Source organism: Pecten maximus, chromosome 17 (genome assembly GCF_902652985.1).
Source record: "Pecten maximus chromosome 17, xPecMax1.1, whole genome shotgun sequence".
NCBI lineage: Eukaryota > Metazoa > Mollusca > Bivalvia > Pectinida > Pectinidae > Pecten > Pecten maximus.
Window position 1 is genome coordinate 12,799,526 of NC_047031.1, and position 72,089 is coordinate 12,871,614.

General features: G+C 37.0%; 4 protein-coding genes and 1 pseudogene across 4 annotated transcripts in view; 2 read left to right on the forward strand and 3 right to left on the reverse strand.

Annotated features, from left to right (window-relative positions):
- LOC117315115 overlaps positions 1–2,144 on the forward strand; it is a 5,493-nt gene extending 3,349 nt beyond the window's left edge. Inside the window, exon 2 of the mRNA XM_033869259.1 lies at positions 1,438–2,144. Coding sequence (XP_033725150.1) covers positions 1,443–2,144 — 702 coding nt within the window. The 5' untranslated portion in view covers positions 1,438–1,442. The remainder of the gene's footprint in view (positions 1–1,437) is intronic.
- A 10,352-nt stretch (positions 2,145–12,496) lies between these two features.
- LOC117315463 lies at positions 12,497–15,662 on the forward strand. Its single transcript, XM_033869662.1, has 2 exons — positions 12,497–12,793; positions 13,863–15,662. The coding sequence occupies exons 1-2, from the start codon at positions 12,696–12,698 to the stop codon at positions 15,286–15,288; spliced, it is 1,524 nt and encodes a 507-aa protein (XP_033725553.1). The 5' UTR covers positions 12,497–12,695; the 3' UTR covers positions 15,289–15,662.
- A 112-nt stretch (positions 15,663–15,774) lies between these two features.
- On the reverse strand, positions 15,775–19,871 carry LOC117315464 (annotated as a pseudogene).
- A 10,817-nt stretch (positions 19,872–30,688) lies between these two features.
- LOC117315466 lies at positions 30,689–32,337 on the reverse strand. The gene is made up of 3 exons (XM_033869664.1): positions 31,976–32,337; positions 31,640–31,750; positions 30,689–31,214 (listed from the first exon to the last, which is right to left on the reverse strand). The coding sequence occupies exons 1-3, from the start codon at positions 32,165–32,167 to the stop codon at positions 30,855–30,857; spliced, it is 663 nt and encodes a 220-aa protein (XP_033725555.1). The 5' UTR covers positions 32,168–32,337; the 3' UTR covers positions 30,689–30,854.
- Positions 32,338–35,312: 2,975 nt separating this feature from the next.
- Positions 35,313–40,156, reverse strand: LOC117315462. The gene is made up of 2 exons (XM_033869661.1): positions 39,939–40,156; positions 35,313–38,273 (listed from the first exon to the last, which is right to left on the reverse strand). The coding sequence occupies exon 2, from the start codon at positions 38,037–38,039 to the stop codon at positions 35,565–35,567; it is 2,475 nt and encodes an 824-aa protein (XP_033725552.1). The 5' UTR covers positions 38,040–38,273; positions 39,939–40,156; the 3' UTR covers positions 35,313–35,564.
- Between the last annotated feature and the right edge of the window lie 31,933 nt (positions 40,157–72,089).

Consider the following 72,089-nt stretch of genomic DNA (forward strand, 5'->3'; position numbering starts at 1 on the left):
ATGCAAAATCTGTTCCCCTTCCCCCAAGGATGTCTCTCACCAAGTTGGGTTCAAATCCATTCATAACTTTATGACTAGTAACGATTTAAAAGAATGACCTCTATTTCCCCTATTGGGCCCCGCCCCTTTGGCCCCTCGGAGGTCAGAGTCACCATTTATGCAAAATCTGTTCCCCTTCTGCCAAGGATGTTTCTGGCCAAATTTGGTCAAAATCCAATAAGAACTGCTTGACTAGTAGCGATTTGAAGTAAATGTTGACGGACGACGGACGGACGGACAGACGGACGACGGACGCTGCGCCATGACATAAGCTCACCGGACCTTCGGTCCAGGTGAGCTAATAAACCCTAATTCGAGAAATTATTCTAGATAACATCCCTTATGTTGGTAAGTGAGGTAGCCATCAGCTACAACAAGCAAGCTGATCACCAAACAAACTGTCTTCAATCTTATTCAATATTACTTCATGGTTAGATTTTCTTCTTTTGATGGTCATTTGCTTTCATGCAAGCATTTGTATACTTGAAATTTCACTTTAAATTTATTATCATTTGACATGAAGGATTTACAAATATTGTGAATTTGACACCTTTTTTAATCAATGTGGAACATGGTTATATGCTGTTTTGTTTGGAGATATCTGATCAGTAATCAATGACAATCATGTTAATTTTACAACAACAAAAATTGTAGACCAATAACAGAAATCCAACTTCTTTCTTACATCAAATCTTCACATAACATGATGCTATCACATTATTTTAACCTTTTCTCAACAATGAAATGTGATTCTCTGATTTTCCAGCTCTATATTTGCGATCAATATTCAACCCCTTTCCTAATTACAAATTGCCTGATTTCTTTGCAATTTAAAAATAAAAAATCACAACATTCATCCAGATTTTTCACCAATTGAAAATATCAAATAGCATAGCGAAACATCATGTAACCTTTTGTTAGATTTGATAGAAAAATTTATGCTGTTTATAATCTGTGCGAGGTAATTTTAAGATTATATGTTACAATTGTGATATATGAAAGATTTTAAGCAACTTTTATATTTCTTATAACTAGTTTATTATCTTTTGAATTTCTTGAATTCTTTTTCAAATCTTTGAAAAAAATGCATCATTGAAAAAAGCAAAGATTATAGCTAATAGGAAATTATAGGAATAGCCGACTTATCAAATATGTTATCAAATAGGAAAGAAGACCAAAGAAACTGAAAAATCAGCGTGATAGGGTCAATAATAACTTTAATTGAAATGATTCCATTAATTTCACATTTAAATTTGTCATGCATCTAAAAACCTTTATATACCTATTTTGTTATGATGTTGCATTTATAACTGCTTGCAGAAAGGAGAAGGTCAAACATTTTTTAACCTAGAATGAGAAACATTTTTAACAAACTAATATCTAGTATTATTTTTCCAGCAAAGATGCGCTGTTCCAGAAAAAAGTCACTTGGTCGCCGTCCCCGACGCAGAAGGAAAGACAGGTGTGAAAACACATGTACCACAGACGTATTTGGAGCAAGTGAAATGGAGGATGAATGTCACCAGGACCTTGCACCACAGTGCAGTATATTGGAAAATGACCAGTGCAGTGATACCACCGGCACAGATGATAACACTATCATGGGTCCTTTGTCATTTTATGACAGCTTAAGGTCTGATCTTTCAAGTGCTGTGACTTTCCCTTATCAAGTGAACTCTTATTCAGAGTACATTCAAATAGTGGAACTATATCCTTCCGCAGACAAAGTCAGCCAACCAACAGTGAAGTTGACGGTTACAATTGACACTGATTTAAGTGCTAAACTTTTTGTACATAGAATCGAAATATGTAAAGATGATGACTTTTGGATTGGTCTACCAACATTGTTTGATACACCATTGAAGATAAGTGCTATTTTAGAGAAACTTAAGAGCTATACTGTTTGTTTTGGGAGTCCAGATGAGTGCTTTCAGAGTATGGTTGAAGTTGGAACTCTAATTGACAACAACACCGGAGATACAAGTTCTTCAGCATATAGAGAAGGTGACTTCAGCGCTGTTAAAGGAGATACAAGATATTCTTCAACAATTCGAAGTACTATGTGCAAGTTGTTAGTGCAAGATGTCAACCATGTTCAAAAGTGAGACATATGTTGTGGGGACGAAAAACACGTCAAGAGGAAAAGTCACGCCTACTGGAAAGCAGTCCACCCCCAAATTATATCGAAAAACAATATAGACATTCCAACATGGACAGGAAAGCTCTTATCGAAAAAATCAAACAACAGCAAGGAAAGATTAAAGGACTTCAAAGTGAGATTGTCAGACAACAGAGACATTTTAAACAAGAGCTGAGAAGTAAAGGCGTGGAGGTTGATGTTTGACAAAACATGGAACTGTGTGAGCTAATGGCTTCATGTCAAGATGATGTTCGGAGAGCTTTCCCAAACGAAAACAGCCTTCAGAGACTATTTTGGGAAGAACAATTGAAATGTACAAATGCTAAGTCTTTAAAGGGTATGAGATGGCATCCTATGGTGATCCGTTGGTGTTTGTATTTAAGACACAAATCTTCGGCTGCATATGAAGCGATGAGAAATTCAGGTTTTATCACACTTCCAAGTGCTCGCACACTTTTTGATTTTTCTCATTATACCAAAAGTGCTCTTGGATTCCAAAAAGATGTCAATCAGATGCTTAGGGAGGAAGCAAGGAAAAAGGGAATGCTGAATCCTGAGGAGCCATTCAGAGATTTTGTCGGTCTATTATTTGATGAAATCAAAGTGCGATCGGACTTAATTTATGACAAGCATACTGGGGAACTGATAGGGTATTGTGACATTGACAAAGTCGGTAATGAACTTTTGAATCTGGAAAAGCAGGTAAAGAATGAAACCCCAGACATTGCAAAGTTCATGTTGGTACTAATGGTGAGAGGGATAGCTGTGGACCTGAGATTTCCTTTGGCTGCCTTTGCCACAACAAGTATCACAGCAGACTTGTTGTATTCAATTTTATGGAAGGCTGTAGCTATTTTGGAAGTAAACATTAATTTGAAAGTGCTTTTTTTCACATGTGATGGAGCTTCGCCAAACAGGAAATTTTTCCAGATGCATCGAGTAAATGATGACCATGAGCTTGTTTACAAAACTGTCCATCCCCATTGTCCTGACAGGGAAATTTATTTTATATCCGATGTGCCACATCTTTTGAAAACTACACGAAACTGCTTTGCAAACTCGTATTCTCACAGAAACACACGGAAACTATGGAAAGATGGGAAGGACATTTCATGGCTTCACATACTAAAATTGTACGAGGACCATTGTGAACTTGGCATTTATAACCCTTGCCCAAAATTGACACGAGGACATGTTGATTTGACATCATTTTCATGTATGAAGGTTTGTCTAGCAGCACAAGTCTTGAGTTCCTCTGTTGCAACTGCACTCGAAATGATGTATGGGGACAATGTCAGCGAGACCATCAACTTTGTTCGAATAATGAATAAATTTTTTGATGTTTTGAATGTGAGACATCTCTTCGAAGGAAGAAATACAAGAAACTCTGACCTGAATCCCTACCAACATGTCAATGATGAGCGATTGAAGTGGTTGTTAGATGATTTCCTGAAATACTTTGAGGACTGGGAAAATTCTGTTAATAGAAGACCAGGAGATTTCACTGGAGCTCAAAAGCAGGAAATGAAATTGAGCTATCAGACATTAAATGGACTGAAGATCAGTGTTCAATCAATTGTTGAGTGTGTCAGATTTATGCTCAGAAATGGTGCAAAGTTTGTACTAACACATAGTTTTAATCAAGACCCTCTGGAACAACTCTTTGGTCACTACAGACATCAAGCAGGTAACAATAATAATCCCAGTGTCTACGAGGTGAGAAATTCTATGACCAGCATGCGTGCAGTGGGTGCACTTGCAATGGCCCCTCGACATGGAAATATTCAGCGCAATAATGAGAATATCCAGATTGACAATACCCCTCTTCCAAGGAGACGTACACATTATAATCATTAATGCCTTTGGTTGAATCGAAGCTGAACTGATGTTACTTATCATGATAGCACTAGTACTGATATCTGAATCTATATGGTACTGTACATGTATTGGACTTGCTTTGACACTACTTAGTACTTGTAAAAAAAAACAAGAAAGGGTTTTTTTAAGGAATAAATGTTTTTCAACTTCAATTTCCGTTGCAAGGGTCATGGAGTGGTGTGTATTTTCAGAAATATACCAGCTGGCATGGTAATTTCTTGGATAACTACAGTCTACGTGTCACTGGCTTGTTGGCATGATATATATAGATGTACATAAAATAATTGCTTGATTTTATTCTTACATTTAGTCCACCATCATCAGATAATCATTTTTATAGCTGTATCTTTAAAAAGCACAAGAAGGATAGCTGTATCTTTAAAAAGCACAAGAAGGATATTTCTTAACTTCATGTATTGGATCCTCTTGGTCCCTACTTGTGTCGTTTCAATTTAGATTTCTTGATCAGAAAAAACAAAATGGCCAACAGACGGCCATCTTTGATTTAGAGAATTTATGTTTATTTTCAATGTTCCTCAAAAAGAACTAGAAGGGATATTCCTCAAACTTTATGTGTAGTTTTCCCTTGGTCCTTATATAGCTAGTTGTACTCGTTTATTTTAAATTTTCAATCAGATAGGTGAAATGGCCATGAGGCAGCTATCTTAGATTTTGAGAATTAAAGTTTGTTATCACCATTTCTTGAAAAATAGTAGAGGGAAATTATCAGCCAAGACTTTACAAGTATATAAGTGATCATGACAGGAGAAAAGTAGAGAGATCACTGATAAGTTTGACACATATATAGAACCAGTATCTGTAAAGATCATTCAATGTTGGGTGCATTTATATTAAGATCCCTCTGGGATCTCTGGTGTATTGATTTATGATCATCATGAGGTACAAAACAACATGGGAGATTATAATATAAAGACTTTGAGAATACAAATTATTTTTGTTTGATATTATGCGCTTTGTCATCATGTATACTATACTATACTATACAATGTACTGGTAAATAGTAAGTTAATGCATGTGTATAATGCATATATTTTCCTCATTTGCTGCTATGTTGTGTAAAAAGTACTGTAACACATGTGTACATAACAGCTTTAATTCATATCTCTTATAATTATTTACTGTACATAATTATAACTCATGCATAATACATATTTCATATCAGCTAATGAAATGAAAATATATAGAAATTGAATTAGTGTTTAATAGTGAAAGAAAACATTTGTGTGAACTTAAAATTAAATTTTCTAGTATACATACTTCAAATATTTTTACACTTGTTCTCAAAATGATCACTGTGTGTATATATATATATATTATCATCACACAGCAACGCATTAAGATTTTTGTATGTGGGTAGATGTTAAAATGCAAAATTCATCTTCTGCATTAACTATGATAATTTTTTAGAAATCTTTTTTAAAATAGTTTTGATACCAGGGTAGTGGCATTACTGGTTCACACTGCATTTTGTTACTTTCTTAAATATGAGCAACAACAAGAAAAACTTTAATACCATGCACTAATTTTTCTTTGTATATATTTAATTTATCGCTGTTAAATGTTAACAATATTCAGCTTTATTTGCCTTTTTCATTTAAAAATTTGGATGTGCGATAATAGAAAGTGTAGGAAGGACATTCACTTCGGTTTGCTATGTATGTAAAAGAGTGATATCAACACAAATCTCATAAATAATGGAGTTTTTTTTTATTGATCTTTCATGCACATGGTGATGATAAGATGGCAAGCTATCTAAATAATGTCATTGCATGTTCAAATAAAGCACATAAGAGTCAAATGATAAATATACATTTTAATAAATAGTGGTGAAGAGTTGGTTCTCATAAATACATGTCCCTGATTTTTCAAATATCACATATATACAGTAATTGAATATCTACTAATCTTGGGGGGGAAAACATGACCATTTTTCAGTTCATCTTGTTTGAAATCTTGAGGTTGTAAATTGAACCACTGCTTTATTTTGATATCATATTAGACATTATGAACACGCACAAAAAAGTGGCAATTTCTAATAGCCAAAACACATGTGCATAGATTATTAGATATATATACTTTTTAGAGATATTTCATATGGAAATGTGTATGTGTAATGAACAAAATATAGGGAAATGAATCGGTTACAGTGAATCGAATAAACAATAACTGTAATTTGTAAATATGTACATGTAAAATATAACAAGTTTGCTTGTATTTTGATGGTCGAAGTTACCAATAAAATTTCATTATTATCTTTATTTCTTTATCTCTTTGATTCATTGAAAGTTTAGGATGGAAAAGTCTAAGGAAGTCAAAGAAAAATGTGATTTGTTAAAAAAAAAATCTTTATCCTGTACATATGGAATCCATTGTATACAACTACTCATCCCATTGATTCTACCTGTGTGACACAAAGTCATTCTATCACTGTAGAAATGTCCTTTAATGTCTGACGGAGACTGGAAGACTGTTTGGAAGACTTACGCTTACTACTGTCTACTTTGGTTTTCATGCGGAGCTTGTTTCTCTCCACACGAACTACTGCATGTCCCCTTACTGTCAGAAACACTTTAATAATGTCCTCCAGTACACTGTCAAAAACATTTTCTGGTACTCCAGATAAAACAGATTTAGCATAATGCTGAACCATGAAGCTTTGAATTGTTTTTTCTTTTAATGGACTCAACAATAACGAGTTAGCTCCCAGTTTGTCAGTGTCTACCAGGGAACGAGTTACAACCTCACACTCGCGAACCAATAAAAAGAAATCACTTGATGGCTTCTGGAGTCCCCCACGATCTTTCATTGTGATCATTTTATGAAACTTCTTCAAGAATGACTTTTCCTTTGAACTACGTGTGCTAACAAATGCATGACAACACTGGGACTTCTCAGTGTTTCTACACCTGGAGTAACGCTTTCTGAGAGCTCTTATGATAAAACCGGAAATATAATACAACACTGTCTGGTCATTGTCTGTTAGAGATTTTGCATTATGTTCAGTTTTCTTCACAACCAACTGTGTCTGCTCTTTACAGATTTCACCAATGAGATCTAGTAAAACTAACTGAGAAAAATGCTGAATGGATGACTTTTCCAAGGAGGGGTCTATATCTTGAAAAAGATCATGGCATTTGTGGCTTAAATTCTGATCAATGCGTTTGATATGAAGCTTGTTGAAAAGTTCCTCACGGTCACTTGAAGTACTTGTACTACACTTTGATGTAACAAATATATCCTCAAAGAAATCTTTATAAAAGTTTAATATAGTGCTACCTGTCCTTGCAACATGAACTAAATTTGTCAAATTAAATTCAGCAGAATCTTCAAAGTCACATAATATGTTGTCTAAGGTAGACTGATAGGCTTTAGGAAAGATGGTCAGGAAATCTTCCTCTGATAAGACACCTGATTTTGTGTTGGACGAGGGGGATTTCTGCAAGCCGATATCTTTAATACTAGTACTCCTATGTTCAGAAGCTGGAAAAGATAATTTCTTACATAAGGATTTTCCTCAAAACTGAAGTGAAATGTGTAGTCTAAAAGAATGAAGACAAGTGTATTCGTGGAAGATAGTGTTCAGATTAAATGGCTATATATATACAACACTTCCATTAAAGATAACCATAAAGAACTCTTTGCTATCACTTGAACATTTAGTAAACATAAATTAAGATGTTGAGGAAATGGTTTGAAAATAACATAATTATTTACTGCATTGTTTTACATTGCCCTTTATTTTATTTATTTTGTTTATATATCTGAAGTCCAATCAGCTTAAGGATTTATTAACATAGATAATGTTCTACAATATACATTGTTTCCAGTGAGGTACATATATACTAGAGTCGATCTATGTATAAGTAACTGTCTTATGCTTTGCAATACATTTGTGTCAGGGTCAGCTTTTCTTAACAATCTGTGTGGCTTTACTTTTACAATATACTCTTGTTGGCAATCTATATACAATTTATGAAGTAAAAGGATTCCTTTTTTTAAATATCGAGGAATTACAAATGTAATAATACAAAGGTCTGAAACAAACAAAAAAAATGTTGTGAAAACCAACTTTAACTCCTACCTTTTAAATTTGTCTTGCCATGTTGTTTGGATGTATGGCCACGAAAACCAGCTATTGTCTTTAAAGACTTGTTGCATTCAGGACACACATAACATGCTAGTTTGGGATCAAGATGTTGAGAAGATTTGGAAGCACGGGGACGTTTAGTCTCAACTTCATCAAATTCGTCCGAAAAATCCTCAGACTCGTTATATTCCGTGAAATCGCCAAGTAAATACTCTAAATCTAGATCCCCATCCCAAGACAAGAAATCAGACTTGGCCATTGTGCATATTTCATGATGATGATGATGAGGAAACAGAATCTTACAGGATTTCTAAAAGTAAATTGTCAACTGTAAGAAAAGAGAATGCAAAGGCCAAACAACCATAGCGGTGATGGGGTAGGAGGTGGGAATGCAAATAAAACACATTTACCTTTGGCCTTTGACTCCCTTTTCTGGCTGACGCTAAAGTGACGTCTCAAAAGCTGTACTGCGCAGTCTCGCAATGATCACGTGATGCCTGACTGCGCAGTCTTACTCTGGTCATGTGATGTCAAATTACCATATAAGGTTAATATACATAATATACAACAATCACAAGCACTTAACATAAATGCAATTAAATATTAATATTTAATTGTTTATTTATTCTTTTCCAGACTTACCTCCGGGTAAAATCCTACAACATTAAACCTAGATTTACCAAGTTGTACAGTGTTGTATTATCTATTACAAGTTAAAATAATTACTGAATAATACGATTATAAAGTCTCAAAGTATAGTTACTTTCGTTTTGAAACGTACTGTATGTACTAGCATTAAAACACTGAATAGCCTCAACGTAATCTCTTGTCGAAAATTATCTCGATTTACACGACGTATTAAACACTGTCATATATAAACACTAAATGCATGAAATGCAATATTATACACAAAGGTTCTGAAAATACGTGTCCTTCTTTCAGTACAGTTTATAAACTTACACCATTGACCTATTCCATCTATTCTGAGAAGAGCCTTCTTCAACATGCTGTCTTGCATATATAGAGCCGAAAAGATTAACATAAAAAACACAAAATACAGAACATGGCGGAAAATGGCACACTTATCTTTTTAAGTGGTCTATGATATTTTATTATGAATTAATTATGTATATTTCTTCAGATGAACTTAAGAAAATATAATGTAAATAGCAAAGGTGAGCGGCACAAAGTCGGCCGCTGGTAATCAAAAGTCATAGTCAACAAAACAAGAGTGTCAAGGGCGGGAAGGGGATGGGTTTTTAGGTCACCTGAGACAAAGTCTCAAGTGACCTATTCTAATCCCCTTTTGTCCGTCGTCGTGCGTCGTCCGTCCGTATACAATTTACATTTTCGACTTCTTCTCCAAAACCCCTAAACCAAATTCCATGAAATTTGGCAGGAAGCTTCTATGGCTAAAGGTCAACCAAAATTGTAAATTATATGGTCCCCACCCCCCAGGGGCCTGAGGGGCGGGGCTAAAAACGGTCAAATTGACTAAAACTTCAAAAATCTTCTTCTCTACTCTCAGATATGGTGGAATCAAACACTCTTCAAAGATGGAAGGGTCTTAAGGTGCTTTACCAAAATTGTAAATTTCATGACCCAGGGGTCTCACGTTTGCCCCTGGGGAGGGGGTAAACTTTACTATAGTTTATATAGGGAAATCACATTTTGACTTTTATTTGTTTGATTTGTAATGGAATTCATTCTAATTTGGTAAACATTGTCAGCATGGGATGACAGTTTGATGGCATGCACATGTTGGCCCTAACTGACCCCCAGGGGCTAATGGACAGGGCTAAAAAGGGCCAAATTGACTGAAATTTCAAAAATCTTCTTCTCAAGACCAAAATAAGGTGAAATCAAATACTCTTTATAGTTGGAAGGGTCTGAAGGTGCTTTACTAAAATTGTGAATTTCATGACCCTGGGGTCTGAAGTTTGCCCCTGGGGAAGGGGTAAACTTTACTATAGTTTATATAGGGAAATCACATTTTTGACTTTTATTTGTTTTATTTCTATTGGAATTCAATCTAATTTGGTAAACATTGTCAGCCTGGGATGACAGTTTGATGGTATGCACATGTTGGCCCTGACTGACCCCCAGGGGCTGATGGGCGGGGCTAAAAAGGGCCAAATTGACTGAAATTTTCAAAAATCTTCTTCTCAAGACCAAAATAAGGTGGAATCAAATACTCTTTATAGTTGGAAGGGTCTTAATGTGCTTTACTCAAATTGTGAATTTCATGACCATGGGGTCTCAAGTTTGCCCCTGGGGAGGGGGTAAACTTTACTAAAGTTTATATAGGGAAATCACATTTTTTATTATAATTTGTTTGAATTATATTGGAATTCATTCTACCTTGGTTAACATTATCACCTTGTGAACGCAGTTTGATGGTATACACATGTTTGCCCTGACTGACCCCCAGGGGCTAATGGGCGGGGCTAAAAAGGGCCAAATTGACTGAAATTTAAAAAATCTTCTCAAGACGGAAATAAGTTGGAATCAAATACTCTTTGTAGTTGGAAGCATCTTAAAGTGCTTTACTAAAATTTTGAATTTCATGACCCTGGGGTCTCAAGTTTGCCCCTGGGGAGGGGGTAAACTTTACTATAGTTTATATAGGGAAATCACATTTTTGACTATAATATGTTTGATTTCTATATTGGAATTCATTCTAATTTGGTTAACATTATCAGCTTGGGATGGCAGTTTGAGGGTATGCACATGTTGGCCATGACTGACCCCTAGGGGCTAATGGGCGGGGCTAAAAAGGGTCAAATTGACTGAAATTTCAAAAATCTTTTCAGACCGAAACAAGATAGAATCAAATACTGTTTATAGATGGAAGGGTCTTTAGGCGCTTTACTAAAATTGTGAATTTCATGACCCTGGGGTCACACATTTACCCCCTGGGGAGGGGGTAAATTTTACTGTAGTTTATATAGGGAAATCACGTTTTTGAATGATTTGTTTGATTTCTATTGGAATTCATTCTAATTTGGTAAAAATTTTCAGCATGGGATGAAAGTTTGATAATATGCAAATGTTGGCCCTGACTGACCCCTAGGGGCTTATGGGCGGGGCCAAAAATGGTCAATTTAATTAACTGAAATATTTCAAATCTCAGGTGACCGTTAAGGCCCATGGGCCTCTTGTTGAAATTAAAGCTATTCCCAAATCTTTTGCAACCTTGGCTGCACGTGCAGTTGGAACTTTCGCTTTCGATTTATCAAGATGAATATGTATTTGCTTCTGAATTTTATAGAAGATTTTAAATTTTGTCTCTGAATCAAAATGGCGTCGTGAACATTTTTTCCAGGAATGATATGCTGAACAGGGGCTAAATTATTGACCACTGACATTTGACCTATCACGCATGACCCGGATGTACTGTTTCCCCAACAAGGGCATGGGCGGAGCCTACTTACTTGCATACATATATAACATGTGACGTCATTACAATCAATCAATTAATACTACTATATTAAGTGCTACTAAACAAGTTTGGCAAATACTAAAAACTAAACAATATTAGCAAACTTTTATTTTTATTTTTGCTCTGCCTTGCAATGTAAATTGAATAAAAATTGAAGTACATGTAACCAGTCTATAATTGTCCTAATGCTGCGAAGCTCTGTTTGCGTATAAAATAACAACACAAAATACAGAATATGGCGGGAAATGGCACACTTATCTTTTTAAGTGGCCTATGATATTTTATTATGAATTAATTATATATATTTCTTCAGATGAACTTAAGAAAATATAATGTAAATAGTAAAGGTGAGCGGCACAAAGTCGGCCATAATGACAGTTGACAGCTGTCATCCGTCACCCAAGCAGCATTAAGGTAGAGAAGACTGGTAACATCCAAAATTAGCATTAAAATCACATGATAAAACAATGTTTATGACGTAACTGTCTATGAAGTGTTGAGTTTCAGTTACAACACAGAACAAGGATTCAATCTATACTAACATGTTATTGACTTTGGTTATCAAGAAGATTGTGACTGGTCTAGTCAACAAATGTTATGTGCATATAAGATAGAATTCATGTGAAAGACAATTTTAAAATACATAATTAAGATGATTATGTATAGGTGTCCAATGCTTAGGGAAAATGACAGGGCCCCACGCTTGACATACTGTCCTGACCCCTTCTGTCTAAGAATTTGAATGTTCAGTTTATCGCATTTCTTTGAATTGAGTTATAATGTACTTATAACCATTCACTGTAGTTATCAAATTGCTATGTCACAGTCACATTAAGATGTAGACATCCGCAAATCAGAAAGGAGCAATGACAGGGACCCACGCGCCTGTCATAGTGTCCAATAATCTTCCCGATGAAGTTTCTAAGATCTGACAGTTTCCACATTTTAATTGAAAGTTCTTCCAATGAGGGATCCAAGTGAGTTATCGACCTTCCGACCGCGAGGTGGCGCTGATTGGCAAGTTGGTCCCGGGTCACTTCCTGCCGTTCTACCTTTGTTTGTTAACACCGTTCGCGTCTTCTAGAAAAATGTCCAACTACTCTTCCCTTACGCTGCCTGAATTGAGGTCAAAGTTACGAGAAAGAAACGCAAAGACATCAGGAAGGAAGAAAGAGCTCATAGAAAGGTTGGTTTGTTGTTCGAAATTCTGAAAGTTTCGCCAAGTATTAGGTGACTTTATGGCTGTGCCGTAACTTGCAGTCAGTGGCCGTTCAATGACATAGCTCATATATCAGCATCCTAATGTATTTAGGTAGATAAATAATTGTCTCGACTAAAACACGTTCGCTACTGCTTCAGAAAAAACGTAATATATGTTTATATTTAAAATTTATATTGGCGTAGTTACCAAAGGAAAACATCGATCTTAAATCAAAAATTTCCGGTTTCCATGTTAAACCACTTGACATAAAGTCGTGTCGTGTACTATAAAAAAGTTAGGCTTATGCATTAATCTTCAAAGGTGTGGTTAGATGATATACATATATGTTTTAAAAAGATTTAGTGTTGTGTGATTTATTATTAGCGAGGACAAGTATGATTCCTTTAGGATAAGGGGAGTCTGCCCAAGCTTGTCCTTTCCCATTTAATATTTACTTTTTATGTTCAGTAAATCCCTATCAACCTGTATAATTATATACTGCATCAGGAGACAGACTTATAACAAATCTGGAACACTGAATGAATTTTTCTCGATATACAGTATATAAGTCTATGTATGCCCCTACTAGTACTCTTGTGTACCAAATATAAAAAGAACAGGGCGGAATAAACATACAGGGTGGAAAGTTCTGAAAAAATTAATAAAAGTACAGACTGAGACTGGACAATGATTAAAAAGACCAATGTCTAGTACAGTAAAAAAATTAATTAAGTTATTGATTATAGATTATTTTGTTGTCAAATGTGTGTTTTCAGGCGCGGATCCATACATTTTTTGCAGGGGGGCAGGCCTACATAGTGTATATACCTCTAAAATTCCAGGGGGGGGGGGGGTCCGGGGTACTTTTTGTGTGTACATGACACTATATATGTTCTATTTTTTTTTAAATGAAAAATATCTAGTAGTCTACTACTACTAGTGCTTTTAAGGGATTGATTATAGTCCCCCAGAATATTTACTAGTCTCGAACTAGGAACTAGTGTAAATATTGGACCCTGTAACATATCATTGATTTTTTTTTTCTTTTCTTCAGACTAGAATCCTATGATAGGAATGACAACTTTGGAAGGACAGATGAGCATACCAATGCAGACTACAATATGACACTACCTGCCATCACCCAGTATAGTGATCTCAACAGCGACAGAAACCTGGCACCAATCAACAGTGACAAAATAGCCTTCTGTCTTAGGAACTTTGATAAAACCATGGACAAACATGCCAAAGGACTGTATCAAGAGAAGTATTTGTGCTATCTAAGACTGTGTTCAACAGTCACCCATGACTTTTTGAGAAGTTCTTGTCGAGCCGAAATGAGGAAATCTGTGACGTACTTAGTTGATGTGTCGCTGTCCAAAGATGGCCATATCTTCGAGTCCCAGTGTGAGTGTGCTGCTGGTATGGGACCTAACGTCCACTGTAAGCATGTCTGTGCCGTCCTCTACGCCTGTAGTGAGTTTTGTGTGAAGAAATGTGTCCTTACAGAACAGACATGTACGGAAAAGCTTCAGACTTTTCACCAAACTCCGAAATACAAAGGATCTCCAGTCAAAGCAAGGGACGCCATTTTGGAGGGTTCTGACATTCTCAGTGGTACCTCGTTTGACCCTAGACCACAACAGTTCAGAGGAAGTGAAGGATATAATGATTACTTTAGGAACATTTGCTTAAATTTCAGTGGTGCGTCGGAAATGCCAATTTCCCAGTTGTTCGAGCCTGCAAATAGTAAAGGAGTAGCCCATGACCACGACTACCTTTTGGAGACTCCAGAGGATAGGTTTTTGTCTTCTTTGAATGTTAGTGCCATTGACAACAAAGAAAGAAACAAGATCGAAATAACAACAAGAGGACAGTCAACAAATGAAGTGTGGAAATCCGAGCGTCTAAAAAGGATACAGTCGTCGAACTTTGGACGTATATGTAAGGCTACAGATAGAACAGACTTTGTTAAGTTAGCTAATTCTCTATTGTGCTTTAAGAGATTGAAAACTGAAGCCATTGTACACGGACAGAAATTTGAACACGAGGCAAAAGTGCGATACGAAAAAGAATGTGCCGTAAGTGTCAAGGATTGTGGCATATTTGTATGCAAAGAACACCCATTCCTTGGTGCATCTCCTGATGGTGTTGTGGATGAAAACTTGATCGTTGAAATAAAGTGTCCATACAGTTCAAAAAACAGAATAATAAGTGAAGTAACTGTTCCATATTTGAAAATTGTCAATGGAAATTTAGTCCTAGACAGTAAGCATGACTACTACCACCAAGTTCAAGGCCAGTTGTTGTGTTCTCAACGTTCTTTGTGTGATTTTGTAGTGTACACTCTATCTGACATGAAAGTGCTACGTATCAAGAGAGATGAGGAATTCATTTCCAGGATGGTTGCAAAGCTGACTTCATTTTATAATCAATACTTGGAGCCTGCACTTCTGGAGAAATTGTTTTATAGACCTTTGTAAACTCCATATTAAATGTGCAATAGACTACTACTAAATGCATGGCACATTATTTGTATCATGAATTTATTACTGATTCCATTTGCAATACATGTAGCTTAGTAACTTAAGTAGGCTATAAATTAATGCAAGATTTTTCAATACGAATTATTAACTTTCATATAAACTAACAGAAATTTCAAATAAAGGAAACATCAGATTTATTTAACTTTCCTTGTTCCTTAATGATCAATGCAAGGTTCATCGATAACAATTTACAATACATTGTTCATCATTGGTTTTTTTTCATATGACATAGTCATTATGATGGAAAAAGTAACTATCAGTCTATGTACATAAAACAACATTATTGTATAGTGGTATATATGAATCCTCTTAAATGACTGTTTCGCCCAATGCACTAAATTTTGCTGTTTGACAAATTTAACAATTGTTATTTAAAATATAAAGCTTGCTGTACAGAAAGAATTGTATACATGTATCAGTATCATGTCAGGGATGTCATTATATTTTAGAAGCAACAGGCAATTTTCAACCTCTAGAATAATCCATAAAAAGATTCCCACTTTTGACAAATTTGCATTGATTTTTATGCAACAAATTCTCCAGCTACATACATGTACTTTTGTCATTTTTGTTAGTACAAAGTAAAGTCAGGTTAATTATATATGTACATTTCATGATAACAAACAATTTATTGAAAATTTGAATTTTTATGTACTTTAGCTTCTAGGGTCACAGAAAATAAAAATCAGAAACCATTTTCTTAAATATACATTTGTATGGTGAAAAGCCATTTTCTAAATTATGTTGAAATAGTGTTTTGTTAAGGAAATTTTCGGTAAAAAAGGGAAAGGGGTGCACTTTTATGAAATTGTCTGAAGAGTTGATTGTCCTTTGCTATTTTGAGTGAAGAGGAAAATCAGTTTCTACGGACATTACAATATGTGTATATATTTGCATTAATATAAAGAATTCATTAATAAATTATACATACATTTAAACATTGAATTTACATTTATGTTTTAACAATGTACAATTTTTGGGGATGATGAAACATATGCATATGATGATCATTTGTCAACTTTTTACCTAGTCACAATTGATAACACATAAAGCAAATTAGTTTGGCACACAAGTACAAAATGTATACAATAATTGGATCAAATTAAATTCAAGTATTGTTGCACAAATGACATCAAATGTACATGTATCTCTGTTGCATAACTCAAGTGGAACTTTTAATCATCAGTTTGTGTATACTATATACATGTATGAAAACTTTATATGTATACAATATTATGAGACACTTTCTAGGCATTTTTTTGCATAATGCACTTCCTGAAGTTACACAGCATGAAACACACAAATATAATTTCTGATGAAAGTTTTGTTTCTGTGGCAGACATAGGTTCTGTAAGAATTTTAAATGTTTTAGCAAGTCCAATCATCCTCTCTATGTGAACGCGTTTGCTGGCAATCTTCCTGTCTCGTACCACAACTTCTCCAGACATTCGGTTCTTTTTGTGGAAGAATGTTGGTATGTTTATGGTCACATCCATTGGTGCAAACAGGTCTTGTACATTAAAACCCTTGTCGGCCATAATACTGTCTTTCGGATCGCACATGTTTAACAAATTAGATCTTTCGACAATTTGACGATCACTTGTGCTACCAGCATACGCAGTTGACACGTAGGATACAAGTCCTCCGGGTGTGGCACCCACCAAAACCTTGACGGTGTTCCTGTTTTTGTACGTAGAAAAGGTGGCCTGCTGGGATTAAGAGTGCCGGGGTTTCTTTATGGGGCATTCAGTGCCATCTACTATCACACGTGTTTTGGGGTAACGTGATTTAAAGCCTGAGGGTGCGAAATATCTCACAAGTTCCTGTGGAGGCCAGATGTTGATTTCCTGCCACTGATGGTACATAAAAGAAATCCATGTCAAAGTGATATTGGCTACCATTGTCTCAGATATATTGAACATTCTTGAAAGTTCAAAATTGGTCTTATGTCTTCTTAATTTCATTAACACAACAAAAAACTGGTCTGGTACACTTAAATTCACAATGTTGTGGTAGGCATAGTTCAAACAGTATGCAGCTGGGCCTAAAGTACTTAAAACAAAGTAAAACTTCACAAACGTTTCAAGACCAGTGTAGAAATGTACAGCAGCGTCATCATGTCTAAAGTTTTCAATACTGAACATCTGTAGTTTTGGTGTTTGTGTCACAGAGTCTGCATATTCAACGGGGTTAATGGTGTCTCAGATTCTCCGCGTGGCGAAATATTCACTGTTTCCTCTTCCAGAATCTCATTGACTCCTACACACAGATCACTATTAATGTCATATGGTGTTTGTTCAGCCTGCTCCGGATCAGTGACACATGATGCTTTTTTTTTCTTTAGTTTCCTGTGTGGAAAGAACACATTAATTAGCATATATACGAATATGTACAAGATTAAATATATGAATTATATACTGTATTTTCAAAAATTTCATTACTACTGTGTAGAGAAAATTATTACCTACTTATAAGAGCTGGCCAGACACAGAAATATAACCCTCAGGGTGAAGATTCTAGAATGTCTAACCCTCCCAAGGAGCCTTGGGTCTGACATTTCATAATCTTAAATCTGCAATTTCTCGATCATGTCCTAAAGGTTACATGCATATGCACATTAGTTTGGGAATTATTTTAAATTTATTAGCTTATTTATTCAAAAATTGATTCAGAATATTAATAGTAATACACTAAATATTTGTCATTACCAATGTTACTATACATGATGTATAAGTTAAGTTTATACAATATTATAATTAGTACTGTTTTTAACAGGTGAAAATATACAAATTATAAGCTTGAATTATATTGTTAGCTTTGCCTTGGCAGCCGCACAGACATTTTACAGTGTACTTCAACTACTAATGTATTAAGCCACAATTGTGCAATAATTTTTCACAGGCTGCATATACATGTATGTAAAATCTTCATTCACGTACGTAATGGTGTGATAAGTATCAACATGGACATATGTTTAATGAATATTTAAATAAACATGTAAATACTATATATAGCTATCACACCTGAAATAATCTCCTTCTCTTAACTCTGTCGCTGCGTGCCTCAGTTTCTGGTGTAAGATTCTCGTTCCATTTGAACTGACTGGGTAGAGCAGTTTTCTTCAGTCTTTGTTGAAGAGGGGTATGTCCTGTAAAAAAAAACACAAAAATCTTATATTTGCAAGCAATTCACATAGACACTGTCATACATCAGGCTTATATGTACATGTACGTCTTCCAAAACATTTCTACAGGAGTGAAGGGTTCATTTTATGGGGAGTCCGGACTACTTATTCTGTATATTTTCCCATATTCTGGGGTGGGTTGAGGGAGGTTGCACGCAGGGGCGTAGTTTGCCCTAAAATAATGTGTAAGCAACTTAATCCTAGGGGGCTCGGGGGCATGCTCCCCTGGGGAAAAAATCACCGTAGATTGCCAGAGACGCATAGAAATATTTATAAAGTCATGCTGTTTCATTCCTGATATTTTTGATTTTTCAATTATCAAATGATTTTCATTCACACCCCCCTCCGCCCACCTCGGTTTTTATTGCGTTTTTGGCATTTTTAAATTTTTACCACATAATGATATCAGGAAAAAAGTGTAGCTATATATATAGGCTACAGTGCTTGCCTGATAACATACTTGTTTGGGATTATACACACATATATATATCTATATGGGACAAGGTTAAAATTCTAAAAACAAATCCACATTATGGGCCTTCAAAATTATATCAATGTTCATTATGTGGAATAAACATGTAGTACACATAACTGTAATCAATCTACTTTCAATCTAATTTCAATCTAATTTTCTTTATGTAAGATATTGGATGGACCTTAATCCCTTCTGAGATTCCGGTCGGGACTCATTTATATTGGTTGTTACTGGTTGTCCCTCGTCGGACAACAAATAAGTAACAACCGATATAAATGAGTCCCGACCGGAATCTCAGAAGGGATTAGATGGACCTATACTAATAATTAGCATTAAAAACACACCCACATATCGCACATATACCCTGTCGTGCACTATCCTAGCTCAAGCTGTCAAGGAGTTTACTCTTGTGTGCCAAATAAACATACATGTACGTTTATTAATTTTTGGAAAAAAATCCACCCTGTATGATGCTTATTTGGCCCTGTATGATATGTTTATTAAAAATCTTGCTGTTCTAAATTCTGGTATGAGAACTTGTTAAAAAATATAATCTTAAAACATATTTGACAGTTCATAAGAATCAAAACACACATTTGGCATCAAAATCATCAATAATAATAATTTTACTGTAATAGATATTGGTCAATTTTTTCAAAAATGTCCACCATGTATTGTTATTCCGCCCTGTTCTTTTATTTGGCACACGAGAGTAGAATCGGATATTGGTGACACCGTCCTTATAACCCCCGCAAGCTAATCTAATGCCAGTAATGGCGGACGGGTCGGTGTAGCGCGGAGGCTGCAGCCTAAAGGCTTGCGGCAATATATCGTTTTGTGAAATTGCTATCTGCAAGAAAATACTTACTAAATGCTAAATCCTATACAACTATTTTGTTCCATGCAAGATATTGCGTTTAAATCCCGCAAATAACCACAGAAACGATGATAATATGGTGTTTTATGAAGCCGACAGGTGTATGACCGGTGTATGCTGAGTGATGAGGCTAAATTTAATGATGGGGTCAACATGTTTGATCGGTCGTGAACTTGGTTTCAGCTCAATATTATTCTCTCAAATTGCTATTAATGTTATAAAATTGAATGTAAAAGTATTCTCTGTACTTTCAAAACAAAAACAATACATTAGGAAACAGTTTACTGATTACATACCGTAATATGTCACCGAAACGTAATCCTCATCCACAAAGTGATCTTTACAAATGTAGCTGTATTGGCTCGGCGGAGTCCACTTCTTAAATTTGGTTTCACCTCTCTTTATGGCATGTATCCAAGCATTTCTTCTGGTAACGTCTTTAGGAATTATGTGGTTGCCGGAATTGCTGCATTCGGGAACAACACATGTGGTTTCAGGCATGTTTACATTTTACGTACGGTCGAGTGGATTTCTAGGCTATGATGACTGACGGTAAGGAGGAGGGACCAAGTTACGCGTAACGCCCCTGGCGAGAGGTTTTGGGCAGATAACTCACTTGGATCGCTCATTGAAATAAGATGTACAAACATACTGTATTATAACAAGAGGCCCAGGGGCCTTAACGGTCATCTGACTCTAAATTAAAACCCTTATATTATTGTAGTATGCATTCTCTGTAGCAAGTATATAGTGGCACTGTTGGCCATGGTGGCCATCTTGGATATCTGACCGACCCAATAAATAATAACACTTGGTCTGGACCATCTAAGGATCATTTCTGGTAAGTTAGAGCTGAATCCCACCAGTGGAATTTGAGAAGAAGTTTGAGATAGGTGTTGTTCAGGAAAACCATGATTGCGCAATCATGTTACAAAATGGCCGCCATTGCTGCCATGCCAAAGTTTTTACAAGGCCGAAAAAATAGCAACACTTTGTTGGCACTCCTTCCTTAACATCCTCACCAATTTCAAGCTCAATGGCACCAGTGGAACTGGAGAAGTTTAAAATGTGTTTTTTAAGATGGCGGATATGGCGGCCATCTTGCATTTCAGACCAATCTAAAAAATAACAACACTTGGTCGTGATCATCTCAGGAACATTTCAGGCAAGTTTCAGCTCAATAGCACTGGTGGAACCTGAGAAGAAGTTTAAAATGTGTTTTCAAAATGGCAGCTATGGCGGCCATCTTGGATTTCGGACCGACCCGAAAAATAACAACACTTGGTCGGGATCATATCAGGATCATTTCCGGCAAGTTTCAGCTCAATAGCACTTGTGGAACTTGAGAAGAAGTTTAAAATGTGTTTTTCAAGATGGCGGCTATGGCGGCTATCTTGGATTTCGGACGGACCCGAAAAATAACAACACTTGGTCGGGATCATATCAGGATCATTTCAGGCCAGTTTCAGCTCAATAGCACTGGTGGAACCTGAGAAGAAGTTTAAAATGTGTTTTTCAAGATGGCGGCTATGGCGGCCATCTTGGATTTTGGACCGACCCGAAAAATAACAACACTTGGTCGGGATCATATCAGGATCATTTCAGGCAAGTTTCAGCTCAATAGCACTGGTGGAACTTGAGAAGAAGTTTAAAATGTGTTTTTCAAGATGGCGGCTATGGCGGCCATCTTGGACTTCAAACCGACCCGAAAAATAACAACACTTGGTCGGGATCATCTCAGGATCATTTCTGGCAAGTTTCAGCCCAAAAGCCCTGGTGGAACTTGAGAAGAAGTTTAAAATAAGTTTTTCAAGATGGCGGCTATGGCGGCCATCTTGGATTTCGGACGGACCCGAAAAATAACAACACTTGGTCGGGATCATATCAGGATCATTTCAGGCCAGTTTCAGCTCAAAAGCACTGGTGGAACTTGAGAAGAAGTTTAAAATGTGTTGTTCAAGATGGCGGCTATGGTGGCCATCTTGGATTTTGGACCGACCCGAAAAATAACAACACTTGGTCGGGATCATCTCAGGATCATTTCAGGCAAGTTTCATCTCAATAGCACTGGTGGAACTTGAGAAGAAGTTTAAAATGTGTTTTTCAAGATGGCGGCTATGGCGGCCATCTTGGATTTCGGACCGACCCGAAAAATAGCAACACTTGGTCGGGATCATCTCAGGATCATTTCTGGCAAGTTTCAGCCCAACAGCACTGGTGGAACTTGAGAAGAAGTTTAAAATGTGTTTTCAAAATGGCGGCCATCTTGGATTTCGGACTGACCCGAAAAATAACAACACTTGGTCAGGACCATCTCAGGATCATTTCAGGCAAGTTTCAGCTTAATCCCACTGGTGGAACTTGAGAAGAAGATTGAAATGTGAAAAGTTTACGGACGGCGCACGGCGCACGGCGCACGGCGGACGACGACGGACGAAGCATGATGGCTATAGGTCATCCTGACCCTTCGGGTCAGATGACCTAAAAACTGCACTTATTCAAATTTGTAAAGGTGTAAACCTTTCACGAAATACTAGCTAAACAATGACAGGGACCGACGCGCCGGCCAAGTCACGAAATGTCCCACTATAAATAATTGTAATTGGATACAAAATTTTACTAACAAAGTTCTAAAACATATATGACTCTTACCCAAGGTGACTACAGGGACCCACGCGCCTGTGTCAAGCCTTGGACTAGAACCAAATTGAACATAAAAATGTAAGGGTTCAGGGAAGATTGGTAGACAAGGGCTGAGCCCGTATGTAGTTTTTAAATGCGTCAGACTTCCATCTACCCAAAAGACGGATCTGTGCATCTGACATACCCCTTTCAGCTGCTAATGTAGCCCCACCTATCCTGAAGCTGTGTCCTTTGTAGTATGTGCTGTCCAGTTCACAGAATCTCAAGCATTTTTTTACTACCACATCAATTTTTTTCCTAGACAAATGTTGTTGTTGTGATCAAGAAAGAGGCAACCTAGCGTTTGTCCTCTCTTAGGAAGGTATTCTAGCATAGATTGTACTGGACATATGGTAGAATGTAAAATTTGGTTTACTGTAATTGTATGTACAGTCTTAGAATTATGATGTTTAAAATGTCTTAAACAGATTTGCATGCTAACAGGGCTGCTGTGTTGATGCACAATGCTCACATCAGACACCTGGAGAACATTATGAGACTTCTCATGTGTAGTCATAATGAGTTCCCCTACTCTAGCCAAGCCATAAAAGGCTAAGGTGAAAATGGACAATATTTGATCATATGGAGCTGGATAAACATAATGTAAAGAATGTACCAGTTTGTGTAAAATTGGTTCAGTGATAGGAAGACGAGTGTCATATTGAGGAGTTAAACGTGAAGAACCTGCCACTGCTTTCCTGACTACAAAAGCTATTGCTGATAAGTGAGAAGTGATTGTACTAGAGGAAAATGCTTTTTCATGTAAATATGCTACATATAGTGCTACAATATCATAGGTCAAAGGAAGTGAAACTGGTTGATGTAAAACAGCATTACTAAAGACACTTAAACTTTCCCGGACTTTATCATAGGACCTGTGGGTAGATGGAGCTAATGATGCCATCAGCAATTTGGTCAAGGTAGAAGGAAGTGTTCCTGGTCCATCAGTGTACTTGCGTGGGCGGTGGAAGTGCTGTTGGACACAATTTTTTGAACTTCACTATCTGTAAACGAGATAGGGAATCTGCTAAAACGTTTGTGTGACCTGGAACATGAACTGCTTTAAACAATATATTATTCTGTAAACATAACCGGACCAATTTGCGAACCAAGCGCATGATGGTCTTATCTCGAGAAGTTACCAAATACACTTATTCTGGATCTGACTACCCCAAGAAGCAAGAGCTAAGACAATAGGAAATAACTCCAAAATAGCTATATTCAGCTTTTGAGCTGCAATGACTGGTAACCATTCCCCATAAAACCATTGGTTATTGAAAACTGCCCCATAGCCTACAGAGGAAGAATCTGTGAATAACTCCCATGTTGTCACTGACTAACCACCATTCATCTAGAAAGAAAAGGCGACCATTAAACTTTTGCAAAAATTCAGCCTACGTGTGAAGGTCTGCTTTTGCTTCCGTGTGAAGTCTTAATTCGATAAAAGGACTTTGTGACTCCAATTGTTAGGTCAATCAATCGACGTAAAACGCTCGACCAGGTAAGACCACAGCTGTAGCAAATTGAAGTGTGCCAATAAGGGACTGTAACTCTTTAAGAGTGACCTTTTTTCTTATCAAAAACTGTTCTATTAACTCTAGGGCTTTCTTCAGTTTATCGTCAGGTAAGCGAGACTCCATATTGATGGTATCTAACATAATACCCAAGAAAGGAAGCATCTGGCAAGGCCCAAAAGTTTTGTCTGGAGCCAATGGGATACCTACTGATGAACACCAGATAATATCGTGGTACACTGTGTAGGGGTCTTTTCTGTGAATAGAACATCATCTAGCACATGGACAACTGCTGAGGCACCCAGTTTTGTATAAGCAACCAATTCCAAAGCTGTACTTAAATCCTCAAATATTTTACAACTCTGAGAGCTCCATGGGTAGGCATTTATCAAAATATAAGCCCCCTTGCCATTTGAAACCTAACATATGACGATCATCTGGGTGAATAGGCACAATTCTGAATGCTGACTCTATATCGGTTTTTGATAAGTGAGCAAACTAAAGATTTTACATGTCGGATGGCATCATAAATATTGGCATAGGTGACCGTTGAAGCCTCCTGTGTTATACCATCGTTTATCGAAATGCCTTTTGGGTGACTCAAATGGTGTATCATTCTATATTTCCCTTTCTCCTTTTTCGGTAATTAATTGTTAATTCTTTATTAATTTTTTCTTCGGTGACAGCTGGGAATTCTACAGCAGACAAGATTTTTACATTCTGTTTGAAATGTTTTGCCCTCAAAATGAATATGAAAACCTTCCCTGAACCCTTGTACCAGATAATCAGTTTTTTCCTTATCATACCCAACAAGCAGTTCCGCAAGATTATTTGCGATGATAGGAGTAACGATTTCTTTGGAAACCACGGTATTTTGAGGCTGAATAAGGGTTTTGAAATCGCTCGGTCCGAAAAGGCATGGGAGTGGACTGGGTGGGTTGCACATGTGCCATATTGCACATATTAGGTGGATGATCGCCATTACAATTTGGACATTTGTGCCAAAGTTTGCATCCGCTGCAGAACCTGCCTTGGAGAAATCTCCAGCAGGTACCTTTAGGATACGTAGATCCTTTACTAGTTTTTCTGGTAATTGCCTCATGCCAGAGTTTCCACTCCACATGTTCCCACTGATAGGTCTTTTTCTCAGCCATGAGACGACGAAAGGATGTGTCATAGAATGACCAGTCTGCTTGCTTGCTTGCAAGTTTTCGTATAATGGACATATATTTAAGGAGGGCCTCAAAATCCTGTGGTTTCTTTTGACAATAAATGGCAATGAATGAATGAAACAGAGTAGTCCATTGATCAATGATTGAATGTCTTTGTTTTTGTTTTTTGCACCCACTGCACCACAGGAATAGTGGTATTGGCAGCCACGGTGGTATTGGCGGCCACAGTGGCATTGGCAGCCACAGTCTGTGTGGGGGTAGCAACTTCTAGGTCTTCAGTTGTCGGTCCCATATTCTAAAATTATTTAAAAGATTTTTGTTGTATAAACATGCCAAACTCCAAACAGTTTGGTTCCGTCACAGAACTAGAGGGTTTTATTTATTTAGTAATTTCATAAATTAAGTATAACAATAATCACAAGCCTGCCTGGCAACCAGCACGTCAGGGTTGTATAATATCACCATTTATACCGACTACCTTATGGCAGTGTATGGGCAATAGCGAATACATGAATTCATGTAAACACAGGTAAATATTACACGTCTGATCAGTGCCTGGTACAACTCCAAAGAGTAGTATAGGTATTTATGTTCATCGCTGATTTATCGAATGACCTAAACCTTAATGAATACACAATTGAAATTGATCTTATTCGCAACAACAGTTGTTGTGTACTACACATGAATACAACTGTAACCACTTTGGCCAGTAATTATAACATGCATGGGTGATTCTAAAAAATCAAAGTACTGGAAGTACTGTAAACGAACATTATTGTTTAATGCAAAATCAGTAATCTTCTTAGTTTTAAGTTGATAAATTTACTGATATCGGTTTAGGAATTAATTGCAAATAATTTGAAATGTTTGCAGCTGTTCTGATTTGATTGTACACATGCATGTTTCTGTAAGGTCCTAATTGAAATTGGAAGTTTGTTGATCTATCTTGGATCGATGAAAATAAAATGTCTTCTTTCTTTCGGGAAGGCATCATCAGTTATAATACAGCCAGGACTCTGTGACCTTATTGATGTCAACTTCTAATTTGAACTAAATTTAGGCTAGTTCCATCGTTAGTTTGGCATACATAGTTGTATTTCAACTTAATATGATGAAACACACATAAAGAATTACTGAAAACCAAAACCAGAGCTGCTAATCAAGGCCCGAATTAGGAATGTATCCTATTGAAACTGTACTCAAGCATTTATGGTACTTCAAAACAAAAAACTTGACTCCTTTTGTTCAGGAATCATTTGATGTTAATAAATCTGTATATGAGAAGATAAACTTCTGGTATAATTACAGGATGGTAAACAATGTGATAAAGAATAACAACCAGATAAAGACTATCTTCATCGAATAATTCAGCAAACAGGAAAAGAAAACTTCAAGATTCATTTTCAACTTCAAACCTGATCACAAAGATTACAGTCCATTCGATGGGACGACACATTCCCTATTTATTGTCCTTTTCCAATGTTGATCATCCAATCATACTGAACCACACAATTCAGCAATGTAATTGCACAAATCACACCTTTATGTGGTGAGAACATTTTTGGGGGTGTTATAAGATTCCATAACTGTATGCAAATTGTGAAGCATTCCATATCTATAACTATATATATATATATATACACTACGTGTATATATTTACACATATCAAAATTGGAATGACACAGGAGATTTCCAAGTTTAAGTTCACCATCAGTCATGGGATGTTTATGTGAAATGTTATATTTACCGGGGTAATTAGTAATTTTGAGAATATATTTATGAAGCTCTATTCTGTACATTCTACCAGTGCTTAGAGAATGGACACAATTTTATGTTCTCCAATGTCAAAATTAATCATATGTAAAATATTAGGGGCTTATTCGCCATTCTAAGCCTGATTGCCGTCATAGTAAAATTACCAAAATGGACTTGAAATCAATATTTTTAAGAGAATGATCTATGACTTGAATATGTCATAAAAATAATGTAATGCATCGTTTATTCACTTCATTCAGATCTTCAGACACCACATAATTTGTGAAGTCATATATAGAAATATATGAACCATTTTGTTATTGATTTATTCACACAAGTAAGCACTAGATGTAAGCAGTAAGTATATGTACCGCTATCTACTGGCATGACTTTGAGTACAGTAAACTACACTCGCTTTGTGGATATTGACAGGATAACATATATTTACATACTAATTCAATTTTAGAATTGTAACTGAAATCTTGTAACAGCATGGCACAAATAGTCATCTGAACATGTGTTGTATATTGAAAAATTATTTAAGGTAAATTTTCAGTTTATCAATTCATTGATTACTCCGTGTTTGAAGTATGGTGTAGTGAGAATTTCAAGTCCTGATCATGACTTGATGAAAATTTTAAATTAACAAATTATCAAAATGAATTTGTTTGAAAAATAACACAAGTTCCACAGCAATATTATATAGAGAATCAATCACAATATATCAAAAGTTATAAAACTACAAATAATAATTAACGGCTGAATATCAAATTAAGTGAATATCACAAGTCTTTTTGCATTTGTTTTTAGATAATCTGGATTTCCGTTTTCCAGCTTTAACAAAAAAACGAGAAGTATTTTAATTGCCGTTATAGTGGAATTACCAAAATGGACCTGAAATCAGTACTTTTAAAAAAAGAATGATCTATGACTTGAATATTTCATAAAAATAATTTAATACATCCTTTATTCACTTCATTCAGATCTTCAGACACCGCATAATTTGTGAAGTCATATATAGAAATATATGAACCATTTTTGTTATTGATTTATAGATCACACAAGTAAGCACGAGATGTAAGCAGTACGTATATGTACCGCTATCTACGGCATGACCGAGTATAGTAGACTACACTCGCTTTGTGGATATTGACAGTATAACATATGTTTACATACTAATTCAATTTTAGAATTATAACTGAAATCTTGTAACAGCATGGCACAAATAGTCATCTGAACATGTGTTGTATATTGAAAAATTATTTAGGTAAATATTAACTCATTTGCTTGACTTCAATTTTCAATTTATCAATTCATTGATTACTGTGTTTGAAGTATGGTGTAGCGAGAATTTCAAGTCTTGAACATGACTTGATGAACGTTCTAAATTAAAAAATTATCAAAATGAATTTGTTTGAAAATAACACAAGTTCCACAGCAATATTATACAGAGAATCGATCACACTATTTCAGAAGTTATAAAACTACAAATAACAATTAATGGCTGAATGTTAAATTAAGTGAATATCACAAGTCTTTTTTGCATTTGTTTTTAGATAATCCGGATTTCCGTTTTCCGTCTTTGAAAAAAAAATACGTAGGCGTATTGCATAGTAAACGTAGCCATGTGTACATATGTAACAGCTGATTTCAATCAGATTGACTTAACATGAACTTAACACCGTCTCATTAGTTCGTCACAATCGAAAATTTGATCGTGAATTCAGTATTTTGCAAATTCTTTCAAAATACTTCCAGGTAAAGGAAAAAAATGCATATGATACACACACACCAAAGATTAATAGATCCTATATTGGGTCCATTCTCTCGTAAAAATATCGATTTGGGTCCACTATCGGCCATTTCGGTAATTCAACTCTAACGACAATCGGGCCGCGATTCGCAAATGAAAAATTAATTTAAAATTCGTAAACCTCTAATATTTTACATATGATACAATTAGGCATTGAAAAACATATAGGTGGGTCAATTCTCTGAAAATAATGCCAATTTATATTATAATTGAGCCCCATTTTTCTTCGTTTCGGTATTTCCAAGTCTGCTTCACCTGTGGTCCGTTTCAGTAAATATTCTCGACTTTGCCGAAATAAAAACAAGCTATATAATTGTTCATTTTAAACATGACAACTGCCGACCACACGTAAAAGTGTTATTGTTGATATCATCTGAATATATTGCCGTAGTTATCTGTCACTTCGATTGTAAACCCCCTGCCAAAGTCATGGAAGAATCGACCAATCAAATTGGTTTAACGTTTGATTTCCGTAATCTTGCAGTTACCTCCCTTACAACAGTAAATACGTTCCAAGTATCGCCTACAACAACCAATCCCGTGCACATGGCAAACAAGATATTATCATTTGCATTTGATTTATTGGTCGTTTTCGTCAAAGGAAAATGGAATATGGAAATCGATGACAATGTTAACGCTATGACCAGTCACCCTGACCACAAATGCCACCTAGTATCTACCTTTCTCGCAAACATGTACTGTACGCAGTACAGTAACCTATAGTATGATACAATGTATCGTCTCGTATGCCGTTATTGATATATTTCTTTCTCTAAATTATAGAAATATTCATCTAGTTGATAATGATGTAACATTCTAGAATATATATAATACACATTTAAGTAAATCGCGGACATATTTGCAGACCGATGCTATAATGTCAGCCGTTTTGGAATGAACACGGAAGAGCAAAACTTTCTAAACATCCGGAGACGAATGCGCCTGCGCAATATTTGTTTACATAAATATATTGACCTGGAGTTATTCGTAAAGTTCAGGTTCATTTAGTCTTCACATTTCGCTAGCGTTATGCATTTCTCAAATCGTATGCATCTTGAAAACATCTACTGAATACATTTCAACATTTTCGGTAAAACTACTACATAAAACGAAGGTGTTTTTGTAAGTAAATTATTTGAAGCGTAAGGCAATGGGGGCAGCCATATTTCATTGAAACAGACAGTAGATGGCGTATTGGTGAATGTGGCTACCAAATATGGTCACATTTCTCAGTCCAGTTCTTGATGGCAATAACCGAACATTAATGTTCGTTTAAAAATGGCAATATTTGGTTCCGCTGAAAAAATAGTTATATATTCAAGAAATGTATTAAAGTATTCGTCTTTAAACATAAAGTGTATTGCTCTGTCATTTTTTAATCTCAGCAATGAGTCACTTTTTTTTCCCAAAATGAAAAAAAAATTAATTTGTATTGACAGACGAATGATTGTGTCATTACCATAACGTTAATGAATTTGATGATAAATCTTCCATTTAATATAATAAATCATTTATCTAAGCGCATATATATTTCCCAAAAAGAAGTGTACATGATATACAAACAAAATATAATGAAAGTGACAACTTTATTTAAAATAACAATAAAAACACCTATGTGAAACTGAATTTTATCGAAAGTTGATTGATTTATTTCCTACCACGGGCACATACAATGATAATGAAATGGAAAAATGTACACAATATGTAGAAACTATTAGTATTAATCAAATCCAAACCATTAATTTGAGGAAAAGAGTTTGGTCAAAATATCAAATCACCGTGTATTCACAGCTAAACATTAGTATTTTATACATTATGCAATAAGAAATAACACAACTTAATAAAACAAATCAACCTGTATTTAAACACAATTTCAAACAAAATACTGTTCCAATTTTAAAGTTCATTGATGAGAATTTGCGCGTACAAGTTTATTCAAACACAAACAAATTCAATTCTAATCAGCAATATCAACTTGGAAGTTCATTGTGTCCACTTTGAACGTTCATTAACGTGGGGTTCATTATTAAGTCATTCCTCCTCTTTTTCAATCTCGATCCAAATAGTCGGATCAACTTGTACGTGCCTGGACGTGACTGGTTTTGGTGGGTCAACCAAAAGTGTGATGATATCCTTTTTAGCATACCACAAAGTGTCTTCTAAACTTGGCCAGAAAAATCTGTTTCGGCCGACCCTGTGCATGACTCTCACTTCCAGCTCATCATCATCGACTGCCAGAACGATGCCTGGAAAAGCATTGCCATCGTACTTAACCACACAGTAGGGCGAAACTAAACTCTCGTTCACATCTTGAACCTTTTGTAACTTGCCCGACTCCTGTTCAGGTGCTGCAATGTGTGGGGCGCCTTCCGGTTCAGAATCATCCTCGGTCTGGAAAACAATAAGCGTACAGGTATTGGTATATATTACACAACGAGTGATGAATGTTTATCATATTAATCTCTTAATTCGAGGAAGTTAATTTTAAAAAGTTTCAAAATACACAAGGTGTACAGGCTGCAGATCAGCTAACAAGAGTTAGACATTATTATTTTGTTTAAAACATTTGTTGAAGATAGCCACAAAAACAATTCATTGGAACAGAACAAGAGAAAGTTTCCCCACTTTGGGGTTGAGACAGAATAATATCAACCCAATAGCGCATGTAGCTAGAGAAATCTCAACCAGCCAAAAGGGCGGACACACCTGTCCGGGATGGGAGAAAATATTTTCTTATACTTTTAATGAGAACGACAGGAAGACATACAGTGGATAATTGACAAAATTCCACAGCGCGAATTATTTGAAATAATTACCTGAACGGAGAATGACGCTGTCTCTGGTGCAAAACAATCACAGAAGTCTGGCTTCCCACAAAAGCAGGATACCGGGCGGTGTCTTAAGGACCCTGGACTGATCACAAGAATCTGTAAATAAATGGACAAACATGATAAGTACAAACTTATGAGTCGACTCTTTCCAAATATTTATATTTGTCTAATGGATAATGTTTGTATCACAGATTTAGCTGAACTATTTCTTTATTATGCAAACGTGTTCATTAAAATGTGTACAAGTAATTTGTCACAAATATTAATCCCCTTCAAATGCATTTTTAATTAAACAAACTATCAATATATATTGATATGTACCTGGTGTATCTGCATGGTACGCGGGAGAGGCTTGAGTGACAACGGAAGTTCTTCTTTGACATCCTCTACGTCCTTCTCGTTGATGATCACAACCTTCACCTTTGATCCAGTTTCTTCCAGGGTCTTTTGTAGGTCCTTAGCGCCAGTGATATCCCCTCCTCTGAGAACGAATCCGTCGGCCGTCCGCTTCATGACAGCCCCGATCCCATCCGCTGCTCCTATAAGATATAGCCCACATTTTGTACAATAGGATTGGACTACATTACATATTTGCAAATGGAAATTATATTATACAAATCAGTATTTATATAATTTGAAACTGGTATATAAAAACAATATATTCCAAATTTAGTTTGCAATACAGACCCTTAAAATCTTGCTCTCATGTTACGATTTCTGTGACGTATACATTCGCTATTTACATTACATTAATATAAGATTATAAATAGCAACATAACTCCTTACTTCATTATTTGTTGCTCCGGACATCACGATCTTCACGACCGAAACAATATTATTTGTGACATGTAATTAAAAACGTAATTTATTCATCACTCTAAAAGGGATATGACACGTATCATACTGATGATATACCTTTTCCATGACCAGCTTCCAAGAAATTCCAAGTTGCAGATCCAAATCCATACTCGAAGACTTTTTTGGACAGCAGGTAGAAGTTTTGCTTATTACGATACTGTGTTGTAGGTCCATCGCTCACAAAGTGGACAATTGTCGTGTCTGTTTCCTCTCTTAGATATTTAAGAATTGGATGGAGGTGTGCCCAAATAGCAGCAGGAGAGTGGTCGAGGCAGTCAGAGACGGTGCAGAAAGACAGCGTGTTTTTTGTTGTGTATGCTACGACTGTGTGTAACGAAATTTGTCGTTGAGATGACCCAAAGTGCATGCTTTGGATTTCAGCACTGTATTTACAGTTATAATTCTCCGAAAAGTCCATATGTATGATCAGCTCATTTTGCGATAGATTCTCTTTTAAATGTCTCAGTGACCGGTACTGATGGCGTATGTTGAAAACATGTCTGGATATACGTGGCAAAGCTTTGTTGAGATCGTTGCAAAGTACTTGTAGGGATCCCCCTTCTTGCTCTTTTACAGTAACGTTGACAGTGGTCTTGACAATTTCTCCATCTATTTTCTTTTCCTTTTCTAATCTCTTTGTCTTCCATTCAAACCATGTGATCTGTTTACCCATATCTATGTTTGGTTCAAAGTTAATCTGTTTCCTTTTGCATTCCTCACAATCTCTGTACATGCATTCCTTGTTTTGTTTGTTGCAGGTAACGCGTTCCAAAACGTTGTCTATGTCTCTTCTTGCCAATGCCTTTTCATGGTGACATCTTTCAATCTTCAGTTCCATATTTTGGCATATTCTACATAAACAAGTGTCGCGATCTTTTGCAGTTGGCTTGATTATGTTGAATGGTTTAAAGCTGCAGAAAAGACTGTAGGAAATTTTTATCTTCGTTTCTGTCAGGAACTTTGAATGCAGTGTTTTCAAATCAAAAGACAAAAGTCTGATCTGTCGTCTCTCCCCTTTCCTGGTTATACAGGCTTTTTTCCCGGCTTTCATCCTTGAGTTATCGTCTCTATTAAGAAAATCGAAGACGAGTTTCTTTGATCTTGGTGTTTTCCCTTTCATCTTTGACCGTCGATCTCTCTGTGAAAATCCAAGACGTTTCTTTGCATATGCACAAAGACGATGACGCTTGAGAACTTTGTATGCACAAACAATGCTCGAAATTAAGCGCTTTTCTTCTTCTGATTTTGTTGCTTCGTACCGGTCTTTTACTCGGTTAGCCATCGCCTGGTACAGTAATAAAGCCTTTTTTACTTCTCCACTTTTGATGATAGCATCTACCTTCTTTTCTATGTCAGATTTTCTATTGGTAGTCAAACGCTCACATCTCTTTTTCCATTTGTTGACAAGACGCTTCTGACTAAACAGAGACACCTGAAGCTTATCTATCTTCCTGTATGCTTTTGCTCTGTCCTTCCTGACATTTCTTCGGCCTTTTCTCCTCATAGTTTCTGTCCTTTGGTAAACTGGTTGAATTTGGTTAGGGGGACTCTGATATGGTGGTGAATTTGGTGGTGTACAGTTTAGTATTGTATCAAGCTGCTTATCCCTTTTTCTTTTGTTTTGTTGGTCTTTTTTCCATCGCTTTCTTTGCTTCCTTTGATCCCTTGCTCCCATATCTTTAATGCTTTTCAGTTGTCCCTTCTCTTTTCTGTTCTCATTTCTCTCTTTCTCTTTCTGTTTGTTCTTGTCATGTAGCTCCTTGTCTGCTCTTTGTCGCTGTCTCCACAATGCAGATCTCTCTTTTGCTGATAAAACCATTGTGTTGCTTGCTTCTTTCTTAATGTAAGAATATCTTTCGATGCTGTTAAAGTGTCATACAAGTTGCACACCCTTGTCGCCCAGCCGTCACTATCTTCTTCTCTTAATAGTTCATAAAACTGTTTTTCTAATGTGGCGTGGGCGATGTCAGTACCATTCAAATGTTGTTTAAATACTGAAATGAAATATATATATTTACATTACGTTTGTATATACAACATTTTATATCTTATATCTGATGATTTTAACTGACATATTGTAAATTCTACTTGACAAACAATCACATCAATCAGGCTTTAATACATTGCTTTAGTAAAATATGAAGTATCATACTTTATTTTCCTGTAAACGGTACACGTATACATGTTTAAAATGTTTTGTTCCATTTCAATAAAAGATATGTCAGTACCGAAACGTTATCGTCATTACCGCAACGGAAAAAAGTTGCGGTAACTGACCGTTTCGGTAATGACAAATTTATTCTAATTTTCCCTAATGGGCCCCTTTCATCAGCAATGGCGGGAATAACAATCGTTCATTTGAGAAATGCTCCTTACATGAATATTCTGAGAATGAACCCATTTTTTTACAGTCATAAGTATTTGTTATATCACACATACGGTACTGACATCATAAAGGTGTACTGGTGCAAGAGCATACTTACATCTCGCTGTTTCTTTCTCCACTTCACTGGCACAGCAGCCCGCCATGTGTATTCGTAAGTTGCCAGCAAAAAACTTCAATGTGGCAGAAGAGCGTGGACAAAGGGGGAAAACTCTAGCAGATTTTCCGTAATTCTCACAGCGTTGCGGTAATGACATGGATATAAGCGACACGATAAAAATTAGGATTTTTTTTACTTTACGAGACTTTATTCAAACCATCTAAGGTTTATATGTTAAATTCAACTTTCATACTGCAGATATAGCGTAACTTTTTATTAATTTTGCACATAAATATTAAGTTCTGCATGTTTGAAAAATGTAAGCAGGGAAAGTGACATGGCGGAAAATATGATTCTGTCGCCAAATGTTCTATTTTTTTGGAAACGGGCAGGGAAATTATGTTTATATAAGCGATTTTATTAACGAAATCAAATCAACAAACGTATACAAGTCCTAAATTGTCAGTTGAAGTTTTTATTTGTTGTATTTCACCACATAAACGCTGAGTGACACACATTTGCCATTTTATTTAGAATCACCCGCATATATATGAACTGAACCTCTTTGGTCAGTAATTAACATGTATAATGCGTGATGAACTGAAACCTCTTGGGCCAGTAACATGCATAACCGTCGTTATCAACTGTAACTGTAGCTTAGTTCTTGTAGCATTTGATGATCCACTAGGGCCTGCAAGTATCTCAATAGGCGAGTAGGCATCTGGTACGTTGCTGCCAATCATCAAACCTATCTCACAGTTAGGCTCAGCTAGTGAAACCTTTGCAAAGTGTTCCCACCTTGACACCTCTGCTTGTGTTGGGATGTGCTTCTTAGATACGGGCATTTTCTCCTTCGTGAACACTCGCGGAAGATCAATAGCATTTTCCGAGTCAATGTCACTTACTTGCAGTCCACTGATGGAAAATGTGTTCATGATAAATGGCTCACCCATTGTACTCAGTGTAAGCTGTGTCTTCTTACCTCTAGCTCCAAGCTGTTTCATAACTGTCTCGGTGCAAAACGAAGCACTACTACCTGTATCCAAGAATGCGTATGTCTCTATACTATGAGGTTTATCACGCAAGCGAATTCTAACTGGGACTATCGCCATAGCACAAGACACATCCCCCTTTTGATCTTCTTTTGCGATAGCATAACCAGTACTGGCATTCGATACACTAACAAATGACGAGCTTTCTTCGTTGTGTAAGATAGATGGATGACTTTTTTTGCATATGCCGCACTTGGAACGATTACGGCATCTCTTCGACAAGTGGCCTTTCTTGAGACAGCCAAAGCATAATCCCTTTTCTTTAATGAAGTTGACTCTTTCGTTCATAGGTTTGGCAGTTATCTTTTTGCAAGAATCCAGAGAATGGGAAGTAGAGTCACAGAAGAAACACTTATAATTCGGGGCTGGAGGAGGTACGGTCTCACTGGTGCTCTTAGGTATAGAATCTGTAACAATCTCTGGAACTGCATTGCTGGAACGTGCAATCTTTGTCCGAGTCTTTGGTCTTGAATTCCCAGTGGCATTACTTCCATACGTAGGGTCGTTGACTTTCTTAGCCTCTGCCTTCACAAACTTCATCAAGTCTTGGAACCGAACCTTCCTCTTTGCTTCCTTGTACTTGTATACTTGGTTCCTCCATTTATCATGCAGATAGAAGGGTAGTTTGAGCATTAATTTCTTAATATTGTCCGAGTAGTCAAGAACGCCATTTGATTCTGTGCCAACTGCATTATCACACTCTACAAGAAACAAAGAGAAGTCATCGAGTGCCTTCGGGTCTCCAGGACGAATGGTGGTCCAGTCTAATGCTTTCTTGATGAAAGCTGTCGCTAGAACTTCCTCATCGCCATAGCGATCCTCCAGCTGACTCATGGCTGCCTTATAAGCCTTGTCGCCGTTAAGATGGCTGAATCCTGACACCACTTTATGTGCATCTCCGAATGTAAATTGTTCAAAGTAGTTCATCCTTTCATCGTCAGTGTTGACTACAACCTTCGAGTTAAATTGACGAATAAATCTGCGATATTCTAGAGGATCTCCACTAAACTTCTTTACCTCTGCCACAGGTTTTCTTAAATGTTGAACTACCGACTGAACTACGGTTTGTGAATGGGACGAATCAACATATTGTTCAGGTAGTGTTCTCGATGACACTTCTGCTACACCAGTCATATGCGGTCTAGGTCTATCATATAGGACTGGAGGGGGACTTGCACAAACACTTTCATCTGTAAATCGTACAGGCAATGGTCGCAGCTTAGGGGAGGTAAATCGCGGTTGCTCGAACGCAAGAGCCTGGTCAACTGAAGCATTAAGATTTTCATTTGAGTCATACTTGTCGAGTACTCCGCTGCTCGCTTGAGCGACAGCTATACCGGTATCAAGTTCCAGCTCTTCCTCTTTGAGCTTTAGCGACAACTTAGCTAACTCAATTTCATGTTTCCTTGATAACGCTAGTTTCCTTGTCTCTAATTCTACCCTAACCTGTTCTTCTTTGATACGTTTCAGAGACGCGTATGAACTGGCAGTACTGGAAACGGATACATTATCATCGGCTTCTGGATCAGTTTTCTTTATAATGCCTTGGTCTATTTTCTTGCCAGCCACACTCAACTCTTTGGTTACAGATAAAGTGTTCTTACTCAATGTCATAGCACTCCGCGAAGAAATGTAGTTCTCAATCCAACTTTTGAATTCTTTCGCAGAACCATAATTCTCATTGAACCTTTGAGCAAACTCATCATGCTCATGGGAAGAGACTTGGGGCAGCAAAATGTCATACAGTTCCAAATATTTTTCGAACTCACTCATCCACATACTGTATTTTTTACGCACAATATCCAAAGGTTCGTCATCTTCAGTGGTTATTTCTTTTAAATATCTTTCTGACCTACATAGAGACTTGTATTTTTTGTCAAGCTGTTCCATATTGTACTGCATGCCTTTCTCACTAAATTTTCTGGCCCGTCCAGAATCTGAATTTAAGTCATACATGTAACCTTCTACAGCTTCTCTGTCTCTAGTAGCCATCTTGTTCCAGATCTGTATCACTTAAAAGCTTGAAGATCATACCTCTTACATCTGGGATGATACGTCAATGAATGTAGGCGTCGAGTACGCCTCGAAATCGCTCTGGCTATCGTAAATAAATGAGGTCAATTCCATCTTCATTGCTTCATCTGTGTTTATTATCTTTGACATCAACTACATACAAGTATAGTACAGGTGTATTGACTCAGTGATAGTTCTACGTAGATAGATTGACTGTAACGAAAAGAAACAGTACTTATTAGACTAATTAACTAAGCAACAGTTACTAGTATGCCTTATCATCTATAACACATGACGAGTTTGATCTGTAGATGAGATCGAGACAACTCGCCCTCATCTATTCAGTATACAATATAGATGACTTGACAAGACTAGGACGTTTCGGCCCAGAATGAATTTAACCGAACCTGATAAATATAGCAAAATACAATACTATTACAATACTATTACTCTTACACATTTATAGCGGGTTAAACAGCAATGTATCGATCATATCATAGCATACAAATACAGCAGAAATCAAGTGATAGACTAGAATGCACGAGGGACTTGTCGTCTGTCCACGGTTCACTGACATATACTGAAACGAAAAAGAAACGCAACATGGAAAATTGTGATTAATTTTGTATTAAATATACATATCTGTATAAAAATCGCGGAAATAAACATGCACCCTGCCTAACACCCATACCAATCTTCAAAATCACCCAAGTGTGACTAGAGACCTATGCACTTCCGGCGCGGTAAAAACATCAAAAACCGTGCCTGTACAAACATATGCGTTCTTTTTTCATTCAAACCAGTATCAATTCATCACTAACATTGAGCCACATCATCGCCAATACTTTTGCAAACAATAATTCCTTTTACAATTATGCCACGGTTATCAAAGGTTGATAGAGGACGTGCTATAGCGATGCTTCTGGCAGGGAACACGCAACTTCACGTCGCTCGACAATTCAGAGTTCACAAATCGACTATTAGTCGATTAGTTTCACGTCTTAACGCAACAGGAAGAGTCGATGACCAGCCGAGATCAGGACGTCCACGCGTAACGTCGCGACGTCAAGACCGGGTTCTTAGGTTGGCACACCTGCGTAACAGGAGATTAACGGCCGCTGAAACGGCAAGGAATACGATTGGTAATCATAACCGTCGAATTCATCCCCAAACAGTGATCAACAGACTGCGTGAGGCTAATTTGCGTGCAAGGCGACAGTACGTTGGTTTACCACTAACACCGCAACGTCGAGCACGTCGTATGCAATGGGCAACGGCACATATGCCCAGACGTTTTCCTATGAGACGTTGGAGGTCTATGCTCTTCACCGATGAATCCGACCTGTCCCCAATCGAGCATTTGTGGGATGAATTAGACAGAAGAATTCGAAATCGCCGTAACCCCCCAAATACCCTCCCTCAGTTAGCAAATGCACTCGTCCAAGAATGGAATAACATTCCAATACGGAAAGTCAATGCCCTGATGAACTCAATGCAACAAAGAATTAGAGATGTGATAACTGTTCGAGGAGGACACACACGATATTAGGGCACGGTTTCAAAACTGCTGCCATTTCAACTTGGATTCACGTAGGGTACTACCAATCATGACCTTCTAGCAAAGTGACCTGTTCTTAAAAATCTCTAAACATTTAAAGGATGTTACATCAATATTCAATATTAACTATTACATATGAAATTTAAACATAATACTCACAAGTATTATTTTATTAAACCTACAATTTGAAGTTGCGTTTCTTTTTCGTTTCAGTATATTTATATATTGGCCGAATTATCCAAAATGACATTATAACATGATGACATGGATTCCTAAACAAGCATAAATCATATTCAAATCATTCAACAGTAATTAGTTACCGTATCGTATCCTACGATAGTCCGAACGAATCTTCTCATACTCAAAACATGTGCTGCGCTTGGATAACGCTATCCCATAATATTCGTCTATACTAAAACCGATAACCGTATTTTCCGGAATCTTAACAAAATTACCACAAATGAAACTAAACAATAAATTCAACATAAAACTAACATTTAGGCCGTAACAACACGTATACTATTGTAGTCAAAATTGTAACTTTTTAAACGAACATTAATGTTCGGTTATTGTGATCAAGAACTGGACTGAGAAATATAACTGTTATGTATTACCAACTCTAACGCATGGCGGCTCTCAACTAGTTCTGTTTAATCAAGATCAATCAAACGTTTCACATATACATTGATGATATAATATAATCAAGCTTGCATGTGAATCATACGAATGGTACTATGCACAAGTAGTACTTGTTTATAACTGAACCATTATACATGACATCCCTCTCCTTAAGAAAAATATGGAATTATTATTTACCAATATACATACAAGAGAAATTATATCTAGTAAACTTGTAATAAGCACAGATATAATAACAGAAAATTCTTACTTTCTCCAAGTCCAATTATTTTCAAGTGTCCAAAACACAATTTATAACCTTAACTGTTCTGCATTTCTTGAGTACTTTATGAGCAATTTAAAATAAACTTTAACAGTCAAATAACACTACTTGTGTAATAAATCACTGGCGCGATAGGATATATCGAACGCGTTTTGTCGTTTTATCTAGTTGGCACAGTGTAAAAAAAAAATAAACACAAAATCATTCAAATCATAATCTTTCGCTGTGCATTTTAGTTCTTTTCCTAGCACAATAGTTCGAAAGTTTATTCGCGACGCGTTATGTCACATAATCACGATATTTTCTGTTTGGCACAACAATTCGTCCCGATCTGGTTTTCTGTGGGGTTGATTGTCCAAATTGTGACATAGGTGGATTCGCGTTTTCCTGATTATTGTCACTGGTGCTTGGTTGTTGATTATCAGGCTTTACAACTGTTCCTTGTTGTGGCGGATTCACTGTTGGAATAAATGGCTCATCATCGCAATTCATATTGGGGAACTCCGCCTTTGTAAGTCGAAGGTATTTCCGGTTTCTCCGGTATTTACTTCCGGTGCTTGTTTCCACAATATAGGATCTTGGGTTGTGGTGTTTTTGTGAAACTGTTGCTGGAATCCATTGCTTGTGTTGTGTTTTCTGCATGATAACATTGCCACCTGGGTTTAGTGGTTTAAGAGCTGGACCACTATGTCGGTCATAGTAAAACTTCTGTTTTACTCGTCTTGCCTTCATATGCGATTTCAAGTCATTTGGCTGTATCACACCTGGACTTAAAAGAGGTGCAGTCGTTGGTAAGTCAGACTTTAAGCGTCTGCCCAGAAACATTTGCGCAGGAGAAAGTTTCATGTCCTCAATAGCTGTGTTTCTGTATACTAACAAGGCTTTGTATGGATCACCATTGTCAGCTTTACGAAGAAGATTCTTCACGGTTTGTACACAACGTTCAGCCTGTCCATTAGACTGTGCATAGTGAGGGCTGGAGGTTTCATGTTGAATTCCATACTGTTTTATGAACTCGTTGAATTCTGCACTTGCAAATTGCGGGCCATTGTCCGTAATTAATTTGTCCATTATTCCATATCTGGAACACTGACTCTTGATATACTGAATGGTATTGTTACTACTCATGTTGTCAAGTTTTGCTACTTCCGGCCATTTCGAGTAATGGTCAACGGATAACAGGTAGTTTTGTCCCTTGTACTCGAATATGTCTGCTGACACTATTGACCAGGGCCTATTAGGAATTTCTGTTTCCACCAGGGGTTCTTTCGGGTTCCGGTTGATGTGCTGTGCACAAACTGAACATTTTGAGACGACATCTTCTACTTCTGAAGACATGCCTGGCCAGAATAATGTATCCCTTGCTCGTGACTTACATTTGACAATTCCAAGATGCGAGCTGTGAATGATTTTCAACATCTCCGGACGTAGGGTTCTGGGAACTACAAGTTTGTGTCCTTTAAACAGTAAGCCGTCCACACAAGATATCTCATCCTGACTATCCCAATATTGTCTAATATTTAATGATATTTGATCCCTCCTGTCCGGCCAACCGTCCAAAACAACTTTCTGAAGTTGTTGTAACTCTACATCTTCAGCTGTAGCTTTGCGGAATTCCTGTAACTTCTCTGGTGACACAGGCAAGTACGATAATAGGTGTACCTCATTCACCGCAATATCCGGAACTAAGTCCTCGTTGGACTCCTTCAGAAATGCACGGCTTAATGTATCCGCTAGGAACATTTCCTTTCCTGGTTTATAAGACACTTTCAGGTCATATTTCTGCAACGTCAGCAGTATCCTTTGAAGACAAGGCGGGGCCTGGAAGAGTGGCTTCGTGAATATTGACTGCAATGGTTTGTGGTCACTCTCTACTAGGACATGTCTGCCAAACACGTACTGATGAAATTTTGTGCAACCAAAGGCGATAGCCAATGTCTCCTTCTCAATTTGCGCATAGTTCTGCTGACATGTGGTTAATGCCCTCGAGGCAAATGCTATGGGTTGTCCTTCCTGGACTAATGCTGCACCAAGTCCCTTTGAGCTAGCGTCTACTGTCAGTACAAGTTCTTAATTTTTATCATAGTAACGCAGAACTGGCGCTTTGATAACAAGATCCTTCAGTGTTTCAAAACACTTCATGTGTTCCTCTTCCCAGTGCCATGCTATGTCCTTTTGCAGTAGTTGGCGTAGAGGTGCAGATTTTTCCGACATACTGGGAAGAAACTTTCCCAAGTACTGCAGAAATCCGAGGAAAGTCATGAGTTCTTCTTTATTTCTCGGTGGGTCCATTTCCTGGACTGCTCGTACTTTCTCTGGGTCAGGTTTTACACCTTTATCTGAGAGGTCATGTCCAACGTAAGTTACGCGGTCCTTCCTGAACTGACATTTATCCTAGCTCAGTGTAAGGTTGTACTCTCGCACGCGTCCGAGAACTCGTTTCAGCCTCTCGTCGTGCTCCTTCATGTTGGCTCCCCAGACAAGTATATCGTCCACTATTGCGTCACTGCCCTCGATATCCTGTACCATTTCAGAAATGATTCTCTGATACACCTCAGGTGCCGATTTGATTCCAAATGGGAGTCGGGTGAATCGATATCTCCCAAATGGGCTGTTAAATGTACATAATTTGGAACTCTCCTCGTCCAGGCAAACTTGCCAAAATCCGGAAGTTGCGTCCAATTTTGAGAATATCTTTGCCTCTGGGATTTCCAGAATTATATCTTCTACCCTCTTCATTGGGTAATGTTCCCTCAAAATTGCTTTGTTGAGATCCCGTGGGTCCACACAGACGCGTATTTTTCCGTTGGGTTTGCTTACCGTTACCATGGAGTTTACCCAAGGTGTTGGTTCAGACTGTTTTACAATTACCCCTTCTTTCTCCATACGATCTAGCTCTGCCTTTACTTTGTCTTTAATGGCTATGGGAATTTTCCTGGGGGCATGAACGACTGGTTGGACAGTATGATCAACTTGTATTTTGTGTATTCCTGGTAGACACCCTAAACCCTCAAATACATCAACAAATTGTTCAAGATCAGCAGGTAAGACAGACTTACTCAGGTTGTTTACACGCTGTACCAGCTCCATTTCCTTGCATGACTGAGCTCCTAGGATAGGTTTAACATCTCTATTAACAACATGAAATGTTAAGTTCTTGACATGTTCCTTGTATTTACACTTCAATGTTGCCTTCCCTTCAGGTTTGATTACGTGTCCTGAATATGAACGGAGTGGTATCACCGATTGTGATGTCAGCTTGTGAAGAGCGTTGATCTCTGTTAACGTCTGAAGACTGATAACGTTGCACATAGCTCCTGTGTCTAACTGGAACAGTAGCGATTTGTCTTCTACTGTGATGTTTTCACTCCATTCCATTTGAAGAGAGTTTATTTCTGTCTCCAGGTATCCGACGTAGAACTCGTCCTCCGAACTTTCTTGGTCTAATGCATGAACTATTTTCTTTTTGATTTTGAAGTTCTTTGTTTTGCATAGTTTTGCGAAGTGATTTTTTCCTTGACACTTCAAACATGTCTTTCCAAAAGCTGGACAATTTTCATGCCTACTACTTCCGGTGTAACTATATCCACATCTTGTACACGTGTTTTCCTTTACTTTAGCTACTGTGGGTGCACGTTTGGATTTATAGTTGCTAGTTGACTTGGCTTTGGTGATTGAATGAACTCTTGCATCTTCACCAGACATAGATTTTGCTTGTGCATGCGACAGTTCATGTGTCCTGGCTATGTCTAAAGCTTTGTTCAGTGTAAGTTCATTTCCAATATTGATCAGCTTTTCTCTGATTTTCGAATTTCTCACACCAATAACTATCCGATCCCGGACCATTTCATCAGAGTTTTCATAATTACAATCTCTTACTGAAATCTGTAATTGTGTTGTGAACTGTTCAAATGTTTCATTTTCACCTTGTGTTTTACTGTGAAACTTATATCTGTTGTATATTACATTTGACCGTGGCTTGACATATTGTTCAAAATGTTCATAATAATACTTAAGTTCTTTCTGTTGATCCTCTGTGAGGTTCCATGTTGTGAACATGTTTCTTCCCTTTTCTCCTGCCCAGATCATCAGGTAGGCACATTTTTCTGGTTCTGTTTTCCACAGCAGCGGTCCCGAGAACATACATGTCACATGTTGCTTGAAAGTTTTCCATGCAAATTCCAAATCCTGGCTTTGCCAGTCCATCATCGGTGTTGAGCCCACTAAAGCTTCCATGTTGGATGCAATATTACTTCTTGAACCTTTGTTCAGTGTTTCTCAAGACCGATGTCTTGTAGTTGGGCGGATTCTTTCCGATTCTGACACCATGTTATGTATTACCAACTCTAACACATGGCGGCTCTCAAGTAGTTCTGTTTAATCAAGATCAATCAAACGTTTCACATATACATTGATGATATAATATAATCAAGCTTGCATGTGAATCATACGAATGGTACTATGCACAAGTAGTACTTGTTTATAACGGAACCATTATACATGACAATAACCATATATGGTAGCCACATTCACCAATACGCCATCTACTGTCTGTTTCAATGAAATGTGGCTGCCCCCATTGCCTTACGCTTCAAATAATTTACTTGCAAAAACATCTTCGTTTTATATAGTAGTTTTACCGAAAAGGTTGAAATGTATTCAGTAGATGTTTTCAAGATGCATACGATTTGAGAAATGCATAACGCTAGCGAAATGAGAAGACTAAATGAACCTGAACTTTGCGAATAACTCCAGGTCAATATATTTATGTAAACAACTATTGCGCAGGCGCATTCGTCTCCGGATGTTTAGAAAGTTTTGCTCTTCTGTGTTCTTTCCAAAACGGCTGACATTATAGCATAGGTCTGCAAATTTGTCCGCGATTTACTTAAATGTGTAATATATATATTCTAGAATGTTACATCATTATCAACTAGGTGTGTATTTCTATAATTTAGAGAAAGAAATATATCAATGACGGCATACGAGACGATACATTGTATCATACTATATTGAGTTACTGTACGTGTTTGCGAGAAAGAACTGTACATATGTATAGGCTTACAATTAGGTGGCATTTGTGGTCAGGGTGACTGGTCATAGCGTTAAAATTGTCATCGATTTCCATATACCATTTTCCTTTGACGAAAATGACCCAATAAATCAAATGCAAATGATAATATCTTGCTATGTGCACGGGATTGCTTGTTGTAGGCGATACTTGGAACGTATTTACTGTTGTAAGGGAGGTAACTGCAAGATTACGGAAATCAAAAATAAACCAATTTCATTGGTCAATTCTTCCTTCACTTTGGCATGGGGTTTACAATCGAAGTGACAGATAACTACGGCAATATTCAGATGATATCAACAATAACATTTTTGGATACGTGTGGTTGGCAGTTGTTGTCATGTTTAAAATGAACAATTATATAGCTTGTTTTTTGACGGAAATCCGGATTATCTAAAAACAAATGCAAAAATACTTGTGATATTCACTTAATTTGATATTCAGTCGTTAATTGTTATCTGTAGTTTGATAACTTCTGATATATTGTGATTGATACTCTATATAATATTGCTGTGGAACTTGTGTTATTTTTCAAACAAATTCATTTTAATAATTTGTTAATTTAGAATTTTCATCAAGTCATAATCAAGACTTGAAATTATCACTACACCATACTTCAAACACAGAGTAATCGATGAATTGATAAACTGAAAATTGAAGTCAAGCAAATGAGTTAATATTTACCTTAAATATTTTTTCAATATACAACAAATGTTCAGATGACTATTTGTGCCATGCTGTTACAAGATTCAGTTACAATTCTAAAATTGAATTAGTATGTAAATATATGTTATCCTGTCAATATCCACAAAGCGAGTGTAGCAATTCTAAAATTGAATTAGTATGTAAATATATGTTATCCTGTCAATATCCACAAAGCGAGTGTAGTCTACTGTACTCAAAGTCATGCCAGTAGATAGCGGTACATATACTTACTGCTTACATCTAGTGCTTAATTGTGTGAACTATTAATCAATAACAAAATGATTCATATATTTCTATATATGACTTCACAAATTATGTGGTGTCTGAAGATCTGAATGAAGTGAATAAACGATGTATTAAATTATTTTTATGAAATATTCAAGTCACAGATCATTCCTTTTTTAAAATATTGATTTCAGGTCCATTTAGGTAATTCAACTATGACGGCAATCAGGCCTCGAATGGCGAATGATTACAAAAATTTTCAATAAGTCTCGGTCAAATAAACCCCTAATATTTTACATATGATTAATTTTGACATTGGAGAACATATAATTGTGTCCATTCTCTAATATAAGCACTGGTAGAAAGTACAGAATAGAGCTTGATAAATATATAATCAAAATTACTAATTACCCAAGTAAATATAACATTTTACGTAAACCTCCCATGACTCATGGTGAACTTAAACTTGCAAATCTCCTGTGTCATTCCAATTTTGATATGTGTAAATATATACACGAACGGTATATATATAGATATAGATATGGAATGATTTTACAAATTTGCATACAGTTATGGAATCTTATAACACCCCGAAAACTGTTCTCTCGTCATAAAGGATGTGATTTGTGCAATTACATTGCTGAACTGTGTGGTTCACTATGATTGGATGGTCAACATTGGAAAGGGACAATAAATAGGGAATGTGTCATCCCATCGAATGGACTGTAACCTTTATCAGTTTGAAGTTGAAAATGAAGCTTGAAGTTTTCTTTTCCTGTTTGCTGAATTATTTGATGAAGATAGTCTTTATATGGTTGTTATTCTTTATCACATTGTGTACAATGCTGTAATTATACCAGAAGTATATCTTCTCATATAAAGATTTATTAACATCAAATGATTCATGAACAAAAGGAGTCAAGTTTTTTTGTTTTGAAGTACCATACATGCTTGAGTACAGTTTCAATAGGATACATTCCTAATCCGGGCCTTGATTAGCAGCTCTGGTTTTGGTTTTCAGTAGTTCTTTATGTGTGTTTCATCATATTAAGTTGAAATATGCTAAACTAACGATGGAACTAGCCTAAATTTAGTGCATATTAGAAGTTGGCATCAATAAGGTCACAGAGTCCTGGCTGTATTATAACTGATGATGGCTTCCCGAAAGAAAGAAGACATAGTTTATTTTCATCCATCCAAGATAGATCAATAAACTTCCAATTTCAATCAGGACCTTACAGAAATATGCATGTGTTCAATCATATCAGAACAGCTGCAAACATTTCAAATAATTTGCAATTAATTCCTAAACCAATATCAGTAAATTTATCGACTTTAAACTTAGAAGATTACTGATTTTGCATTAAACAATAATGTTCGTTTACAGTACTTCCAGTACTTTGATTATTGGTTGTTGGGCCTTATATTACAAGTTTGGCAAAAACATGTTTGTTCACAAACTTTTATTTACGTCACCGGCCTGTCATCCATAATGCATTGCGAGGTTCAACCAATCGAATAATAAGATTGGTTTGGTTTGGTTTATTTTGATTAACGTCCTATCAACAGCTAAGGTTATTTAAGGACGGCCTCCTGTGCGCGCGACATGCATGCGTGTGGTGAGTGCGTATGTGTGTTTTGGGAGGCTGCGGTATGTTCGTGTTAAGTCTCCATGTAAAGAATGTGATCACATTATCTGTTTTACTAGCGCATCAGTGGTGTTTATGATGTTATCGTATAAATAACAACGCAGTCAGCTTAGTATTTCAGTGATATTGTGTATTAAGAACGCATGGTAGACTGATACAAAGTGCGCATGTACATGAAGCATGCATCCGGGTTATACTATATTGCAGACTAGAAGTAGATATATCGAACGAACTTTGATAATTACCAATATGAGATATACATGTACATATGTAGATACTACATCTCTCCCTAATTTAGATACCATGTTCAGATATCATAGGTTGCAAGTCCATTGTCTTTTACTGCCCTGCAGGTAGGGCGTAAGAATTGTACCTGCTGCCCCCATTGCATGATCGTAAGAGGCGACTAAATTTGGGATCTTATCTTTTCTCTTTCTTAACAACTTTCTTCTTCCTAGTGTCTCCCTTTACAATGCCTCACTTTTGGCCTTTAGTTGAGCGTTCGCCGCTGTGAGGAAGGCTTTGTGTTCTGTCCCCTAGCCGAGACATACCAGAGTCTTTAAAAATGGTAGTTGCTGCTCCTGCTTAGCGCTCAGCATATTTGGAGTGGGACGACTGGTTCGCCCGTTGTCAGTATAATGTGACCGGGTGGGGGTGTGCTGCTGGGTGTCTTCGGCAGTATGCTTCAGTGAGGTAGCACTATAAATCGGCAAAAGTTCCAGCCTATCACAAGAAGACTTAACACGAACATACCGCAGCCTTCCAAATCACACATACGCACTCGCCAAACGCATGTATGTCGCACGCACGGGAGGCCGTCCTTAAATGACCTTAGCTGTTGATAGGACGTTAAACAAAATAAACCAAACCAAACCAAATCCAATTTATTACTTATTTTCTTTCTTTACCGAGATTAAAGTAATATAAACCCCATTATCAGTAACTATAAAACAAACAGAAAACTTTCAAGTAATGGCATTTAACCTAAAGTTAAAATTAGTAATACTGATACGATGTGTACAGATCAGGGTAGGGCCAAATAAAATAATATGTGTGTTTCCTATTCCCTCGAAATTTGAATCCAGGTAGGAAGGTAGGAAAAACATTTTATTTTATCAAATCATTTTATATCGCCTTTTCGAAAAAGTACAACAGGGTTATCAATGCCAATCATGTGATAAATGTGTATTTAATATATAATTACTTTAAAGCCCCATTCCGGGAAGCAATGTTCACAAATAAACTTTTCTGTGTGCATATAATGCTTATTTACATGTTGTTTCGTCGTATTTTTAGAGTTGAATACTAATTAATTACTTAATTAATCGCGGGAAATTCCGAGCGTACATATCTATTTATAAACTCCCAAAATAGTATGGTAATGAAGAGAAATCGAAAACGAGGCTGTATGATACCCAAAACAAACGTGTGCAGCATGGCGAGTTCTGACAGCAACGTCTCGGTCAGTAAAACGTACTTTTTCTCACTATATCATGCACTTTTTTTCTTGCAGACAATTAGATATTCGATGCTAGCTATTACATACAATAAAGCGATCACTGCGGCTGAAATGGTCTTTTTTCCTTCTACGCTACCAATAAATAAATAAATAGTATCGCCAGCACTAGATATATGTCGCGCTTCTGATCAATCGAAACATTTCCCCTATGTTTGTTTCAATTATATCTTGGTGAGCTCTCCAACGGGTATGCTCCTTTCCAAGTGTTATTTGCTTATGCTCCGTTGCATACCGCTGTTTCCTGCGTTTTTTTTTCAGAGTCACTTAGGTTTTTTTTCGAACGAGCTTTGGCGTTTTTGTGTTGGACGCCATATTGCTCCTCGATAATAGTTCTCCGGTAGGTGGCGCTTTATCTCATTAACATCTGAAATTACCATATCTCATTCACCACTAGAAATTTTAGCGTTTCGATGGAATTCCGATAATAACTCCATAAATACGACGAATTTTAATTTTTTATTAATTTTTTCCTTTGTTAGGAATGTTTTCTGTAGAAAATAATAAATATTAAACAAACTTTCCCGGAATGGGGCTTTAAAACTTGTTCGTAGGTGTTTTTTACAGCTCATGGACAGCCAAGATCACTTTCCATCCAAACAGATTGTCGCAGTGATGACTTACTTGAAGCTTTATGCTAGACTTTAAACATGTCTGTCTTTAAACTGTCCTTATTATTTATGATTTATAATACTAAAAATAGAAAATTGTCGTTCTTCAATGATGTAACAAAAGATACACCTGAAAATATTGATGCCTTTGGAACAATATATTAGATACAGTGTGCTGAAAATGACACTAGGGATACTAAATGTTTCCAAATTGGTATAACAAAAGGACAACAGGAAAAGGAAACTTACCTCTTTTCAATTGATAAATTCTGTACATTTCATTGAATATTGCAAATATCAAAATCACATTATCTAAAACTGTACCAGGATTTAAACGAATTAATTATTTCGTATCTGACAGTTTTTGAAATTAATAATGGTGCGTATTTGCAATGTGAAATACAGTATTAAAACTTTAAACAGATCTAACATTCAACTGACTTAATACGTGCACCACATTTCACATGCCGGATTTACTCGAATGTTAAAAACTTAACACCCAAGCCAACAACATCAGCTACCGATAGGCCTGCCCCAACATCAAAAGATCCGCCGGCGCCGTCAGAATTGACGCTTGCCCTAATTGTAACTTGACACGTCTTTGAATGATCCGAGCAGTGTGATCTAAATATGTCGGAAGTCAATTCTGTAGATGGACAAGCTGTTATTACGCGATGTTCCTGTGAGTGCTGGCATTTCTCAAACTTCAATGCCAGCACGGCAGACGCAATTTTGTTACTGTATACAAGCCATTGCCATCAAGGTCGAGGTCAGTGAATTGAATCACGGAGACGCTTCACAGGTAGCGTATGTGTAAGGCGCTTTAACGACTAGTAGAAACTAATACAAAAATCGGTCGAATTCCGGAAAAAATAGTTTTTAAACGAAAAATCAACGAAAAAATGTTTCAGGTCGGGCACATTTTTCCAGGTAGGTCGGGGAACCGGAAACACACATATTATTTTATTTGGCCTAGTTATATATGTATTTACAAACTCTGTAACTCATCCAAGACTACATATACAGTACATATAAATAAAATAATCGTGTGCCTTCCTTTTTCACAACTACCTGCATAGGTATCATCAAACACAAGAAAGTATGTCTGTTTTATATTTTATTTCTCAACAGCTGGTGTAACTATATATACGAATATTTATTTAGCATAGTAAAGTGGTTAATAAATTAATTTCAATTCAAGTAAATGTAATGGTAATTCAATTACAATCAGAAATGCCTGTAATGGCTAATTACAGATACATGTAGACACGCGACAGTCACAATCTTATTCCATCTGATATAAAATGACTTGGATGAGTTTAAAGTTAAAATTCCATGTACACTAGCTAGCTGGATTCAAACTCGATTTGCATTCTATATATCGATAAAGCCACAAACCAAGTTACAAAATGATGAGGCAAGATGTATCGAGAAAAAGTCCGGAAAACAGAAGTGTCAGCAACTTCTCCAGGCAAAAATCACATTAATAAGCAATTGTCCATAGACTAGACATTTATCAAATATTATGGCTAATAAGTTGTCTTGGATTTTAGAGAGTTTACATATATCTGAAGGAATAAATACCAGCTAATACATAAATAGCCTCTATTTTTGGTATTTATGGAATTACCAAGTATGAAATACTGGCAAACACTAATTATAATGGCAAATGGATATTTTGAGGAAAGTACATGCCTTACACATAAGTGTTGTTTATATAAAATAAAATCTAACTGGGAAAGTAATGGTAATTTAATTAATTACATTACTATCTAATAGAACCCGTGTCTGATATGCAGGCAATAATTTGATAATAAATTTTTGATACATGACGTAGCAGCTGTAAGAATTGTACCTGCTGCCCTCATTGCATGATCGTAAGAGGCGACTAAATTTGGGATCTTATCTTTTCTCTTCTTTCTGAACAACTTTCTTCTTCCTAACGTCTCCCTTGACACTGCCTCACTTTTGGCCTTTAGTTGAGCGTTCGCCCCTGTGAGGAAGGCTTTGGGTTCTGTCCCCTGGCCGAGACATACCAGAGTCTTTAAAAATGGTAGTTGCTGCTCCTGCTTAGCGCTCAGTATACACGGAGTGGGACGACTGGTTCGCCCGTTGTCAGTATACTGTGACCGGGTGGGGTGTGCTGCTGGGTGTCTTCGGCAGTATGCTTCAGCGAGGTAGCACTATAAATCGGCAAAAGTTCCGGCCTATCACAAGAAGACTTAACACGAACATACCGCAGCCTCCCAAAACACACATACGCACTGAACACACGCATGCATGTCGCACGCACGGGATGCCGTCCTTATATGACCTTAGCTGTTAATAGGACGTTAAACAAATTAAACCAAACCAAACCAAAGTAGCAGCTGTAATGCATATATGGTGAACTATAGTATATATTAATGAATTAATAGTCATGCAGACATTGTAGATGTTTTCTTTAAGAGAACAATGTCGGACAAATCATATGGTACAGGAACATACATTGTCGGATTTTTACCTGTGTAGACATGTAATGGTGAATAGACAAGCAGATTTAATATGAACAAGCTCCAATCCCTAAGCATGTTCAGATTCTGTACCTTCATATGACAGATTATTTTCATTTATGTTCACAGTTTCAAACATATTTAAATTAAAATATATATTTGTATTACTGGCATTTTCTCCTGGTTCTATCTCAGTTCCTACCCATATTACCAAATTCAGGTAGATCATTTATTTCTACAAAGGCAACCACACACTCTTCTGTTACAAACTTCTGACCCATGTAAGTAACCCAGGAAACCTCAACAACACATATTATAGTATCTGGATCTGTACAAAAGAATGCAGATATTGTCTGCCTACATCTTATTTGATGAATTCTTCTCTTTACTGCACCAAACATATAGTCACCGGAAAACAATGGATGTGTCTTACAAACATTCAATGTACACTCGGACATTGCACATCTTTGTATGTATATGACAAATAGTCAGATTTGGTCCTAACAAGCGCACCATCTTCCACTAACTTGTACAGAATTGCCAAATTTGCCATAGACCATTGATTTTGAGAGTCATTCTCAATTTTAAATTGTTTGGGGCCTGTTTTAAGTACTAATGACTGACCGTTAGGTAGTCCAGATACTACTTCCTCAGTAGGGGACCCGTCAGAATTTACAAAATCAAGGATATCATAGAAATTCTGCGGTTTAGGATTGGCAGCATTTTTTATATAAATTTGTGGGTCCTGCCATGATAGTGTACATGCTGTACCCTTACCTGTAGGTAGTGGAGCTCCATGAGTGGCTGGTATATCCCTGGTTGTTCCTGTTCCCTGTGGAGATTCCAGCTGCCGTAATACAGTTTGTATGAACACATCATCCTGGTTTACTTGGTCAACACTAGCCGCCGCTACGTCTTTTTCTGGTTGTGGTTGGGATTGTGTATTAGAAAAGGTGTCAGCAACCGTTTCCTCCGAACGCCGCAATGTCTTGATGTTTTATCAGAAGTGTTTTTTCTGAAAGCACTATTTAAAAGTTTGGCCTGTTCAATTGTGATTTTTTTGCTTTGACAGATCCTCTGGTGAATATTGGGACAGTGCCTCCATTGAATCAAACCCATGCGTAATCAGCAGTTTGATGGTTACCTCGGATAGCTTCATCCGCTTTCCCCATATTCTTACGCGGTCCTCACCAGATAATGCATGCTCCTCCATTTGCCTACTGCTGCCAGGTGTAGGTTCTGCATTTTGACTCATCTTGCTGGTTTCAAATGCTGCTGCGATAGGGCACGCTTGTGTCCTGTTGTTATCGGAAGCAATGAAAAACAACTGTGATTTCCATTGACGTTATTGGCCTATGGTATCATCAAGTACTGCTAATAGTACAGTATGAACAAAATGTGTCTATCATTATACATGTATAGTAAAGAAATCTCAGGTTAGATAAATCCTGCTGCTGAAGCTTTGCCAGAAAATTCTGAAGTGACCAGCATGTAGCGAGGGGGACAGTCTGCTGACTGTTTCCCCTATGGGGGTTCACTAGCAGGGAAGTGTCCATCCCATTGGTCAAACAGATTACATCATAACCAAATTTAGTCATCTGCTATTTGATCAGGGTGAGGCCTGCTTTATGTTATGTATCTGGCCCTGTTCACAGTTGGTGTCCCAGATGCCAGCTGACCCTTTATTTACACAACTGTACTAGTTTTAAAAGCAAGCTGGATCCCTACTAGTGAGGGATCTGGTTACTGGCGTAATGAGACGCCCTTGTAATTTTATGCAGATACATTTGCCCACCACTCAAAGTATTAATAACATATTAACTAAATTAATATTCTCATTAAAGACTTCAATGTTTGTGAAGTTTGACGAACACAATAAGACTTGACGAACACAAACAGACTAACGAACACAATAAGATTGACGAACACAGAATAACGAACACAATTAGACTAACTAATTAGAACTTGTTAGAATTAATACGATTTGATAGGTTATAGAATTACTAACAACCTATCCCCAGATAATATCTTTACCCGCTTTTTGCAATATCACATATATTGCCAATAATTTTTTTAATATAATGCACCAAATTTTCATTTTACTTCTAATGAAAAAGGGGTATAAAAGATGTAAAAGACCAATCTGCGAAATTCTCTTGGCGCTGCCTGACCAGCAAGCAATTTGTCAAAGCAACTACAATACGGCCGTCAAATATGGGCATATGATAAGGCGCTCAGTGAATCAATAATTCAGTGATCACCTGATTTTTAGAATGCTTTAATAGTTTAAAAACGTCTAAGTGTTTTTTATTTGCGACACTATTAATATGTACCGTTATGATGTCGCACAATGTCCATTACCCACACATTTCACTCAAGACATTGTCGAATTCTGTACGGAAATCCATGAAGCTTTCGTATGTTTTGGACAACACATTTCCACTCAAGACATTGTCGAATTCTGTACGGAAATCCATGAAGCTTTCGTATGTTTTGGACAACTGTAGCATACATGCACATGTGTGGGTAACTGAACGTCGTTTGGGGCCTGACAAGACAGTGAATTCTATACCGATTTTTCACATAACGCTTCAAATGGAAATGATAGGATCTGGATAAGTTTCTTGTTAGATAGCTGTTAAGCATCATACATGACATCAAGCTTAGTTGCCGTTATGTTCATTGTGGCAAAACCTTCTTTCCAGCAGCTACACACAAACATTGGAGTTTTAATTATCTCTTTGTGGGCCTTTGTAGGTGAGCATTTACCATCATGCATGTCTAGTGCCTCCAAAAGGTCATCCACCGAGTCAATACCCTCTACTGCTTTCTGAAATACTTCCTTGTCAGAAATTGATACATAGTGGTAAAAATCTTGCAGCAGCTCTGATTGTATGACTTCATAATTGGAATCAATGCAATGCATTATGAAACACGTGCCAGTTGTACAGGCTAGTAATTGACAAACGTGTATCTGTGTAAAAGGATCCTACCCACAGACCTCCATTCCATATCACCAAAATCATGTCTGAGGCAAGGAACTTTAGCAGACCTCCCAAATATGCAGCGATCATAAAATGCACACCAGAATTCTGTCAGTAGGTCTCGCCAGACAACGCCTGTGTCATCCGCTAATGCACTGTCTCCGTTTGGCAGGATGATCATTACTCGTATGATCAGCTGTCGTTTTGCTATACCAGGATCCTTAACGTATCCAATGAATTCGTTGAAAGCCATTGGATCGCGATGTATGGTCATTTCAAGAGGCGTGCCAAAATCGGTGGAGGGACTGTGGGGCAATGTTATGTCTTCTTGTTCACTGATAGAATTTTCTAGGGCACTTAAAAAGATTAATGTGTCGTTTAGCGATACCATCTTTTCATATGTATCATTTGTGTCACGTGCATCCAAATTAATTGTGTCCTCTGTACATTCAGTATATGTGGCAGGTGTACTCGGATGTCCACACATTATCATCGAACCCATGCCAGAAAAGGTAGGTAAACGGTCGAGGTCTGCGGAGAAGACGAACCAGGTGGAGGGCTAGTGATGAAATGTCGGGATACCACTCGGCCACCAGGGTCCCTTCACAAGACAACAAGAAATATTCAGATTAGGGGATGTACATTGATGGTGCAGCTAAAACGAAGAAGACTTACCGAAGATGAGGTTACAAGAAACATTATTACTGATTGCAATTTTATTTATACTTTCTTGACCATCGTTAAAAGTTCTTTTATGATTGATACCCAAACCTATGCAGCAACCAGAAACGATACCAGGCTTATAGTGGTTTTGGTCAGATCAGTTTGCTGCTTCAATGCAATAACATCAAGCATATAACTAGAATGAGCGGAAGGCTTCTTCGCTAGCCAAGGCTTCTGATTATGTGTACAGTAGGCTGCAAACATTTACCTAGAATGAGCAGAAGGTCGGGCCAATATTTAGGGTGAATGAAGCTTTTTATGCAAAACAACCTTTTTTCAAACCGAGACAGCAGCAGATTATTTTATTGTGGACTCCATTCCCTTGCACTTTCCCCCACAACCACAACCTGCCACGGCCTTCAAAGACCTTGGCTGTTAATAGGACGTAAAACAAAATCAAACTAAACCAATACCGTCTATTGAATCACTTACCTTATAACTAAGAAATATCAGTGTCTGATTCAAAAGATTCATAAAATTAACATTACACCTGTCACCTTGAAAGTGGGTAGAGTTTATTCATTTCACAAACTTGGAAACCCTTCATCCCTGTATGCTACCAGCCGAATATCATTACCTTGGTTTACATCAACATTTGGAGATTTTTTTTCTGCGTCTCTAACCCAAATTAACTGCTTGATAACTGCGAATCTATGGCTATATAACCTAATGAAAGTCACAGAATGACGATTTAAATATATTCTAGAAAATTCAAATAAGCAATATAAGGAGGGAGTAACGTGTCCCGCCAGCCTCTCCAGTTAAGCTTTTATGTTGTGTAGCTCGTATATGATAATCATCATGAAATTGCAACAAATATATAGATATCTATATATATCCTAATACATCCTATTCAAGGGAAGGACATTGCAATAGAAACAGACTATAAATGTCACAAAGCACTTCACTTAACCTAACGTTTAATAAATTTGTCGGCCATTGACCTTGTGTTATATGACATGTCGCTTTACATGCTAACGGTACAGTACAGTAGCAATTTTCATACCTCCAGAAATAGGTAACCCATCAATGAAATTTGCCATTTTGGGGCACTTTATATACATCACCCTGTTCAAAAAAAGTGTGAAATGACCAGTAATCACCAATGCATCCATATATGAGCAACATTAGGAAAAGAATTGACCCTAATCTCACTGTCCGCGTGAATGTGTTAACAATCACTAGGGAATCGATGTCCCTGTACTAGAGAGTAGATCCCACAATTACAAATTAACGCATATTTAATTATCATGTAACCCCTTGTCTATGACATGTTACCGCTTAACATCCGTTTAATGTATGGATTTACTCAACTTGACCAAAACAGCCTCTCCCTCTCAATTATCTCAAGAACCTTGTGTTAATAGGATGTCGAAAGTTTATCCACAATATAAATTACACTCATCGTCCATAAACCCGACACTTATTGGTTTCTCTTCCAAGAAGCAAGTAGAACTAGTGCAAACCGACCTTTTATCACAGGTATGATATTTTTATTCACCAGGGTGTGGCGTTTCCTTAATACCGCTGGTGGACCCATAATCTAAATAGCAAAAAAAAAATTACAATCCCGTAGCGCAAGATTACACCCGACTATAGATTATGTTTATAATTTTCTTCATAAAACATACCACTCTGATATATTGTCTTTTTACTCGTAATATCAAACCACCTAACATTCTCCACGTCCTTAAATTACCTTAGCTGTTAATAGGACGTTAAACAAAATAAGCCATACCAAACCAAACCTCTCTGGTGTTACACTCAAAACTAAAAAAACCTTTTCGGTCTATAACCCTCTTGGCTATGTTACATGCCAAACATAAGACCTGTAACATCACCTACGACAACCATGGCTGACTAACTGGTCGAGCTCATATTGCTTGGCGTCGGACTTGCCACAAACATTATTTGGTGCACTCTCAGAATGTGGACGCGACATTGGAAGTTGTTTAAATAAATTCTTGACCAGACGTGGAATTTTCGACGACTGAGATTTACGCGAAGACGACGTATAACTGTCTGTCCCAGACAATGTTGTGGAGGACTTCTTCGCAGAGAGGGCCTGGGGGCTCGCTATCGCTAGTGAGAATGTTATCAGAAGTTGCATAGGAATCTTAAAGTTGACCAATCAACATGGTCGTCAGATACGCGTGCACGCAAATTAATATCAGTAGATTGGGTAAAATCATCACCAGACAATGTATCTACTTCGGTTGTCACCAAATATTCTTGATGCTGATCCGGTGGAGTTAGCTGTGGCTGCATCAGTGTAACATCAGGAAGTAAGTATCCTGTTGGTTCTGGGACACGAAAAATTTCTTCTTCCTAACGTCTCCCTTGACACTGCCTCACTTTTGGCCTTTAGTTGAGCGTTCGCCCCTGTGAGGAAGGCTTTGGGTTCTGTCCCCTGGCCGAGACATACCAGAGTCTTTAAAAATGGTAGTTGCTACTCCTGCTTAGCGCTCAGAATATTTGGAGTGGAACGACTGGTTCGCCCGTTGTCAGTATAATGTGACCTGGTGGGGTGTCCTGCTGGGTGTCCTCGGCAGTATGCTTCAGTGAGGTAGCACTATAAATCGGCAAAAGTTCCGGCCTATCACAAGGAGACTTAACACGAACATACCGCAGCCTCCCAAAACACACATACGCACTCACCACACGTATGCATGTCGCACGCACAGGAGGCCGTCCTTAAATGACCTTAGCTGTTAATAGGACATTAAACAAAATAAACCAAATCAAACCGTCATTTTCTGTTTTGCCGCGACACTCTTGCTATGTTGTTGCACTTGCCTTTGTTCAAAGGAGCTAAGCCATACTGGGGTTGAGTTAGACAGTTTTGCGTTTTCTTTTTTGCCTACTTTAAGTACTTGTTAAGTGATCCAAAGATGTTTGTGGACTTGCAGCTTCTTCATTTGTTGTAGATAGATCTAGCTCTTCATTCACTTCAGCATCTGTAGGACAAGATGAAAGTGTGAACATTGGTGATGGTGCTCCTGTTTAGCGCTAAGCATTTTGGGAGTGGGACGACTGGTTGGCCCATTGTCAGTATAATGTGACCGGATGGGGTGTGCTGCTGGGTGCCTTCGGCAGTATGCTTCAGTGAGGTAGCGCTAAACAAATAAAACCAAACCAAATAAAATGTTTGGCCCGTCCAAATAGTCATTCACCCCTTCCTGAATGCCGTTCAAAATTGGACCCGTGACAGCAAACCTTTCGCCTATGTATTGAATTGTATTAAGGCCACGATTTCGTAGGTATGACGTAACTTGCATCCCTATAGATGTATATATATATATATATGGTCAAGCTATCCAGCCAAATGGTAAAGTTGTATACAAATACACCCAACCCCCAAATTGGACCCCTTAATACGGGACTCCCTCGTCAGGCGCACATGGTGATAACCTGATTTCTTATCACAACAAATCATTAACGAATTTTTATCAACTAATCGACGTGTGCTTCAATGACTCCAATTTAAAAGGCAAGTCTTTGGTCCACAAATTTAGAAACCTCTCGTCATGACAAAGTCGTGACTTGGGGTGTTCAATAACAGTTAGGGGCATAATGATTTTTGGCAGCTCACACTCATCAAGTTTCCCCAATTATATCATAGAGCCATTCCTCACTCTTTAATTAAGTTCTTGCCATTTTTCTTTTTTGTTATGCGTGGATACAAACAAGCCGCCGCTGCTATAAGAAGAAGGTGTTTTGTCACACTCGCATTCACTCTTACCTCAGGTGTTCTTAGATACGACACTACCATAACAGGGGGATGTCTCGGAAACAATTTTTGGAAATCTGTACATGTATTATACTTGTACTGCCAGCTTTAAGTGAAAATCCAATGTGTTGGGCAATATTTAGATACGTATTGATTACACTGTGTTCAAGGACATAACAATCCCTGTGTAATCAATTAGAACCCAGGTATTTGTAGTTTAGTTATTTTTTTGTTAATATGATGTTGACAGTTGATATTTTGAACATGCAAATGCGTGTACAACAAGTTAGATATATTAAAATTCTAGTCATCAGAAAATAGTGATTGTGCTTGAATTCAGTTTCACTAATTCATATTGAAAATCCATATCGGGTATTCTAAACAAACAAACAAAATTTTTTTTTGTATTTGTTTTATTTTGTCAGAGATTTTCATACAGTGTAAAGTACATAGTATACAATTGTATTCAGAATAATCATTATTACAGCACCATAGAATTGTAGATGATCCAACACAAATACACACATCTTAATCCAGATTCATAAAATCATTTACTTTTGATGAATTTCTTAATGTTAATTTCCCACTGTATTTAACGAAAGGAGGAAAGCAGAAGAGAAGGTGTAGAGCAAACAGAAAAATCATAACAATAAAGCAATAGGAACGAAACAAGAAACATGGACAAAGACATATATATAGTAACAAAGACAGAGAGAGGGAGAGAGAGACAGAGAGAGGTGTCAGAAAATCAAATATTTACAGTATGGTCTGTAGTCTAACCCAGATGTACCCAGGATAAACAGAATTGCTGGTAAGACAATTTAGGTCTGACTTATAATTAGACCAGCCTTACTGTATATGAATGAAGACTGGCAAGGGAAGACCAGAGGATTTAAACATGTATTGTCGTCAGCAAGTGTCACCACATATGATTATAGCAATAAAATTTTATTTTGAAATCTTATAGAAACAATAATATGTATTAACTTTGGTTACATATAACATTACAAAGTATAGCAGTAAACAAGAATCTAAGGACAATAATCAGCAAATTGAAGTTCTAAGAGATATTAAGTAATTTTTGCCATTTTTTCCATTCATTTTAAAAATTTTCCTTATACTTGTCCCCTTTACCCATTGCAACATATTTTTGTGTAACATAATGATCTTTAATAGTTTTTTTGAGACCAGTCAAAGATAAATTATTTTGTAGACACCTTGTTGAATAAATATACTGTTTAATAATTAAAATGATTGTACTGTCTATTGGTGTTCTTATTCCATCTTGATTATATAATCCAAAAATAAAAGTTTCCTTATTATATGCGAAAGGTATCATTAAAAAATCTAATAAAAACTCAAAATTTTGTAACATAACTTGCACCTTATCACATTCCCAAAGTGTATGTTCTATTGTTTCAATATCAGTTTTGCACCAGTAGCAATACGGATTTTCTGCTATTCCTGCCTTAAATAGAAATGAATTTGTTGTTAAGATGTGTTGATTAATTCTACATTGTAGCCACTGTAGTTTTGAATTTTTGGTTATATAAAATGGCAATTTGTATATTTTCCTCCATGTTTCATTATCAAAGTTAAAGATATCCCATTTTTTCTTCCAGTGGATATTATGTTATTTTTACTGAGTAAATAGTAAAAGTCTTTTGTTCCCTTTTTACTGCGAAAAAGAATTTCCATATCAATTGGTATAAATGGGTAGATAGGAGATGATAATTCCTGTTTCTGAATATGTTTTCTAATAGCTGAGATAAGTCCTCGATATTTAAGGATGTTTGTATTAATATCAAAGACCCGTTGAAATTCTTCGAAGGAGTAAAATGAATTATTGTTTTTGTTTATTAAGTCACTAATTACAATAATTCCTTTATTGTACCAATCTTGATCAAAAATATTCTAATTATCTACTTTAATTAATTTATTATACCAAATTGGTGTTTTAGCCAACATATCTGGGGATTTATATAAGTAGTTTTTATTAGATAGTTTTATCCATGCTTTAAAGACATCTTTCCAGAATAGATTTTTACATTTATTGTGACATATTGAGATATATTCCATCCCACAGTTAGCCATAAGGTGATCATCAACAAAAGATCTAAGAATTGACTGCCGTTTACTTGAACTTGTAAAAAGTCTCCTTAACCATGTTAGCTTCAAAGATTCAATGAATGACTTCACATGTAACATTTTTAGCCCCCCATCAATGTATTTTTTAATAGTTACATCTCTTTTCACCTTATCTATTTTACTTTTCCAAAGAAAACAATACAGTTCTGTGTTTAATTTTTTCAGGAAATTCTCATCTGGATTTGGCAAAGAGATAAAGAGATGATTGAACTGAGAAATTAATAAAGCCTTTATAATATGAATTCTACCGATTGGAGTTGAGACTCGTCGTTCCCAAATTCTAATAAGTGCCTTTAACTTACTAATTTCTTATCATAATTTAGTTTAGGTATTCGATGAAGGTCAACATGAAATTCGATTCCTAAAAGTGTAAATGTTTGATTTCCCCACTGTAGATTCAGTTCAGGGTAGACAACTTCATCACTATATTTTTTGCTTCCAATCCAAATAGCCTGGGTTTTAGATACATTTATTTTCAATCCTGATATTTTTGCAAAAGATTTTAATTCATCAATAGATTCTTTAAGGGATTCCTCTGTGCATATTGAGACAGTAAAATAGGAATATTATCAACATCAATACCTTTTATATTATTATTGTTCCTTATTCTAATAGCTAAGATTTCAGCACACATTATAAATATATATGGTGCAATTGAGTCCCCCTGCCTACAGCCTCTCTCTATTTCAAAAAATGGAGACAGATTTTCCCCTTGATTAATCGCTGAGCTTGAATTGTTTTGTAGAACCTTCACCCATTTCTTAATATCTTCCCCAAATTTAAAAAAATTGAGAACTTTATCAATAAACTTCCAAGAAACAGAGTCAAAAGCCTTTTCAAAATCAATAATCAACAACATTCCAGGACCTGGACTGTTAATCGGGAATTCAATGCCATATTCCGGATGCATTGATTTTATATGTTGATATGTACCTGTCATGCGCAGTTGAATAAAAAGTAGATTGAGTGCCGCCATCTTGTCCAGCATGGTATGTTTTGCTGCTGCTGTCCTCTCGGACATAACAAGTGTATTACGTTTTTTAGCTCACCTGGACCGAAGGTCCGGTGAGCTTATGCCATGGCGCAGCGTCCGTCGTCCGTCCGTCCGTCCGTCCGTCAACATTTGCTTCAAATCGCTACCAGTCATAAAGTTCTTATTGGATTTTGACCAAATTTGGCCAGAAACATCCTTGGCAGAATGGGAACAGATTTTGCATAAATGGTGGCTGACCCCAAAGGGGCCAAAGGGCCGGGAACCAATAGGGGAAATAGAAGTAATTCCTCTAAATCTTTACTAGTCATAAAGTTATGAATGGATTTGAACCCAATTTGGTCAGAAACATCCTTGGGAGAAGGGGAACAGATTTGGCATAAATGGTGATTCTGACCCCCGAGGGGCCAAAGGGGCGGGGCCAAATATGGGAAGTAGAGGTAATTCCTCTAAATCTCTACTAGTCATAAAGTTATGAATGGATTTCAACCCAATTTGGTCAGAAACATCCTTGGGGGAAGGGGAACAGATTTTGAATAAATGGTGGCTCTGACCCCCAAGGGGCCAAAGGGGCGGGGCCCAATAGGGGAAATTAAGGTCATTCCTTTAAATCGCTACTTGTCATAAAGTTATGAATGGATTTGAACCCAATTTGGTCAGAAACATCCTTGGGGGAAGGGGAAGAGATTTTGCATAAATGGTGGCTCTGACCCCCGAGGGGCAAAAGGGGCGGGGCCCAATAGGGGTAATAGAGGTAATTCATTTAAATCACTACTAGTCATAAAGTTATGAATGGATTTGAACCCAATTTTGTCAGAAACATCCTTGGGGGAAGGGGAAAAGATTTTGCATAAATGGTGGCTCTGACCCCAAAGGGACCAAAGGGGCAGGGCCCAAAAGGGGAAATTAAGGTAATTCCTTTAAATCGCTACTTGTCATAAAGTTATGAATGGATTTGAACCCAATTTGGTCAGAGATATCTTTTGGGGAAGGGGAACAGATTTTGCATAAATGGTGGCTCTGACCCCAAAGGGGCGGGGCCAAATATGGGAAATAGAGGTAATTCCTCTAAATCGCTACTAGTCATAAAGTTATGAATGGATTTGAACCCAACTTGGTCAGAAACATCCTTGGGGGAAGGGGAACAGATTTTGCATAAATGGTGGCTCTGACCCCCGAGGGGCAAAAGGGGCGGGGCCCAATAGGGGAAATAAAGGTAATTCCTTTAAATCACTACTAGTCATAAAGTTATGAATGGATTTGAACCCAATTTTGTCAGAAATATTCTTGGGGGAAGGGGAACAGATTTTGCATAAATGGTGATTCTGACCCCTGAGGGGCCAAAGGGGCAGGGCCAAATATGGAAAATAGAGGTAATTCCTCTAAATCTCTACTTGTCATAAAGTTATGAATGGATTTCAACCCAATTTGGTCAGAGACATCCTTGGGGGAAGGGGAGAGATTTTGCATAAATGGTGGCTCTGACCCCCGAGGGGCTAAAGGGGCGGGGCCCAATAGGGGTAATAGAGGTAATTTCTTTAAATCACTACTAGTCATAAAGTTATGAATGGATTTGAACCCAATTTGGTCAGAAACATCCTTGGGGAAAGGGGAACAGATTTTGCATAAATGGTGACTCTGACCCCAAAGGGGCCAAAGGGGCCAAAGGGGCGGGGCCCAATAGGGGAAATAGAGTTAATTCCTTTTAATCGCTACTGGTCATAAAGTTATGAATGGATTTGAACCCAATTTGGTCAGAAACATTCTTGGGGGAAGGGGAACAGATTTTGCATAAATGGTGATTCTGACCCCCGAGGGGCCAAAGGGGCGGGGCCAAATATGGGAAATAGAGGTAATTCCTCTAAATCTCTACTAGTCATGAAGTTGTGAAGGGATTTGAACCCAATTTGGTCAGAAACATCCTTGGGGGAAGGGGAACAGATTTTGCATAAATGGTGGATCTGACCCTAAAGGGGCCAAAAGGGAGGCGCCCAGTGGGGGAAATAGAGGTAATTCCTTTGAATCGCTACTAGTCATCAAGTTATGAATGGATTTGAACCCAATTTGGTCAGAAACAGGGGAACAGATTTTGCATAAATGGTGACTCTGACCCCCGAATGGCCAAAGGGGCGGGCCCAATAGGTGAAATAGAGGTAATTCCTTTAAATCGCTACTAGTCATAAAGTGATGAATGCATGTTCTATAAACAATTCTTGAGGTCTTTCAGACTTTAGAGAGTCTGGACTTCACAATCTTTAAAGTAGTTCGGATTCCCACACTATAACCATATATAGCATTGTTAGAGTTTTACAAATAAAACAATTTGAATATGAACATTATTTCAACATTTGGTCTAATCCAACCAGGTGAGCGATACAGGCCCCATGGGCCTCTTGTTTATTATTATATTTTTTTTACAGAGTCTTATTCATAATCTTTAATACTTCTTTGTTATTGTTTCCTTTTCTCGGCAGCCTCCTCCATTTTCGGACACTCCCTTACATAGTGCCCATAAACCCCACAGAATCTACATGGGCCCCTTTTCCCTTGGCCTCTATCTCCCTCTCGATAGTAAGGCTTACTAACGTTGTTTACATACGGATTTTCTCCCATCTACATGGGAGGGAAGCGAGTGGTGGGTGGCATGAACTGGAAATAACCTGGCACTTGAGATAGGGGCGACACCATCTGCATGTCGGGGTCTTCGGAGGGGCAGTCTTTGAACGTTCAATCGGCTTCTTCAGAGCTTTTGTCACAGCTCTCCCAACAATATCTAGTTTTTCCCCAGTGCAGATACAAAAAACGACGCAACGTCAATTTTTTGCACAGTTACTTAATGCTTGTTTTGCTATGTCATCAAATAGGAGTTTGTCCTCATGGTCCACTTTTTTCGCAATGTTTGCTCAATCCTCTAAAAAAATTAGCGAGATGCTTATCCTTGATTTCATCTTTGGCTGTCCTTTTCTCCAAATTTTGTTGTTCCTCTAATTCTTTAATTCTCTGTCTAGTGCAGATGTATCACACTTCTGTTTTGATGGTGGTTCCGCACTTTCCTCACACGCGTTTCACACACGTCATTTATCTCATTCTGATTGGAATATATTAGTCTCCACCTTGGACCATTCCATGTATAAACAGCACACATATGTATCAACAAAATACATTTTAGTCACATCAATGATTAAACGCACTTTATATTAGTCTTGCCCGCTTGACTGTCCCATCTTATTCGCATACAAGATTGTATAGTGGAGAAGGATCTCCATATTTTCTCTCTTGTTTCATCCTCTCCAGTCATCTCTAGTATATTTCTCATGGAATCGCCCGTCAAATTGCGGAAATTAGCCCTAATATCCTCTATTGTCAGCGAGCTTAGGATTTCATTCATACGTAGTCTAGCCATAACTGCCGGACCCCGCCTTGATGGCCTCTCATCTGTTTAATCAAGGGTACGATATTCTTCCCCGCTGGTGTGTGCCTTTTCCTTATGGTGGTTTCCTTACAGGTTATATAACCCAGTCCCATGTCAGAAATCTTTGAGAAGATTGTATGAGTACCTTAACTTCAACCTTGTTTTACATCACGTAATTTGGTGACAAATGTTCATATACATATCTAATTGTGTTGAAGTTAATATTATGTTACAATATTTTATCAAAGCCCAATCCTTACCACCATAAAACAACAGCTTTTCTGTTTTCAACCTTACCTGGCACTCAGTTTCTGTTCACCTGATGAAAGCAACTAAAACACATCCTGAATTCCATCTGCAGAAACCTTATTCCTTTGTGTGAAATCAGTCAGCAAGAGCTTGTCTCTTACTCTCAAGCTTAATCCTTGCTTTACAAATGCGCATTTCTTTGTGTGACCCAATTTTAGTGCAAGGCTTGGAATTTCAAAATGTTCTGAATGCCTTTGTTCACATACTAATTTGCAAACTCCTTGTATCCCATCAATGACTTCATAAAACTTTTGAGGGATGAGAACCTTTTCAAGTGTCAGGTGTTCATTTTCTTTCTTACGTTTTCTCACTTCAATCAGTAGCCTTGCACATTCTCTCATTTTTGCCCGAATATATGTGATGTGCTCTTCACCTTTGGTCCGGAGCATATTGCATCCAAGCGTTGCAATAATGTCTTTGCATACTTTAGAAATACTGTCTTTTTTATATTTGAGAACAGAACATTGTCCTTATGATCAGACACTAATGTTCCTTTCAGTATTCACCAAGTGTTCTGTTCCACCAGCAAGATCCTCTTCTGAATTCTTCCATTTACAGACATTGTAATGCCTCCAAATTTCCTCTGTTATGCAGTGCACACACGGTACATAATCTGATACAAACAACTGCCTGCCTTTAGGTGGTCTTTTTGCCACTAGAAGCTCGCCTTGCCCTGAAGTCAAAAAATTAGCGTTGTGATAAAAAAAAAATGCCGATATGGCGTAATCCATCAAAGTGTTTGTGCCTCTTTGGAGATTTTTTGTGAAAGAAAATGCTTTAGCAACTTCTGTTTCAGTTGAATGGTTCCTGATAAGATGGCGCCCAATGTTTGTGACAACACTTTGACAATAGCAGCAAGCGTTTCTTTTGTCCCATGTCCTTTTACCCTTCTCATTCTGGGTGGAAGATACAAAAGCTGCAATGTGAAAATGCAACTGATAATTGTTCATCAATCCCAAAATTTCAAAAATGGCATTTGATTAAATTTAATGTTCAAGGCAATATATTGTATCATAATACTTCCGTTCTGACCTAGCCATTCAATCACTTTTGATTCCCAGCCCCAATGGACATATTAAAAACTAAGTTTAACGTCATCTAATACCACTTGCCGATTAATATTATTCACTAGTTATATGTATATATTATGGATATCAATTGAAATACATCAAGACATGAGTATGCATTTCTCCAGTACTTGGGTTTTCAAGGTAAACAGAATGATCGCTGAATAATATAGTAAATGTCTAAAATCTGGCATCCTCCTACACAGATATGAAAACAAATAATTCTAACAAAGTCTCGGAAAGCCAGCCTAATAATTTATATTGCTAAACAGCGGGTATATCTTATATTTACCAGTTTTGGGTTTTCTTTCTTTTGAAACTGCTGCTTCATTTGCATCTGCTCTGTTTGTGTTTATGTGTGCATCATCTACATCTGTGACTATGTCTGCATCATCTACATCTGTTTCTATGTCTGAATCCTCTACCTCTGCAGAGCAAAAACAAAATTTATTTTTAAAATTTTTAAACCAGTAGAGTAACAGATTTTTTTCTATTGATAGTGACCTTAAATATCATTCATTGGGGTATGACATTAAGATGGCCAACTGCCCTGGGCAAGTCAAATTCAAGGCCCTGCAATTAAAGTTTCTGTCTAAATGCCCAACAGGAAAACTTTTTTTCATTATCAGCAAGCCAGACAATATCTGTGCCATTGGATTGTTCTTTGGAATTTTAAATGGATTAGAGTAGAAAAATCCCATGAAGTGTTGCATGGCAATAACGCAACACGTGCACCAAGGACATTTTTGCAGTAAACATCTCTTTTTTCTGATTTTGGTAACCAATTTGCAATTATCAGATATAAAATTACCAGGACACTTAGAACACCCATACAACTTATCTGATCAAGATAGTAACTTGCTGATATGTAGTTTAATGGTGCCAATTTTTAGTTTTCATAATTATGAGAATATCTATACATTTCTCCTAGCTATAGGATACATGATACATAACTTCCATTTTAGTAAGTAAGAGGGATGAGAAGTTTTTTATTTTATTAACCTTTCCTTTTGGTTAAAATTATATATGAAAGCACCCAGCGTGTGGATAGAAGTCCTGGGAATTAGGATGCATTTTTTTGTCATAGAACATAGAAAACTCATCTAGGATACAAAAGAATGCACAAATGTATTTTTAAAATGTGCAATCTTTACTTTCAAGGTCAAGGCAAGTCAAATAAATTTGCTTGACAGGGCAGGTAAATTCCAAAATAAAACATACTCTGAACCCAGACATAGTTTCATTGAAAACAAAATTAATGCGAACAAAATGTATAGATACACATGATTATAACAGGGAAATAGGACAGGACAGGAAAGAGTACAAAAATAGCAGCATTTCAAAAATGATGATTGCTTTCTAACAAATTTCTATTTACAAGTGAAGTATTTCAATTACATTCTAAATTACCTCTTGTTGGGTCAAAATCAGGATCTAGTGAATCCGAGTCTGGTTCTGCCTCTGAATTAGTCTCCCCTTCGTCCTCTAAACAGTGACCTCAAATATACAGAGGTCTTTGAACAAGGCAAGTAATGTATAGCCTTCACTGGTAAAGAGATACCACAGCCAAACTTAGTCAAAGATCAAAATGTATGTGAATACAGACACCTAAGAACTCTTTCCCTCTGCATGTATTGGTGTTCCTTGTGCATTTCATATTCATGCACCATTTCCTTTCATGTTTGGATAACCAACATCCAAACTAATTTACCAGAATACTCGAATGATAGTCTGAAATTCACTACAGAAGAGTCAGCACCTTTCATCAGGGCCCCAATATCTGTCCTGGAGACATGCAGTCTTCATTCGAAAAAGTCAATATCTAATCAAGCTAAGCCTGTGAATTAATACACCCTGCTTCCTCATGAAAACCAGAGAATACCCTTAGAACTGTATTGCTCACCCGAATCTTTTATGCCCAGAAATGGTATACATGGCTATAGGATGGGAATCTTGAAACATTGTTGGTCAGGCTTAGGGATTGAATCCTGACAAGGGTCAATTCTTATATTACTATTGTGCTATAATTATAGTTACTGGTTGGGATCTTAACTGTTTCAAAGTAATGGTTGAGGAGTAAGTCCCAAAGGTTGGGGGAACCCTAGAGTCAATAGACAAGAAGAAGAATTTTAAAGAATTTATTATATTTCAGATACTTAGCCCTGCCCTTCTGGCCCCAGGTGGATCAGACCCACCATTTATATAAAACGATTCCTCTTCTAAAATATGTGAGATCAAGTTAGGATAACATCCGGTCATTCCTTCAGAAGGATTTCAAAGAAAATTAACTCCATTTCCCTATCTATAGGGGAGAATATCCTGTCATTTTAAATAATTTGATACATTTCCCCTTTGGGGTCACACAGGCCTTGGACACCAGGGGGACAAAACCCACCCTTATACAAAACTTATTCCCCTTCCCGTAAGGATACTTTAAATCATTTGGTCAAAATCTTGCTTTGTTTTTCAGTTATGCTTCATACACATTATAACCTATATGTTGAAAATGACCCTAGGGTGTGCATGGCCTTATTTATTTGAAACAGGGGTCCGATTTTAACAATTTTGACACAGGGGCCTGATTTTAACAAAACAAAATTGTATTTATACCCTTAGGGTATGTCAAAAATGAAATATCACAGCTGTGCCTCTGCTGATAAAGAAGATTTTTTTAAATGTATCCTTAATTTCCCCGTTTTGACTCAACTCCTCTGAACCCCCAGCTAGCCTTATCAATTTCTCTTTAACAACAATAAAGAACCTCTGCCCAATGAAGGTGCTTCAGACCAAAATTGGTCAAAATCTGTTAAATAGTACTTGGGAATTAAATAAAGTCATTTGGGGAAAAATTGTTAATGGATAACACATGCTACGCTATGGCATCAACTCACGTGGACCTCAATACCCCAACCATCTTTTCCCTTTTCCATACATTTGTTTGGTAAACAAAAATCATCAGTAGATTATGAGGCAGCGTTTTATAATTTATTTACAAAATGTGATATCACTAAATCAAATTGCTGATAACAACAATTCAAATTATTGACATCAGTAAATGAATTATTGGTATCAACAATTTGTTTCAGTGATATATCAATTATATGAATTAGTGATATCATTAACTCGAATCATATATTCAAATTATTGATATCACATTTTGTGGATAAATGCTAAAAACAGCAACCCAAAGTAGATAGGCATGGTTGACAATTTTATATCGACAATTTTATAATATAATATTAATAAATATTTGACCTTGGAATTCTAAAACACGAATTTGCTGAGTTATTATCATAACTGACCTTGAAGTTTGAACAATTTAAGAAACAAAAACACTATAGAAATTCAACCAAATTGCCTAACATTCCCAAAAACTTTACCATATAAGGTTATACTCGTTTCAAACACTATAGACCTGAAAGACGTCTTCCCCACTTTATGATTATCATAATCTGCACGCCTTCATGGGCGCAGCTATATTGCTACAGGTACTTTTAATATTTACTTTTAAACTTAAGAGTTCTTATTCTGAAAGGATTATGTTGATTGGTTTCTATTCATATAGTGATATCTCTGAAATGAGGATTTTTCACTGAGTTTTCCCACGGGTGGTAAGTGTAGCATAACATAGTCCAATCAACAGTGGGTATCCAACAATCCTGTCCTATATGATGCATTTACAAAGTTTGATTAAAATCCAGTAAGAAGAGCTTATGTCGTCACTCCGGCGTCGGCGTTGGTTTTCCAAATGTTAAACTTTTGGTGCAAGTGTTGAAAGGCATAGTAATTTATGGTAATATGGTCCCTTTTGGGGTCAAACTATCCCCTGCCGGAGTCAAACTAAAAGATTTTTTTGGGAAAAAAACAGAATTTTCAAATTTTTGGACTTAGAATAATTCTACGTTAAGTTTTTGGTGCAAGTGTTGAAAGGTATTAA

Excerpts from the sequence above, each read along its gene's own strand:
- LOC117315463 (XM_033869662.1), top strand. The coding sequence starts at position 12,696 with ATGTCCAACTACTCTTCCCTTACGCTGCCTGAATTGAGGTCAAAGTTA. Across the intron at positions 12,794-13,862 it reads AAGAAAGAGCTCATAGAAAG|ACTAGAATCCTATGATAGGA; the intron begins GTTGGTTTGTTG and ends TCTTTTCTTCAG.
- LOC117315466 (XM_033869664.1), bottom strand. The coding sequence starts at position 32,167 with ATGAAGCGGACGGCCGACGGATTCGTTCTCAGAGGAGGGGATATCACT. Across the intron at positions 31,751-31,975 it reads GTACCATGCAGATACACCAG|ATTCTTGTGATCAGTCCAGG; the intron begins GTACATATCAAT and ends ATTTATTTACAG. Across the intron at positions 31,215-31,639 it reads CAGCGTCATTCTCCGTTCAG|ACCGAGGATGATTCTGAACC; the intron begins GTAATTATTTCA and ends ATTGTTTTCCAG.
- LOC117315462 (XM_033869661.1), bottom strand. The coding sequence starts at position 38,039 with ATGGCTACTAGAGACAGAGAAGCTGTAGAAGGTTACATGTATGACTTA.